This window comes from Saccopteryx leptura, chromosome 2, assembly GCF_036850995.1.
Source record: "Saccopteryx leptura isolate mSacLep1 chromosome 2, mSacLep1_pri_phased_curated, whole genome shotgun sequence".
NCBI classification, from domain to species: domain Eukaryota; kingdom Metazoa; phylum Chordata; class Mammalia; order Chiroptera; family Emballonuridae; genus Saccopteryx; species Saccopteryx leptura.
Genome location: NC_089504.1, coordinates 99,133,145 through 99,205,233, shown reverse-complemented (window position 1 = coordinate 99,205,233; position 72,089 = coordinate 99,133,145). Strand labels below are relative to the sequence as shown.

General features: G+C 40.4%; 1 protein-coding gene across 1 annotated transcript; it reads right to left on the bottom strand.

Annotated features, from left to right (window-relative positions):
- Positions 1–15,691: 15,691 nt before the first annotated feature.
- LOC136391463 (spermatogenesis-associated protein 31E1-like) lies at positions 15,692–62,825 on the bottom strand. Its single transcript, XM_066363149.1, has 3 exons — positions 62,804–62,825; positions 19,575–19,635; positions 15,692–19,301 (listed from the first exon to the last, which is right to left on the bottom strand). The coding sequence occupies exons 1-3, from the start codon at positions 62,823–62,825 to the stop codon at positions 15,692–15,694; spliced, it is 3,693 nt and encodes a 1,230-aa protein (XP_066219246.1).
- Between the last annotated feature and the right edge of the window lie 9,264 nt (positions 62,826–72,089).

Genomic DNA, 72,089 nt, shown 5'->3' with positions numbered 1-72,089 from the left:
AGCCCTCGCTCAAGCTGACAACCTCGGGGTCTCGAACCTGGGTCTTCCGCATCCCAGTTCAATGCTCTACCCACTGTGCCACTGCCCGATCAGGCCGCCATTTTTAACAATAAAAGTGACCTAATTTTGGACAGCAACTTAGACATGCCATTTTTCAAAGTAAGAAATTTATGATTGAACTGTATAATTTTTTTTTTTACAGATGCAGAGAGAGAGTCAGAGAGAAAGATAGATAGGGACAAATAGACAGGAACAGAGAGAGATGAGAAGCATCAATCATCAGTTTTTTTGGGGACACCTTAGTTGTTCATTGATTGCTTTCTCATATGTGCCTTTACCGTGGGCCTTCAGCAGACCGAGTAACCCCTTGCTCAAGCCAGTGACCTTGGGTCCAAGCTGTTGAGCTTTGTCCAAACCAGATGAGCCCGTGCTCAAGCTGACAACCTCGGGTTCTCGACCCTGGGTCCTCCACATCCCAGTCCAACATTCCTCCCACCCTGCCACTGCCTGGTCAGGCTAAACTGTATAATTTTTAATTTTATTGGTCAAATTTATTATTTTTATTTTTAGCAGTAGACTATAGTTTTTTTTAGCACTAGACTATAGATTTAAACTTTCTGAAAATGAGACACTTGAAAAGAACTGATTTTTTTTCCTTTATGCAGTCAGTTCATGGCAGTATATTTTAAGTAGGAATTAAAATTGCTTTTGTACCTATATTAAATTCTGGTGCATTCACTGTAGCTTCTTAAAGTATCATGTGGACTTAGAGGACAAGAATGTAATGATTGATTAATCACCTCTTTCAGAAAGACAGGTGGAAGAAATGATGGCACATTGAACATTGAGTCTTTACTAAATGTACTTAAAAACATGTCTGGATTCTGTATAAATTTTATTTTTTATATTTATCTATATATTTTTTTGGTTAGAAGAGGAGAGATAGAGACAGACTCCCATATTTACCCTAACCAGAATCTACCCCCCCTTGTCTGGGGCCGATGCTAGAATAAACCAAGCTATCCTTAGCACCTGAGGCTGACACTCGGACCAACTGATCTATCCTCGGCACCCAGAAGAGGGAGAAATGGAGGAGAGTGATGGACAGAAAAGCAGATGGTCGCTTCTCCTGACTGGGGATCAAACCTGGGGTTTCCATGCCTCAGGCTGACGCTCTATCCACTAAGCCACCAGCCAGGGCCACTCAACACATTTTATGAGGGCAACATAAACCTGACACCAAAACTTGGCAAAAAAGCACCCGAAAAAGAAAACTACAGACCAATATCTCTGATGATATAAATGTAAAATTCCTAAACAAAAGTACTAGCAAATTGAATAAAACAGTACATGAAAGGACAATACATCAAACATAGTGAGGTTCATTTCAGGGGTGCAAAGACATGTCAACGTAAGCATATCAATGAATGTGATGCACCACATTACAAAATAAAAGAAGTCATACAATCAGATCAATAAATATAGAATAAGCATTGGACAAGATACAACATCCACTTATGATTAAAATACTAAGAAAAATGGGTACAGAAAGAAAGTTCGTAAACATAATAAAGGCCATATGTGAGAACTCCTTAGTTAATATACTCAATGGTAAGAAACTTAAGTTTTTTTTCACTAAGATCAGGAGGAGGACAAGGATGTCCATTCTCACCACTCTTATTCAACATAGTACTGAAAGTCCTAGTCAGAGCAGTCAGGCAAGAGAAAAAATAAAAAGAATCCAAACCGGGAAAGAAGAAGAAAAATTATCACTTTTGGCAGATAACATAATTCTATATATAGGAAACCCTGAAGACTTCATCAAAACACTATTAGAAACAATAAAGAAATACAGTAAAGGTACAGGATACAAAACCAATATGCAAAGGTCTGTAGGTTTAGATATCATAACAATGAAATGTCAGAAAAAGAAATAAAAAAGATTTTATTTGAAATTGCAACAAATGAATAACATACTTAGAAATAAGCAAAATAAATGGAGTGAAGGACCAACGGTGAAAGAAATGGAAAGCTATTCCATGTCTATGAATTGGAGGAATTAACATAGTTAAAATGGTCATATTACCTAAACCAATGAACAAAGTTAATGCAATCCCCATCGAAACCCAATGGCATTTTTCAAAGAAATAGAATAAGATTCATCAGATTTGAGAAAGAAGAAAATATTCCGGTCACAGTGATGGCGCGGTAGGAAGCGATACCGAAAATCTCCCCAGAAACTCAACAAGTTCTTCAACCAGAAACAGAAAAACCTATCCTTGGAGTCTTCAGATGCTTCGCAACACACCCGAAGGTAGGATCGAGCGAAGGATTGGCTAAATATATGGTCAAACCCCGGGGGAAATAAGGAGTAAGAAATGCTCCGCCTTCCTCTCTAATCCAAACAGGATGGCTTTCACTGAGAACTGAGAATATAGAAGCTGAGGCGGGCATAGGGAGTAAATAGGTCCAGACTGCAGTACAGACAGCCAAACCAGGCTGTGGCACGGAGATCCAAGCCGTGGAAAAACCTGGGCAATTCAAGCTAACACGCGCGCCAAACCCAGACAAAGAAAGACAAGTGGGACAGCCATTTTCCACATCTCCTGGCTGGCGCGCGCGGGGTTGGTGGGCAAGAGATTCCCGCGAACACTTCGGGGGTGGGCGCAGCCCGTGCTAACCCACAGAGAAGCAGAGTCAGAGACCTCTGTGAGAAAAAAAAAAGCAGCATCTCCTAGGAGCCCCAGCGCCCTGAGGGGACCGGGCACGGGGAGGGAGCTGGAGCCAACTCCAAAGGCGAAACTTTTCTGTGTGGGAGGAGGGATTTCTCCGTCCCGCCTGAGACTCAGAATCGGGTCAGCACCCACGCACGGAGAGTGTGCAGGAGATTCCTCCAAACTCCTCAGGGGTGGGCGCCCGTGTTTTCCCTCAGAGGAGCAGAATCAGAGGTCTGCGAGCGGGCCAGGAGCGGAAGCCCCAGCGCCTTGGAAAAGCCGCACGGGGCCAGAGCGAAAGCCAATTCCAAACCAGTAACTTTTCTGTGTGGGAGGAGGGCTTTCTCGGAGCGAGAGGCGTCCCGCCTGAGACTCAGAATCGGGTCAGTGCCCACGCACGGAGAGTGTGCAGGAGATTCCTCCAAACTCCTCAGGGGTGGGCGCCCGTGTTTTCCCTCAGAGGAGCAGAATCAGAGGTCTGCGAGCGGGCCAGGAGCGGAACCCCCAGCGCCTTGGAAAAGCCGCACGGGGCCAGAGCGAAAGCCAATTCCAAACCAGTAACTTTTCTGTGTGGGAGGAGGGCTTTCTCAGAGTGAAAGACGTCCCGTCTGAGACTCAGAATCAGGGTCAGCGCCCACGCACGGAGAGTGTGCAGGAGATTCCTCCGATCTCCCCAGGGGTGGGCGCCCGTGTTTTCCCTCAGAGGAGCAGAGTCAGAGGTCTGTGAGCGGGCCAGGAACGGAATCTCAGGCAACCCTAGCCCCCTGGGAAAGCCGCACGGAGATAGAGCGAAAGCCAATTCCAAAGCTCGATCTTCTCCCTGTGGGTAGGGATTTCACTCGAAGTATGACCTGTCTGGTCTGACATCCTGGTGTGTGCGCACGGAGAGTGGGCAAGAGATTCCACCGAACGCCTCAGGAGTGGGCACTCGAGTTATCCCACAGAGGGGCAGAACCAAAGGTCTTTGAGTGGGAGGAAGCCACGCCTGATTATGCTAGCAGCTCTGACTGACTGAGCCTTACTCAGAGCCCTGTGCTGAGTGGGAATAGAGTGGGGAGTTGCCCGCTCTTTGAGACTCTTACTATCCAGGCAGAGGCAGCAGCAACCCCATAGCTGGAGTACCAGGCTTCTAATTGTGGAAGGAAAAGTCTAGAAGAGAGGCTCCAGGAACACTCTCACAGTGAGAGATCCTCTCACTGTTGGAGCCTATAAACACTAATAAGCCTCGACTGCCAACGAGACTGAAGCCCAATACATGACATCACCATAGAGAATTACCAACTGCAAACCTCTTCCAGAGCGTGCCACAGGGGCAGAACCCGGGGTACAAAGTCACCGACCAGAAAGACAGAAAAGAAAAAGCAAGACGACAACCTCTCAAAATCAAGAATAATCTGCAGACTTTATAACCTATCCCATTTTATTATATTTGTTCGTCTGTGTCTCTTTTCTTTATACTTGATTTCTTTTTTTTTATTCCAATTTGGTCATTTAATTCTCTTTCAGTCTTACTCTCGCCTCTCTTTGAACTACACTACACATAAGTGTTACATCTCCCATTATCTTTTCTTTCATTCTCCTTCCTCTCTATGAGGGTTGCAATCCAAAACCCCTAACTCTCTCTCTTTCTCTCTCCTCCTTTTTCTTTTTTCTTCTTTAAGTGGTTCCATATTTTCTCTCTCTCTCTCTCTCTCTTTTCTCCCTCTACATTAGCCTCTTCCTCTCTCCTTTACATCTTCTCTCATTCAAACCTCAATAACGAACAAATTATCTTATCTGGGACTCAAACTTAAGTTTGTGACATTTTGGATGGTTTTTACTTCACCTTTTTAACACATTAGAAGTGCTACCATCCCTGGCTCTCCATTTTATCTAGTTCTTGTTCCACTAAATACAATAGTAATTTTTTAATTTTCCACCCCTTTTTCCTGTTTCCCTCTTATTCCTCTCATCATAACTCTGAGTCAGCCAACACCTAAAAGCAAAGCATTTTATTCTTGACCCAAATTTTTTCCCAATTTGCTTTTTGTGGGTCTATACTGCTCCCCCCCTTTTTATATATAAATATTTTTTTCTTTTATTTTATTTTTTTTCTTTTTTGTCTTTTTCCTTTACCCCTATATTACTTCTCCCCAATTCAGGCCCTCCGCCACAGGTATTGTTTATTCTATCTAGTACAATATAATTCACAGTTCATCTCAAGATTTTCTCAAAAAAGAGGGGAGAGGAGAGGAGAGGAAAAAAAGGAGGGGAAGGAATTATTCCTTTTTTTTTCTTCCTCAAATTTTTATCTTATTTTATTTTTCTTTATTTAAAGATTAATTAAAAAAAAACACGCAATTTTTTATTTTTATTTTTATTTTTATTTTTTTATCCTTTTATTCCTTTTAAAATCTCATTAATACTATCAAGAAAACCACCCTCAGATGCCATTAAAGAAGAGAAAATCGATTATCATGGATACAAAAGAAAGAGAGGTAACACAGAGAGATGAAGAAAAATCTATGGAGAAAAAATTTAAGATATTGGAAACCTTGGAGTTAAACGACAGAGAATTTAAAATAGAAATCCTAAAAATACTCAGAGATATACAAGAAAACACAGAAAGGCAATTTAGGGAGCTCAGAAAACAACTCGATGAACACAAAGAGTATATCTCCAAGGAAATTGAAACTATAAAAACAAATCAATCAGAGATGAAAAACTCAATTCATGAACTGAAAAATGAGGTAACAAGCTTAGCTAATAGAACAGGCCAGATAGAAGAGAGGATTAGCGAAATAGAAGACAAGGAACTTGAGGCTCAACAAAGAGAAGAAGAAAGAGATTTAAAAATTAAAAAAAATGAGATAGCCCTACAGGAATTATCTGACTCCATCAAAAAGAATAACATAAGAATAATAGGTATATCAGAGGGAGAAGAGAGAGAAAATGGAATGGAGAACATACTCAAACAAATAATAGATGAGAACTTCCCAAGCCTGTGGAAAGAACTAAAACCTCAAATTCTAGAAGCAAACAGAACTCCAAGTTTTCTTAACCCCAACAAACCTACTTCAAGGCACATCATAATAAAATTGGCACAAACCAACTGCAAAGAAAAAATTCTCAAGGCAGCCAGGGAAAAGAAGAATACAACATATAAAGGAAGGCCCATTAGATTATCATCAGATTTCTCAACAGAAACTCTACAAGCTAGAAGAGAGTGGACCCCAATATTTAAAGTCTTGAAAGAGAGGAACTTTCAGCCACGAATACTATACCCATCAAAGTTATCCTTCAAATATGAAGGAGAAATAAAAACATTCACAGATATAGAAAAGATGAGAGAATTTATCACCAGAAAACCCCCACTCCAGGAAATACTAAAGGGGGTTCTCCAATCAGATACAAAGAATAAAAAAACAACAACAACAAAGCCACAAGTAAAAGCTCCAAGAAGAACATAACAAAACCAACTTTAAACTGTGACAACAATAAGAAAGGGGGGAGAGGATGAAGATTAACAGTAGTAAAGGGCGATGGAGCGCAAAAGTACTCACAAAATAGTGCACTACAATGAACAGGGTAGGAACCCTTTTCAGTACTTAAGGGTAACCATCATTGAAAAAACCACCACAGAAGCACATGATTTAAAAAAGATAGCAACAGAGGAAAGATGTATGGAACACAACCAAATAAAAACAAAAGATAAAAAAATGAAAGAGAAGAATCAAACAAGACACAAAACTAACAGAAAGCAATCTATAAAATGGCAATGAGGAACTCACAAGTGTCAATAATTACACTAAATGTAAACGGATTAAACTCACCAATAAAAAGGCACAGAGTAGCCGAATGGATCAAAAAAGAAAATCCAACTGTATGCTGCCTACAAGAAACTCATCTAAGTAACAAGGATAAAAACAAATTCAAAGTGAAAGGCTGGAAAACAATACTCCAAGCAAATAACATCCACAAAAAAGCAGGCGTAGCAATACTCATATCTGATAAAGCTGACTACAAGACAGCAAAAGTACTCAGAGACAAAAATGGCCATTTCATAATGGCTAAGGGGACACTGAATCAAGAAGACATAACAATTCTTAATATATATGCACCAAACCAAGGAGCACCAAAATATATAAGACAGCTACTTATTGACCTTAAAACAAAAACTGACAAAAATACAATCATACTTGGAGACCTCAATACACCGCTGACGAATCTAGATCGGTCATCCAAACAGAGAATCAACAAAGACATAGTGGCCTTAAACAAAACACTAGAGCACCTGGATATGATAGACATCTACAGGACATTTCATCCCAAAGTGACTGAGTATACATTTTTCTCCAGTGTACATGGATCATTCTCAAGAATTGACCATATGTTGGGCCACAAAAACAACATCAGCAAATTCAGAAATATTGAAGTTGTACCAAGCATATTTTCTGATCATAAAGCCTTGAAACTAGAATTCAACAGCAAAAAAGAGGGAAAAAATCCCACAAAAATGTGGAAGCTAAACAACATACTTTTAAAGAATGAATGGGTCAAAGAAGAAATAAGTGCAGAGATCAAAAGATATATACAGACAAATGAAAATGATAATACGACATATCAGAATCTATGGGACGCAGCAAAAGCTGTGATAAGAGGGAAGTTCATATCACTTCAGGCATATATGAACAAACAAGAGAGAGCCGAAGTAAACCACTTAACTTCACACCTTAAGGAACTAGAAAATGAAGAACAAAGACAACCCAAAACCAGCCGAAGAAAAGAGATAATAAAAATCAGAGCAGAAATAAATGAAATAGAGAACAGAAAAACTATTGAAAAAATTAATAGAACAAGGAGCTGGTTCTTTGAAAAAATCAACAAAATTGACAAACCCTTGGCAAGACTTACCAAGGAAAAAAGAGAAAGAACTCATATAAACAAAATCCAAAATGAAAGAGGAGAAATCACCACAGACATCGTAGATATACAAAGAATTATTGTAGAATACTATGAAAAACTTTATGCCACTAAATTCAACAACCTAGAAGAAATGGATAAATTCCTAGAACAATACAACCTTCCTAGACTGAGTCATGAAGAAGCAGAAAGCCTAAACAGACCTATTAGTAGAGAAGAAATAGAAAAAACCATTAAAAACCTCCCCAAAAATAAAAGTCCAGGCCCAGACGGCTATACCAGCGAATTTTATCAAACCTTCAAAGAAGACTTGGTTCCTATTCTACAGAAAGTCTTCCAAAAAATTGAAGAAGAAGCAATACTTCCAAACACATTTTATGAGGCAAACATAACCCTTATACCAAAACCAGGCAAGGATGGCACAAAAAAAGAAAACTACAGACCAATATCTCTAATGAATACAGATGCTAAAATACTAAACAAAATACTAGCAAATCGAATACAACAACATATTAAAAAAATAATACATCATGATCAAGTGGGATTCATCCCAGAATCTCAAGGATGGTTCAACATACGTAAAACGGTCAACATAATACACCATATCAACAAAACAAAGAACAAGAATCACATGATATTATCAATAGATGCAGAAAAGGCTTTTGATAAAGTACAACACAATTTTATGTTTAAGACTCTCAACAAAATGGGTATAGAAGGAAAATATCTCAACATGATAAAGGCCATATATGATAAACCATCAGCTAACATCATACTAAATGGCACAAAACTGAAGGCTTTCCCCCTTAAATCAGGAACAAGACAGGGTTGTCCACTCTCTCCACTCTTATTTAATGTGGTACTAGAGGTTCTTGCCACAGCAATCAGACAAGACAAAGAAATAAAAGGCATCCATATTGGAAAAGAAGAAGTAAAGTTATCACTTTTTGCAGATGATATGATCCTATACATCGAAAACCCCAAAGAATCCACAAAAATACTTCTAGAAAAAATAAGCCAATACAGTAAGGTCGCAGGATACAAAATCAACATACAGAAGTCAACAGCTTTTCTATATGCCAACAATGAAACATTTGAGAATGAACTCAAAAGAATAATCCCCTTCACGATTGCAACAAAAAAAATAAAATACCTAGGAATAAACATAACAAAGAATGTAAAAGACTTATACAATGAAAACTATAAACCATTGTTAAGGGAAATCGAAAAAGACATTATGAGATGGAAGAATATTCCTTGTTCTTGGTTAGGTAGAATAAATATAATTAAGATGGCCATATTACCCAAAGCGATATACAAATTTAATGCAATTCCCATCAAAATTCCAATGACATTTTTTAAAGAAATGGAGCAAAAAATCATCAGATTTATATGGAACTATAAAAAGCCCCGAATAGCCAAAGCAATCCTAAAGAAAAAGAACGAAGCTGGGGGCATTACAATACCTGACTTCAAACTCTATTATAGGGCCACGACAATCAAAACAGCATGGTATTGGCATAAAAATAGACACTCGGACCAATGGAACAGAATAGAAAGCCCAGAAATAAAATCACATATATATAGTCAAATAATTTTTGACAAAGGGGCCAACAACACACAATGGAGAAAAGAAAGCCTCTTCAACAAATGGTGCTGGGAAAACTGGAAAGCCACATGCAAAAGAATGAAGCTGGACTACAGTTTGTCCCCCTGTACTAAAATTAACTCAAAATGGATCAAAGATCTAAACATAAGACCTGAAACAATAAAGTACATAGAAGAAGACATAGGTACCAAACTCATGGACCTGGGCTTTAAAGAGCATTTTATGAATTTGACTCCACAGGCAAGAGAAGTGAAAGCAAAAATTAATGAATGGGACTACATCAGACTAAGAAGTTTTTGTTCAGCAAGAGAAATTGATAACAAGATAAACAGACAGCCAACTAATTGGGAAATGATATTTTTAAACACCTGCTCAGATAAGGGCCTAATATCCAAAATATACAAAGAACTCATAAAACTCAACGACAAACAAACAAATAATCCAATAAAAAAATGGGAAGAGGATATGAACAGACACTTCTCCCAGGAAGAAATACAGATGGCCAACAGATATATGAAAAGATGCTCATCTTCTTTAGTTATTAGAGAAATGCAAATCAAAACTGCAATGAGATACCACCTCACACCTGTTAGATTAGCTATTATTAACAAGACAGGTGATGGCAAATGTTGGAGAGGTTGTGGAGAAAAAGGAACCCTCATCCACTGTTGGTGGGAATGTAAAGTAGTACAACCATTATGGAAGAAAGTATGGTGGTTCCTCAAAAAACTGAAAATAGAACTACCTTATGACCCAGCAATCCCTCTACTGGGTATATACCCCAAAAACTCAGAAACATTGACTTGTAAAGACACATGCAGCCCCATGTTCATTGCAGCATTGTTCACGGTGGCCAGGACATGGAAACAACCAAAAAGCCCATCAATAGATGACTGGATAAAGAAGATGTGGCACATATACACCATGGAATACTACTCAGCCATAAGAAATGATGACATCGGATCATTTATAGCAAAATGGTGGGACCTTGACAACATTATACGGAGTGAAATAAGTAAATCAGAAAAAACCAAGAACTGCATTTTTCCATACATAGATGGGACATAAAAGTGAAACCAAGAGACATTGATAAGAGTGTGGTGGTTACGGGGGGGAGGGAGGAGAGGGAGAGGGAAGGGGGAGGGGGAGGGGCACAGAGAGAACTAGATAGAGGGTGACAGGTCAATCTGACTTTGGGTGATGGGTATGCAACATAATTGAACTTTAAGATAACCTGGACATGTTGTCTTTGAATATATGTATCTTGATTTACTGATGTCACCCCATTAAAAATAAATAAAATAAAATATAAAAAAAAAAAAAAAAAAAAAAAAAAAAGATTCATCAGATTTGTATTAACCCACTAAAGACCCCCAAATGGCCAAAGCAGTCATGAGAAAAAGGAACGAAGCTAGAGTTATCATAATTCCTGACTTTAAATTGTATTACAAAGTGACAATAATAAAAACCATATGGTACTGGTAGAAGAACAGACATAAAGACCAGTGGAACAGAACTGGAAGTCCAGAAATAAACCCACATGTACACGGGCCACTGATTTTTGACAAGCCAGAAACAGGCAATGGAGAAGGAAGAGTCTCTTCAATAAACGATGCTAGGAAAATGAAAGCTGCATGCAAAGAATGAAACTACACTGCTACTTGGCACGATAAACAAAAATCAACTCAAAATCAAATAAAGAATATAAGACCTGAAACAGTACAAAACATAAAAGAAAATGTAGGTACTACAACTAGGAACCTTGGTCTAAGAGAAGATTGTGTAAACTTGACCCAAAAGGTAAGGGAAGTGGAAGCAAAAATAAATGAATGGAACCACATTAACCTAAAAAGCTGCTGCACAGCAAAATAAACCATCAACTAAACCAAAAGGCAAACAAACAAGTGAAAGAGGATATTTGTAATCAATATTCCAAAAATTGGTGAATCTCAACAACAGAAAAAGTCTGTTTAAAAAATGTGCAGAAGAGACTGACCTGAGGTAGCGCAGAGGATAAAGCATCGACCTGGAATGCTGAGGTCACCGGTTCGAAACCCTGGGGTTGCCAAGTCAAGGCACTTATGGGACTTGATGTTCCCCACTCCTTCCCCCATTTTCTCTATCTTTTCTTTCTAAAATAAAATTTAAAAAATTAAAATCTTAGATATATTTGAAAAAATATTCAACCTCCCTATATATAAGGGAAGTGCAAACAAAAGCACAACTCCACCATCTCATAACTGTTAGAATGCCTGTTATCAATGAGACAAGAAATAAGTGCTAGAGAGGTTGTGGAGAGAAAGGAACCCATATACACAGCTGGTGGGAACGTAAATTTGCACAGCCACTATGGAAATCAGTATGGAGTTTCTTAAAAAAGTTAAGAATAGATTTACCTTATAACCCAGTAAACCTTCTTCTGGGTATCTCACCAAAATTGTTTGAAAATGTTTATTCATAAAGATATATGTACTCTCACATTCACTGCAGCATTATTTACGGTAGCTGAGACAAAGAAAGAATGGAAGTGTCCGATGATAGATGGTTGGATAAAGAAGAGGTGATACAAATATACTGTGGAATGCTACTCAGCCATAAGAAAAGATGACATACTGCCATTTGTGTCAACATAGCGGGACCTATCATGCTAAGCAAAATAAGTCAGAAAAGGACAAGAATCATGTGATTTCACTCATGTGAGATGTAAAGCAGAAAGCAACAATGAACAAACATAACAAACAGATTCATATACACAGACAAAAAGTATGGTGGTCACCAGAGGGGACAGGGGTTGGGGAGGATGAAGAAGGTAGAGGGGTCAGATGGTGATGGAGGGAGACTGACTAGACTTTGGGTAGGGAGCATACAATGCAATATACAGATGCAGTATTATAGAATTATAATACACTTGAAACTAATATCATCCCAATAAATTTAATTAAAACCAAAACAAAACAAGAATTACTCTGAAACTTCAGGCAGGTTCTTCAGTAAAAAAAGTCATCGCAGAATTAATCACTGCTTTCCACACCACATTGGCGCATGCGTATTTATCGAAATCAGTGGGAGACATTCTAAATAGAAATCAATTTTGAAACCAACTTGTAACATATCCTGAATCTCATGTAGAGAGTCTTTTACTTGCAGATTAAAAATCACTTTATTTTCAGCAAAATGTTTTCATGCGAAAAATCTTGAAAACAAAGCAGATTTGTTTTTGTCATTTTGCCCATTATCTTAATTTTAATAATCATCTCTGTTTGTATGTAGAAATTGTAAAGTGTTTATCAGATTCACAGTAGGTGAATCTTGCTAAAAATAAAATATAAGCTACCCAGACGCGGGAGTGGGGTGGGAGGTTGGCAGAGCGCTGAAAGCACTGCCTGAGCGGACCCGAGGGGCAAGCCTGGCATTCAGGTTGCAGTTGGCCGGTCCAGGCCTGTGTTCAGGATTGCGCTGGGTGTGCGTGCTTGGCGGCGATAAATGCATGTGCTCCCGCGGTGCTGGGCGCGCTTGCTTGGCCACTTCTACAAGAACACTTCCCAGGATAGTTAAGCCGTGATGTTGTTAGCCTTGGGGGAGATGACTTAGAGTTTCAGAGGAACAGGAGTGTTCCCAGTAACATGGGTCGGGTGCCCAGAGTCATAAAGCACTTGGAGCCAAAGCAGAATCTGAGGTATGTGAGCCTTCACAAGCAGCGCCACAAGGACATACAGAGAGCTGCTTTTGCGACACCCCTGCTCAAACACCCCACCTCACCCCCGGGCACCTGCACCCAGGCTGGCCCAGCTACCTGGTGCACAAGGCCAAGCAGGGGCAAGCACTCCAGCTCTGGGCACAGGAGCTCAATGCCCAGCACCACCCACCAGGGACACACACAGTGGAGAACGAGGCGGATCTGGGCTGCCCCGCAGGCATGACCCTCAAGCAGGGGACCTTGGGCTGCCAGTGCCAGGACTGTCTGCCTTGGACACCACTGGAGGCTGCTGGCCTGGCCTGGCTGCACGTTTGTCATAATGACAAGGGCCAGGCCCAGCTGTTAGCTGGGCTGCCACCTGCCAGTGCAACTTGCTGTGACTTCCAGAAATCCTCTCTCCCTGTCCCAGCTTCATTGGTGGGTTACACTTATACCCCCCTGCCCACCTTGAGAAGTAATTTGTCAACACTAACAGTTTCTGCAGTTGGGGTTCATGGCCTATCCAGGAGGTCAGAAAGGGAGAGCCCAGCACCAGCATAGAACGATGTTTATGCACCTGATTCTGCCTGGACCTTGAGGTGTCTATTAAGAACTCTCTCCCTACTGACCAAAGTATGGAGAGGACACGCCAGGGCACGTTGACATCAGAACTCAGACTTCCCAAACCACTTGGTGGAAGAAAGGGAGCTGCAGGGCTGGGGACTGGTTATGCTCACATGGAGGCTGTGCCTCCAAGAAGAAGATGTTCACATGCCACTGGAAGGAGAGCAGACGGCCTTGGCCCACTGGTCAATGAAAGGACAGCAGTCCAGACTCTCCAAGCCCTTTAGTTGGACTGGCATGGAGCTCTGCCTTTGAGGTGCATAGAAGGAGAAGGTGCTATGGGGCCCTGTTGGCGTGTGATGACTGCCGGGACTACACAGCGCAGGAACCGAGGCCTAGGTAGGCTGTAGACAGCACTTAGGACAGAAATGAGCATTGACGGGGTGGTGATGAAATGCCAGGCACCAAGCGGAGCACCTTGTCCATGTGGGTTGTCTGAGGGAAGCCTTGAAACCCGGGGAGGTGGATCCTAGACAGGGGCCCATGTGCCGTCTCAGAATTTTACTGCCCACAGATCTACAGGAGATGAAGGCTCTGGTGGAGCCTCACGCCTTGCTTCTTCTGTGAGGTCTTCTCCAAGAAGCCTGCTCTGACTACTTGTGCTCAGAGTGCCCCCTGTGAGACCGTGAGCCCTGCCAGCTGATCTGTGTGGCTGTCTGTGTGCCCGTGCCTCCTGCGCCAAGATCAGCTCATGGTGTGATTCAGTGACCATGAAGTCTGCAAATACTGACAGTGTTCTCTAAATAGAGAGAAATCTGTTGATGGCTCTCAGGTGTAAGTGCACGTTTATGATGTGGAATTGGACACAGATCATCTGAGGACACGTACGAGATGCATGTGTGCTGACTGATGGGAACGCTGCTTCCGTACACAACACTCATTGTAGTTTTGCTCAGCTTATTGAACCTTGAATTGCTAGTGAGGGAGAACTCATTCCCACGTCACAGCAAAGAGCTATTCTCGATGTACATTTGTTTTATCATTTCAACATTAATTCAAAAACCAAGTTGTAATCGCTCAGTTCAATCCTTTTAAAATCGTCACCATAAACAGGAGATTTTACTCTTGGTAAAGGATTGCCAGTATAAATTTTTCCTAACTTGGCCCCAGTTTGTTCTGATCATTGATTGGACTTCTCTGCATAAGCTACAGTACAAAACAAGTACAATTCAATAGAGTTCCAGTCAACAGTCATACATATTCCACCGTTTTGCAATTCAGTTACATTGAAAGGGAACAACTTAGACAAATAGTTATAACTCTGTAAATGATGAAAAATGGGAGTACATTTAAGTTGAAATAAATAGGACAAAGAGCCTGTCATCAGCTTGGCTCTCTAAGAGAAAATAAACTGACACATTTGTCCTGGCAGATAATCCATGAGATGTAACCAAGGACAAGCTTGGCAGTTATCGGAGATGGATGTTAGCAAGGCAAGGACAAGGAGTTGCTTTTCAGCAGCAAGCAATACGTATGTCCTGTCACCAGAGTGCAGCCTTTGGAAAGTGCTTATGGCCCCTGTGCTCCCACGGGCACAGGCTCAGTGCCAGGAGTGCTGTACTAGTCCCCGCTGCTTCTCCAGAGCATGAGAAAGGCAGAGGGAGGGGACACCAGAGGACAGGGCTTGGCCAGCCTGTCGCCATCCCAGCTCCATGAGGGTGCAGGAGGATCGTGGGGCAGGTGTCACCTGTTCCCAGCAAGAGAGCCAGGGCAAGAGCCTTCCACCTCTGGACTCAGGGCCAGCACCACCCGCAAAGCCCCTCCCCACTCTGTGTCCCTTCCTGGACACTGAGAGTATTTCATCCTCTGGAAATCCCTCCCCTTCAGCCCACAAGTTCAAGGCAGAGAGAAGGTAGAAAGGAGAGGCCGGGCTGAGCCAGATCCTGGTGGGATCTTGTAGTTTTGCTCATCTCGATGACTCCCAATTGCTCTCGTTTTCAATAATGATCAATTATGGAAACAAGGTGTGGGACGAAATGAGGGTGAGGGTGGGCACTCCTTACTGCGGTCACTCTCCCCATGGCCCCGTTCCTTCTGGAAGACAAAGCAGGCACTCGTGAAGAGTGGACCCTGATCACTTCTCTAGGGCACAGACAGAGGCCACCAGGTCTCCTGAGGAAGAACTTTTATTCGTGGAAACAATTACATTTCTGGTAGGGGAAGCTGTTAGAAAATATTAGGTTTGCTACCAGGGGAAGCACGTTCCTGCCTGTTAAGCTCCTGTGTTGTTTTGGAGAAAACACTCTTACTGGAGGAGACTTGAAAGGCACACCCTGGTTGACCAGAGGAGGGACAGCATGTAGGGTAACGACGTAGTTGGTCTGAGACCTCTGCTACCTTCAGCCCATGTTGGGAGGGTCTACCTGGGCACCCTGGCTTTGTGGGTGAGAAGGCCCACTTGCTGATCCTGTCTCTGGTCGACCCACTCTTGTTGGGACTATTTTTGTGGCCATTGGGGATGACTTGGTGAGTATAGGCCGTATCTTCCATCTCTCTTCCCTGCTGTGGAGAAGAGAGAGCCTTGTGGTAAGAGGAAAACCCACCTACTGGGGCCTGGGACTGTGTTTTGTGCTGATGTGACTCTTTGGCATGAAATTCTTGGTGAAGTCCTAATTTCTCCACCAGGATCTGTCTGATAGCTGTTACCATGGCCTGGCCTTCTTTGTGTTCTCCTAGGCTGTGTCTCTTAGCATCCTCCCTCTTATCAGGAGGAAGAGACATCTTGCTTTGGCTCTCACATGGGCATTTAACTTTTGATACCCTGGGCACCTGCTGCCCCTGACTGCTCTGTGCATTCCATATGAGGTCATGTGGCACTTGGGCAGCTGGCACGTCCACACTGGTACTCTCCCTCGAGGAACTGGTCAGTGAACTGTGAGCAGCCAAGATGTCTGCAGCGAGAAGCACATCAGTTTGAGGGTCTTGGAGGAGCATGCTGGTGCCAGAGTCATTGAAGAGCACGCCGGTGGCATAATCTTGCAGGAGGACTTCAGTGTGATTGTCTGGAAGGAGCACGCCCGCGGCCCGGCCTTGAAGCTGGATCTCTGACTCTGCATTCCCTTGTGGCTCCATCATAGTGGAAATCATTGTTTTCCGGAATAATTTTTCTGCATCTCTGGCCACTGATTTTTTAGTCAGTGAGGAGCTTTCATGATGGCCTGGACACCCTGACCACCTCACACCCATAATAATGGTTCTGGGAGAAGCCAGCACACCGGGACCCACAGTGACTTCCCAAGGAGGGGTCTCCTCAGCATGCACAGCATCTCTGGCCTCGTTAGTCCCTGACGATTGGGACCCTAAGATTCCTTCCAGTACTGCGGCCCTATGACAGGGGTCTCCTGAATTCTGAGCCCCTCTTCCCTTCCGTGGCTCATTTTTAGCTGTTGCTAAGCTTGGCTTTGATCCAAGACTCCTTTCCTCAACCTCCATGACAGCCCCAGTCTGCTGGGTTTTTCCCATGAGGCCGAGTGTAAGAGACTGAGAAGGTGGCCTGATCTGCTGTCCAGTCAGAGGGGCCTCTGAGGGCCCGTGGCCAAAACCAGAAGGTGTCCCTCCCGTGGCTTTCTGGATTTCCTCCACCTCAGGTGAGGTGGTGGGGAGGGGACCTGCCCAGGTGAGAACTGACTCAGTGGTTATCACCTTCTCTCCTGATAAGGGCTGAGGAGGTTTTCCCAAGAGCTTGGTGAAGTTGGATTTTGAGTGGACCCCAGACACACAGACATCTGGAGGGGACGAGGGGGACGGTGGAAGGGGCGGATGTTGAGCCTCACGTTGCTTGAGCTTTAGGGGACCAACGGCCTGGAAGGGCAGGCCCCATTTTTGTCCAACCCGAAACTTTATAATGTGTGATTCCAGAACATGTCTAACAGGTGGATCGAGGAAGGAAAGCTCACAAGAGGTGTTCACGTAGTGTCCCCGACTCTTCAAAGATGCTTGAGTTTCCCTGTGAGTGTCAAGATTGGGAAAAGTATGACTGGCAGTAAGCCAGGATCGGCGCACCCTCACAGGGATCAAACCCTGTGTCATCTGTTCTAACTTCCTGCCCAAATGGGCCTGTAAGAGTGCTTCTAGAGGTTTCTTATTTGGGTCTCTGTGTAAGCAAGTTCCTGGGTCACTCTTTGGAGGCTTCCCGTGATGCTCTGACTTGTTGGAGTTCATTTCCTGAAACTCCACTGCAAAGTTGCCTGGGCCTCTGGTGGGACCTTTCAGGGTCATCCCCACACATTGCCATAGACCCCTGCTGAGGTCCTGCCCTGGTTGGTTCTTCATGTGAGACCTTCTCTGGATCCTGGGCTCCATCTTCTGTGAGTCCTGTGCCTGACTCACCCCTGGGCATTGGCCCTGGGCCTGCATCAGTTTCAGAGACACCTGGACCCTGAAGTCCGGGCCATCCTGTTGTTTGTCCTTGAAGATCCTCTTCTGAAGATGTTGCTTCTGATGATGAGGGCTGTTCAACTCTCTGTGAGGTATGGACACTGACCTGTGGCCATGGGAAGCCTCGCTACCCTGGGGAAGGTTGGGAGTGGGGTGTCTAAAGCCTCCCTGAATTGTTCCGGTGACAGACGGTGATGCCTTCACACTTTGCAGTTGTTCCTTCAGCGAGGGTGGTTCCAGAGGCTGAATTTTTATCGGGACAAGTTTCTGTTCTTTATTCTGGGGTGTAGGGCAAGATACCCCAGAGGTCCTCATCTGGTGCGCAGAAGAAGGTGGTCGGATTGTGGGGGAGGATATGACATGGGTCTGGGTCTGGATCTGAGCTGGAGTTAAGGGTTGGGACCGTGTCAAGTGTCTATTGAATGGTTGTGGGTGGGCCCCAGGGGGCGGCAAGGCTGGGGCCTGGGAAAGACCTGAAGATGTTCCAGGCTGACCTGGAACTGGAACTGGGATGCTGTTACACAGTCCATTAAATGCCATTGAAATAGGCTCTAGGGAAAAAGAGCCTTTGGACGCCCAGAATGTAGCCACCAGGGACTCGCTGTGCAGAGAGGGGAGGCCCCAGAAAAGCTGGCTCCATCTCTGATGTAGATGATCGCCCAGGAACTTGAGATGTGAGGACTGCTGAGCACCAGGCACAGGCTCTTGTTTGCCCTTTGTGCTCCAGAAGGGCAGGGAGGTCATGGTGTCCTGCTCAGCACCCAGAGATTTCCACATGTTCCCCAAAGAGTTCAGGTGGCTGTCCACGCACTTAATATTTGAAAATGGCCCCTTCTTTTCTTTCTCCTCCCACACCTTCAGTTGTGCTTTTTTGGTGAGCATCATCTCCAGCAGCTTCTGGACTTCATGGTGGACAAAGGAGAGGCTACCAGTCTCTACCTGCTTGTCTGTGGGGTCTTCCCAGAATGAGGCCAGGGGTGGGTGGCTGGATGGGTGCTCTTGCTGTGACTCAGGCTGTGATGAGAAGGGGAAGAACAAGGCCTTGCTAGTCACCCTCTGCCAGGACAGGGACTTAGTGGGACAGGCTGAGCAGCTGGCTGAGGTGGCCGGGATGGGAGACAGCAGAAAGGTGTTCTCTGGACGTGGGCTGGTCACCTCAGTGCCCAGGGGCATTCCCTTCAAGTCATGTTGGTCTGTTGAGCAGGTGGAGGCCAGAGGTAGAGGACACAGGGTAGAAGGAGCTGGGAAAGCCACCGGGGATACGAGGGGCACGGCCTCTTTCACAGGCACTGGGCAGCTACCGTGGGCTACCTCGGGCCCTTTTGTGCTTGCCTCACCGGGAAGGTCTTGATCTGAGCGCTGACAAGAGTTGTCCGTGGCAGGAGGCCTCCCCAGGTGGCTGCAGGAGACAGAGGCACAGGCTGCAGCCAGGGGCAGAGGGTCTGGGAGGGCCTGGAGGCTCTGCAGGGGTGGGCATCTGGGGCCCAGGGTCACCCACGGACCCCTATCGAACCCCCCAGTGCTCACCCCAGGTCTCTAGCCACACCCCTCCCATTTGCCTCTCACCTCCACCACTTCCCCCCAGGTCAGTCTAAGGCTGCCTGCAGCCCTGGGGTCACATGGTAGGTTTGGAAGGGAGGAGGACAAAGCATAGAAGGGGAAGAACCTTTACCTTCCAAGAATGGACATTAGGTTCCGAACCTCTTCCAGTTCATGCAGGCAATCTCTGCAGGCTGGAAATCAGGAGACAGGTCACATGGTGAAGCAGGTCTGGGGTCTTACCGGGGCCTGAGTGCAATGGCCCTTCAGGGCAGATGCGTGGGAGAGTGGACCCTGGAGCCCAAGCCTCAGGGTCCAGGTCACATGATCCTTGACACTGATGGCAAAGCTCATGTCAGGGCACTTGTGTCATTTACAAAGTGGTCTCAATCCACTCCCGCGTGTGGCCTCACTTCTTCCCCACTGGGGAGTTAGGATGGGGGCAGGGTTTACCTCACAGTGGAATCTGAGAGAGGGTAAACAGTGTTGATGCAGGACAGCCCAGAGGTCCCTGCTGGGACACCCTTGTAGGGAAACACCCATTTCCAGGCCTCTAGGCCTCATTGCAAGCCGGGGTCTGGGGAAATCAGGGCTCTAACCTTTTGCCCAGAAGCCTCCCGACCTGAGGATTCTGTATCCTGAGGGATGGGCTTTGCTGCTGGTGTCTTTGGGGACCTGGCCCTGGGCCTCAGGGACAGGATAGGTTTAGGCAAACTCTCAGGTGTAGGGCTGAGGGACAGAAGCTCACCTTTCAAAGCTTCATTTTTTTTCCTGCTGCTTCTCCTCCACCTGGTCTCCCCTGGATGCTGAGAGACAAGAGAGAACGAGGAGTGGCACCCCATCCTCCCTCTCCTCTTTCTTCTCTCCAGACAAGCTGCGGACACTCCATGCTCATGAACAGTATGATTTTCTACCTTTAACTAATGGGACTCCCTGTTTCTCCTTTTACCTCTTTTTTTTTTTTTTTCCAAGTGAGCAGAGGGGATTAGAAAGACAGATTTCCACATGCATCCCAATTTAGTTCACCTGGCAACCCCTGTCAGGTGCCAATGGTCTGCCCATCTGGGGCTGTGTTTACAACTGAGCTAGGTTTAGCACCTGAGGGGGAGGCTCCATGGAACCATCCTGAGAGCACGGGGCTGATGCGCTCCAACCAATGGAGCCATGGCTGAGGGAGGCGAAAGGAGAGAAAGAGACAGAGACAGAGACAGAATGGGAAGGCGGTGTGGTGGAGAAGCAGATGGTTGCTTCTCCTGTGTTCCCTGACAGGGAATAAAACCCAGGACATCCACACACTGGGTTGACGTTATACCACTGAGCCAAGTGGCCAGGGCTTGGTGTTTGTTCTTTTAGTTTTGAAGTAGATTAATAGTATTTCTGTTTTTTCTTCTGTGAAAAGGTAAAGAAAGATTTTTCTATATGAGGATGACCATACATTTCTCCTGTCTCTGTTCCTCTACTCAAGTCTGACCTCTGCCGCGGACCAGCGCAGCTTCCAAATAACGGTGCGGAATTAAGGAAACACACTTTGTCAGAACAAAACCGATGGGACCGGGAGGACTCTTCAAACTGCCTGGCAGTATCTGAGTGCCTCACAGCCCCAGTTCGCTTTATTATATGGACCTATGCAAATCAAGGACCCTGATACAAAGTTGCACATCAAAGGCTAAGACAGGAACTCTCCCAAGGCAAAAACAGGATACATTAGTGAAATTTACAAACATCTGAAACAAACAGAGTCAGAGGAAGGGCATGTATATTGCTTCCTGCAACCCAAGGAAGGAAGTGGAGTGGGTGCAAACACTCAGCATCAAAGCCAAATATGGAGATGGAGGGGGGAGAACTTAGCCTTTTGCTAAGCCTTGAATCTATAATGGCTTCCTGCCATTAACGGTCCACAACAGACCTCCAGGCCCATCTGGGCTCCCTCAGGTAGGACTCTGCTTCCTGAGGCCACCACCCCACCCATCCTCCACTCAGAAGCTCCTGGGGTCTCTGCACTGCCCCGGGATCAGCCGTATCAGAGGAGAGGGTGGCCAGAGACACCTGCTGTGGGAAGGCAGCCTGTGAACTAGGGCTTAGGGTCTGTCCCACAGAGATCCAGTTCTTATCATTGACTTTTTGTGATAGGGAAGCTTAAAAGTTAAATATTTGACTTCAATAATCGTAACTTATCAGTTGTAATGGATAGGGATTGTAAGGGTTAGGAAATAGTTAATCTGGTTGCTATTTTCTCTTCATGACTCCCTGGCCTTTACTTTGAAATTTAGTGAAAAGTTTACCTTTGCAGGACTGTCAGGAAAGCTTACATTGGGGAGGGACCTACTAATTAGGGGAATTTAGATCACAATAGTTATTTGTAAAAGCCTAGCCACAGGATTTACTTGAAAAGTCAAGGCCTATAAATTAATTTGAAATTTAATTCACCAAACTTAAATCTTGACTTTGTATCCCAAGAAAACAGGGAGTTTTTTCACAGTTAATTCCCAGAGGCAAATGGTCTCAGAGGCCTCAGGTACCACTCACTGTTCCTGGGAGACACCTGCCCCGGCTGCCTTGAAGAGTTACCGAGGGCACTACATAGGACCATGCTGACTGGACCTGTGTTACATCAGGAGAACTTGAAGAGGAGACATTTTTGCCACTGAACACCCAGCTCCCACACCTTGTTACCTGACTAACTACACGGGCTTTCAACTTTGTTTCCTTTTCCCCCTGAACCCTATAAAACTGGCAACATCAAGGGAATGTAAGGCAACTTTGTGGACAGGACTCCCCTGCCATCTGAGGGTACTGGTATTTCTGAATCAAGATACTCTTATAAACTCAGTCTGGTGCATCTCTTTGATTGCGATGAACTGCACTGAACCAGGTTTGTTCCAGTAACATTTGGCCACTGGTTCCTACAGCCTTCCCCACACTTGGAATCCTGGATGGACATTTCTGAATTTTCTCTCATATTCAAAAGAAATACTCAGACCTACTCTAACCCCTGCCTAACCAGGCTTTTTCCTAGAGGATGATGTTCTAGTCTTTCCAGAGAACAGTCGTTCTATCTCCCATCTCAGGAGTCTCTCTAGGTCATGCAGAGAGGTGGAAATAAGAATAGAAAAAGATAACCTGTGTTGAGTCTGGGCAAAGGGTTTCTTACCTCCCTGATGTTTCTATGTCTCCTAGCTGGTAGTGAGGATGGATTACCATTGACCCAGGAGAGAAAATAGAGTAGCAGCAGTGCACACAGGATGGCAACACTGGCGTCAATTAACGAAAAATGGAAGCTCGTACAAGTAGCAATAATGCTCTTCAGAGAAAAGAGAGGGTTCTCCATCATCTGAATCGCAATGCTACCTTCAGGCAACTGAGCACTGGGCGGGGCTCGTGGCCTAAAGGCCCAGGCCAGCATCACTGAGCTGTGGTCTGGTCACAAAGGGTTGCTGAGGCAGAAAAGAGGCATTAAGAGGAGGGGGCTGAAACTTTGCCCCTCCCCTATCCAACCCCAAAGCTATCTCTACCGTTCTCTGAACCTTCCACAACCACATCCTCTCTCTTCTGTTAGAGATATACCTTACTCCACTTTTTTTTCAGTCCATCTGGATTGCAGATAATCTCTGGTTCCTTTCAGAGTCATATTTGAATTTTTTCAGCTCATAACTAAGAATTCTGGGGTTGTCCCTGGACGTTTGGGTAATTATCAGGTATCTTTACTCTGTGAATGCCTCCTGTATGCAACACCATCTTGGCTCCATATGTTTTTGCTTTGCATGAAGCAAGACGTAGAACTTAAATTTCTTTTATGCTAATTTAGCTGTGTGTATTTATATTTTGAAAACATTAAAACTTTTTTATTTTCATTAAGCTTCACTATCTTTATCAAAAAAGTTTCAAAATTTAATAATTACTCAAAAGTTTCAAAGCTAAATAAATATAAAGCAAATTGAAATAGTTAAACTTTTAATGTTTTTAATGATTTCTAACAGTTTTGCCTCTGAAATTAATAAAGGTTACATACACAGAAACATATGAAACATGCTATACACACACTTTCTTTAAAAAAAAAAAATCAATCCAGCACTTAAATCTAAGAATCAAGCTTTCCTTCAAGTCTGAAAGCTCTGTTAAGTAATTTTTTTAAGTGAGACAGTACGCAGCCAATTATCTCTGTTTCTCTGGAATATTTTGATTTTGCCCTAAGTTTTGAAGAATGGATTTGCTAGACATGGAATCCTTGGTTTAAATTTTCTTTTATTCTATTTCTGTGAAAATGTCACCCATAGCCATTACTTTATTGTATCTGACTGGAGGTCAGTGATTCACCTTATTCTGGATGCTTTCCTTCAATGAGCGAGTTTTCTCCTGCTACTGCCATGAGTTTCCATTTGTTTTTCCAGTTTCATTGTGATGTGTCTAAGAGTGGATCTGCTTTATTTTTTTAATTTATTAGAGGGAAACATAAAATTTTTAGATTAATTTTTATATACAGATTTGATATTTACAGTCATATTTCTGGATTTTTCTTTCTTTTTTCTTTTTCCTTTTTTGTTTTTAACTCTCCATGTATCAACAAGTGTGTGTTTAATGGTGGCACACAGGTCATTTCTCTTCATAGTTTTCACTTTGTTTCTCAGCTTTTATAATTTCTATTAGTCCATCTTTAAGTTCACTGATTCTTTCTTCTGCCATCTTAAGTGTATTGGTGAACATCTCTAATTAATTTTTTTAATAATTTTATTTTTAATGGGGTGACATCAATAAATCAGGATACATATATTCAAAGATAACAAGTCCAGGTTATCTTGTCGTTCACTTATGTTGAATACCCATCACCCAAAGTCAGATTGTCCTCTGTCATCTTCTATCTAGTTTTCTTTGTGCCCTGCCCCTCTCCCTTTCCCTCCCCCTCTCGGCCCTCCCCCCGTAATCACCACACTCTTATCAATGTCTCTTAGTCTCACTTTTATGTCCCACCTACGGATGGAATAATGCAGTTCCTGTTTTTTTCTGATTTACTTATTTCACTTCGTATAATGTTATCAAGATCCCACCAATTTGCTGTAAACGATCCAATGTCATCATTTCTTATGGCTGAGTAGTATTCCATAGTGTATATGTGCCACATCTTCTTTATCCAGTCTTCTATTGAAGGGCATTTTGGTTGTTTCCATGTCCTGGCTACTGTGAACAATGCTGCAATGAACATGGGGTTGCATGTGTCTTTACGTATCAATGTTTCTGAATTTTTGGGGTATATACACAGTAGAGGGATTGCTGGGTCATAAGGTAGTTCTATTTTCAGTTTTTAGAGGAACCACCATACTTTGTTCCATAATGGTTGTACTACTTTACATTCCCACCAACAGTGTATGAAGATTCCTTGTTCTTCACGCCTCTCCAACATTTGCTATTACCTGTCTTGTTAATAATAGCTAATCTAACAGGTGTGAGGTGGTATCTCATTGCAGTTTTGATTTGCATTTCTCTAATAACTAAAGAAGATGAGCATCTTTTCATATATCTGTTGGCCATTTGTAATTCTTCCTGGGAGAAGTGTTTGTTCATGTCCTCTTCCCATTTTTTTTATTGGATTGTTTGTTTGTTTGTTGTTGAGTTTTATGAGTTCTTTGTATATTTTGGATATGAGGCCCTTATCTGAGCTGTTGTTTGAAAATATCATTTCCCATTTAGTTGGCTTTCTGTTTATTTTGTTATCAGTTTCTCTTGCTGAGCAAAAACTTCTTAGTCTGATGTAGTCCCATTCATTAATTTTTGCCTTCACTTCTCTTGCCTTTGGAGTCAAATTCATAAAATGCTCTTTAAAACCCAGGTCCATGAGTTTAGTACCTATGTCTTCTTCTATGTACTTAATTGTTTCAGGTCTTATGTTTAGATCTTTGATCCATTTTGAGTTAATTTTAGTACAGGGGGAAAGACTGTAGTCCAGTTTCATTCTTTTGCATGTGGCTTTCCAGTTTTCCCAGCACCATTTATATTGATGAGGCTTTCTTTTCTCCATTGTGTGTTGTTGGCCCCTTTATAAAAAATTATTTGACTATATATATGTGGTTTTATTTCTGGGTTTTCTATTCTGTTCCATTGGTCTGAGTTTCTATTTTTCTGCCAATACCATGCTGTTTTGATTGTCGTGGCCCTATAATATAGTTTGAAGTCAGGTATTGTAATGCCCCCAGCTTCATTCTTTTTCTTTAGGATTGCTTCGGCTGTTCGGGGTTTTTTATAGTTCCATATAAATCTGATGATTTTTTGCTCCACTTTTTAAAAAAATGTCATTGGAATTTTGATGGGAATTGCATTAAATTTGTATATTGCTTTGGGTAATATGGCCATCTTGATTATATTTATTCTTCCTAACCAAGAAAAAGGTATATTCTTCCAACTCATTATATCTTTTTCGATTTCCCTTAACAATGGTTTATAGTTTTCTTTATATAAGTCCTTTACATTCTTTGTTATGTTTATTCCTAAGTATTTTTTTTTTTTTTTTTGCAATCGTGAAGGGGATTATTCTTTTGAGTTCGTTCTCAAATGTTTCATTGTTGGCATGTAGAAAGGCTATTGTCTTCTGTATGTTAATTTTGTATCCTGCGACCTTACTGTATCGGCTTATTGTTTCTAGTAGTCTTTTTGTGGATTCTTTGGGGTTTTAGATGTATAGGATCATATCATCTGCAAAAAGTGATACCTTTACTTCTTCTTTTCCGATATGGATGCCTTTTATTTCTTTATCTTGTCTGATTGCTCTGGCTAGAACCTCTAGTACCACATTAAATAAGAGTGGAGAGAGTGGAAAACCCCGTCTTGTTCCTGATTTAAGGGGAAAAGCCTTCAGTTTAGTGCCATTTAATATGATGTTAGCTGATGGTTTATCATATATGGCCTTTATCATGTTGAGATATTTTCCTTCTATACCCACTTTGTTGAGAGTCTTAAACATAAAATTGTGTTGTATTTTATCGAAAGCCTTTTCTGCATCTATTGATAAGATCATGTGGTTTTTGTTCTTTGTTTTGTTGATATGGTGTATTATGTTAATCGTTTTACATATGTTGAAACATTCTTGAGATTCTGGGATGAATCCCATTTGATCATGATGTATTATTTTTTTAATATGTTGTTGTATTCGATTTGCTAGTATTTTGTTTAGTATTTTAGCATCTGTATTCATTAGAGATATTGGTCTGTAGTTTTCTTTTTTTGTGCCATCCTTGCCTGGTGCTGGTATGAGGGTTATGTTGGCCTCATAAAATGTGTTTGGATGTATTGCTTCTTCTTCAATTTTTTGGAAGACTTTCAGTAGAATAGGAACCAAGTCTTTGAATGTTTGATAAAATTTGCTGGTATAGCCGTCAGGGCCTGGACTTTTATTTTTGGGGAGGTTTTTAATGTTTTTTTCTATTTCATCTCTACTAATAGGTCTGTTTAGGCTTTCTGCTTCTTCTTGACTCAGTCTAGGAAGGTTGTATTGTTCTGGAATTTATCCATTTCTTCTAGGTTGTTGAATTTAGTGGCATAAAGTTCTTCATAGTATTCTACAATAATTCTTTGTATATCTACAGTGTCTGTGGTGATTTCTCCTCTTTCATTTTGGATTTTGTTTATATGAGTTCTTTCTCTTTTTTCCTTGGTAAGTCTTGCCAAGGGTTTGTCAATTTGTTGATCTTTTCAAAGAACCAGCTCCTTGTTCTATTAATTTTTTCTATAGTTTTTCTGTTCTCTATTTCATTTATTTCTGCTCTGATTTTTATTATCTCCTTTCTTCGGCTGGTTTTGGGTTGTCTTTGTTCTTCTTTTTCTAGTTCCTTAAGGTGTGAAGTTAAGTGGTTCACTTGGGCTCTCTCTTGTTTGTTCATATATGCTTGAAGTGATATGAACTACCCTCTTATGACTGCTTTTGCTGCATCCCATAGATTCTGATATGTCATATTGTCATTTTCATTAGTCTGTATCTATCTTTTGATCTCTGCACTTATTTCTTCTTTGACCCATTCATTTTTTAAAAGTGTGTTGTTTAGTTTCCACTTTTTGTGGGATTTTTTCCTCTTTTTTGCAGTTGAATTCTAGCTTCAAGGCTTTATGATCAGAAAATATGCTTGGTACAACTTCGATTTTTCTGAATTTGCTGATATTGTTTTCGGGCCCAATGTATGGTCAATTCTTGAGAGTGATCCATGTACACTGGAGAAAAATGTATACTCAGTCACTTTGGGATGAAAAGACCTGTAAATGTCTATCATATCCAGGTGCTCTAGTGTTTTGTTTAAGGCCACTATATCTTTGTTGATTCTTTGTTTGGATGACCGATCTAAAGCCGTCAGCAGTGTATTGAAGTCTCCAAGTATGATTGTATTTTTGTCAGTTTTTGTTTTAAGGTCAATAAGTAGCTGTCTTATATATTTTGGTACTCCTTGGTTTAGTACATATATATTAAGAATTGTTATGTCTTCTTGATTCAGTGTCTTCTTAGCCATTATGAAATGGCCATTTTTGTCTCTGAGTACTTTTGCTGTCTTGTAGTCAGCATTATCAGATATGAGTATTGCTACCCCTGCTTTTTTTTGGATGTTATTTGCTTGGAGTATTGTTTTCCAGCCTTTCACTTTGAATTTGTTTTTATCCTTGTTACTTAGATGAGTTTCCTGTAGGCAGCATACAGTTGGATTTTCTTTTTTAATCCATTCTGCTACTCTGTGCCTTTTTATTGGTGTGTTTAATCCGTTTATCTTTAGTGTAATTATTGATACTTGTGAGTTCCCTATTGCCATTTTATATATTGCTTTCTGTTAGTTTTGTGTCTTGTTTGATCCTTCTCTTTCGTTTTTCTATCTTTTGTTTTATTTAGTTGTATTCCATACATCTTTTGTCTGTTGCTATCTTTTTTATCTCATGTGCTTCTGTGGTGGTTTTTTCAATGGTGGTTACCTTTAAGTAATGAAAAGTGTTCCTACCCTGTTCATTGTAGCGCACTATTTTGTGAGTGCTTTTGCACTCCATCGTCCTTTGCTACTGTTAATCTCCATCCTCTCCCCCCCTTTCTTTTTGTTGTTGTCACAGTTTAAATTTGGTTTTATTGTGTTCTTCTTGGAGCTTTTACTTGTGGCTTTTTTTTTTTTTTTGTTCTTTGTATCTGATTGGAGAACCCCCTTTATTAATTCCTGGAGTGGGCGTTTTCTGATGATAAATTCCCTCATCTTTTCTGTATCTGTGAATGTTTTTATTTCTCCTTTATATTTGAAGGATAGCTTTGATGGGTATAGTATTCTTGGCTGAAAGTTCCTCTCTTTCAGGACTTTAAATATTGGGGTCCACTCTCTTCTAGCTTGTAGAGTTTCTGCTGAGAAATCTGAACATAATCTAATGGGCCTTCCTTTATATGTTGTATTCTTCTTTTCCCTGGTTGCCTTGAGAATTTTTTCTTTGCCGTTGGTTTGTGCCAATTTCATTATGATGTACCTTGGAGTAGGTTTGTTGGGGTTAAGAAAACTTGGAGTTCTGTTTGCTTCTTGAATTTGAGGCTTTAGTTCTTTCCACAGGCTTGGGAAGTTCTCATTTATTATTTTTTTTGAGTATGTTCTCCATTTCATTTTCTCTCTCTTCTCCCTCTGATATACCTATTATTCTTATGTTATTCTTTTTGACAGAGTCAGATAATTCTTGTAGGGCTATCTCATTTTTTTAAATTTTTGAGTCTCTTTCTTCTCTCTGTTGTGCCTCAAGTTGCTTGTCTTCTATTTCACTAATCCTACCTTCTATCTGGCCTATTCTATTAGCTAAGCTTGTTACCTTGTTTTTCAGCTCGTGAATTGAGTTTTTCATCTCTGTTTGATTTGTTTTTATAGTTTCAATTTCCTTGGAAATATATTCTTGTGTTCATTGAGTTGTTTTCTGAGCTCCCTAAATTGCCTTTCTGTGTTTTCTTGTATATCTCAGAGGATTTTTAGGATTTCTATCTTGAATTCTCTGTCACTTAGCTCCAAGATTTCTAATATATTACATTTTTTCTCCATTGATTTTTCCTCATCTAGCTGTGTTACCTCTCTTTCTTTTGTATCCATGATATTCGATTTTCTCTTCCTTAATGGCATCTGAGGGTGGTTTTGTTGATAGTACTAATGAGATTTAATAAAGAATAAAAGGTTAAAAAAATCAAAAAGAGGTTTTTTTTTAAAAAAAATTAATAATGAAATAAAGAAAAATAAAATAAAATAAAAATTAAAAAAAAGGAAATTATTCCCCCTTCTCCTTTTTTCCTCTCCTCTCCTCTCCCCTCTTTCTTGAGACTAAATAGAACAAACAATGCCTGTAATGGAGGGCCTGAATTGGGGAGAAGTAATAAAGGGGCAAAAAAAAAAAAAAGGAATAAAAAAGGGGAGTATGGACCCACAAAAAGCAAATAAGAAAAAAATTTGGGTCAAGAATAAAATGATTTGCTTTTATGTGTTGGTTGATTAAGAGTTATGATGAGAGGAATAAGAGGGAAACAGAAAAATGGGAGGACATATTAAAAAATTACTATTGTATTTAGTGGAACAAGAACTTGATAAAATGGAGAACCAGGGATGGGAGCACTGCTAGTGTGTTAAAAAGATGAAGTAAAAACCCCTCAAAATGCCACAAACATAAGTTTGTGTCCCAGAGAAGATATTGTTCATTATTGAGGTTTGAATGAGAGGAGACGTAAAGGAGAAAGGAAGAAACTAATATAGAGGGAGAAAAAAGAGAGAGAGAGAGAAAAAAAGAGGGAACCACTAAAAGAAGAAAAAAGAAAAAAGAGGAGAGAGAGAGAGAGAGAGTTAAGGGTTTTGGAGTGCAACCCTCATAGAGAGAAAAGAAGAGGAAAGAAAAGATAATGGGAGATGTAACACTTATGGGTAATGTAGTTCAAGGAGAGGAGAGAGTAAGACCGGCAGAGAGTTAAACGACCAAATTGGAGGAGGAAAAAAAAATATCAAGAATGAAGATAAGAGAAACAAACGAAAAAATATAATAAAATGGGATAGGTTATAAAGTCTGTGTATTATTCTTGATTTTGAGAGGTTATCTTCTTGCTTTTTCTTTTCTCTCCCTCTTCCTGGTCGGTAACTCTGTATCCTGGGTTCTGCCCCTTTGGCACGCTCAGGTAGAGGTTTGCAGTTTACAAGTCTCTATGGCGATGTCATGTATTGTGCTTTAGTCTGGTTGGCAGTCGAGGCTCATTAGCATTTTTAGGCTGTGCCAGTGAGAGAGTCCGTGTTCCTGGAGCCTTTCTCCTAGTCTTTCCTTCCTCAATTAGCAGCCTGATAATCCAGCTATGGGGTTGCTGCTGTCTCTGCCTGGATAGTAAGAGGCTCAAAGAGCTGGCAACTCCCCACTCTATTCCCACTCAGCATAGGGCTCTGGGTAAGGCTCAGTCAGTCAGAGCTGCTAGCATAATCAGGTGGGGCTTCCACCCACTCAAAGACCTCTGGCTCTGCCACTCTGTGGGATAACACAGGCACGCACTGCTGAGGCAATTGGAGGAATCTCTCGCCCACTATCTGCGTGCGCAGACCAGGATATCAATCCAGCAGTCTCACACTCTGAGTGAGACCCCCCCCCACACACAGAATTGTTCCAGCATTGGAAATGGCTCTCACTCCGTCCCCGTGTGCAGCTTTGTCAAGGCGCTGGGCCGGCCCGAGATTCTGCTTTTAGCCCACACAAAGGCCCTTGACTCTGCTCCTCTGTGGGATAACACGGGCGCACACTGCCGAGGCACTCGAAGGAATCTCTCGCTCACTATCTGTGCGAGCAGACCAGGATATCAGGCCAGCAGTCTCACCCTCTGAGTGAAACTCCAGCCCGCATGGAAAACTTACAGCATTGGAATTAGTTCTCACACCCTCCCTGTGCGCGGCTTTCCCAGGGTGCTGGGGTGGTCCGGAGATTCTGCTTTTGGCCCACACAAAGACCTCTGACTCTGCCCCTCTGTGGGACAACATGGGTGCCCACTCCTGGGGCTTTGGAAGGAATCTCTCGCCCACTACCTGCGCACGCCGACCAGGAGATTGGGGAAAATGGCTGCCCCACTTGTCTTTCTTTGTCTGGGTTTGGTGCGAGTGTTAGCTTGTGTTGCCCGGGTTGCCACAGGAACAGTTTTTCCTCGGCATGGATCTCCGTGCCACAGCCTGGTTCGGCCGTTTGTGCCGGGGCTTGGATCTATTCACCCCCTTTGCCCGCCTCAGTTTCTATATTCTCAGTTCCCAGTGAAAGCCGCCCTGTTTAGGTTAGTGAGGAAGGCGGAGCATTTCTTACTCCCTATTTCCTTCGGGGTTTGATTATATATTTAGCCAATTTTTTGCTCAACCATACCTTCTGGTGTATTGTGAAACATCTGGAGGCTCCAAGGATAGGTTTTTCTGTTTTGGTTGAAGATCTTGTTGAGTTTTGGGGGAGATTTATCGGTATCGCTTCCTACTGCACCATTACTCTGACGTCCCAGTTGGAAAATTTTTCTCTAATTAATTTTTTACTTAACTCATGGTGGACTTCAATTCCATATTAAAAAGTGACCTTGGCTTTCAGTTTAGCCATGAATTCACATATGCACAAAACCCATTTCCCCCACCACTTTGCATGCAACCCACTCCACATCTCTCACTCTCTCATTTTTAATTCCATGTTGCAGCTCATTGTCATGAGCCTGACTTGGGAAAAGGGAGGGGCAGCCAGGATCCATTGGAGGCACCAGGGGGTGCTTTAAACATTGTAGAACATGGTTTACTAAACAGTGTAGTAAGCAACACAGCATGTTTTTATGGACCCCGTGTCCATATCTTCTCCCTTGTTTGAAGAAGGTTGGGAAAATCAGGTCAGATGATCGGAACTACTGCATAGGAGACAGAAAATGCATCTATCGTATTAATCTCCTTTCAAGGCAAGGACCATGAACTTCACATTGTATTTTTTTAAAAATCCATTGAAACTACGTACCTAGCGAATGTTCTATATAAAAAAAAATTCTATAAGTAGTGTTTACTCTAGACAAACAGAATATTAATACCACACTATGCTTTTCTATGTTGCTAAATAGTAATTAAAGGGATGGTGGTGAGGGGGCTTCACTTCATAATGGCGAAAGCAGAATTTCCTAATATCTAGTCCCAATGGAACTGTTAATTGTATGTTATTTTTCTTTTTCTATTTGGAAGTTAAACTTGGGGAATTAATATGTTTTAACCTTTGGAATATGCATATTTAATTAGCACTCTGGAAATCCAACTCTCTGGGGCAAAACCATTTTAACCAGTTTTGAGTATATAGTAAATACTCAACAAATAATTTACTGATTGTTAAAGTATATTCTCTAGCAAAGGTTTAAATATCTACATTATAGGCATTTAAATTTTTTTAGTAGATATTAACTACTTTATGTTTCACTTTGTGTTTCTTCATTTAAATACCATCATAAATGATATTAAAAGATCATAGTATTCCTTATCTATAGAGTAGAGATAAAGTAATAAACACCACTGTAGATAGCATACATTTGTATATTTAAAAAATATTGTAGGGGAAACAAATAAAATTTCATAATTTAAATTTCACTCAGCCTCTTAAAAATATTTTCCCAAATTGATTAAAAAGTTATTGTATCAATGAATAAACAGCCAAAGTAAACTGATGTATCACTGCAGTGTGGTAAAAGTATTTTATCTAGAAAAGAACAAAGGGCAGTGGACTTCACTGTCTTTATAGTTACAGAATTTCAGCTACCAACATGCTGCATTCTTTGAGAACAAAAGATAATCACGTGTTAAAGATGCAGTGATTACTTCCATTCATTCTTTCTTTTTTTATTCAGTGAGAGGAGAGGAAGCAGAGACAGACTCCCACATGCACTGTGACCGGGATCTACTCAGCAAGCCCTCCATGGGGTGATACTCTACCCCTCTGGGGTGTTGCTCTGTTGCTCAGCAATTGAGCTCTTTTTAGCATCTGAGGCAGAGGCCATGGAGCCATCCTTAGTGCCTGGGGCCAACTTGCTCCAATTGGGCAATGGCTGTAAAAAGGGGAAGGGGGAGAGAAGAGAGAGAGAGAGAGAGAGAAATGAGAGGGCGAGAGGTGAAGAAGCAGATGGGCACTTCTCCTGTGTGCCCTAACTGGGAATCAAACCCGGGATATCCACACAATGGTCTGACACTCTACCACTGAGTAAACCAGCCAGGGACTAATGATTTTCTCCCTTTAAAAAATTATTTTCATTTTAGGGAGGGGGAAAGAGAGAGAGGGAGAGAGAGAGAGAGAGAGATAGAGATAGAGAGAGAGAAGAGAGAGAGAAAGGGGGAGGAACACGAAGCATCAACTTCTATATGTGTCTTGACCAGGCAAGCCCATGGTGACCTCACCATTCCACGTCAATGTATCTATCCACTGCGCCACCAGGGGTCAGGCACTGCAGTGATTTCATGCACTCAGCCATGCATTAAAAGAGCCTATCAATTTTGTATTGAACCCTTCTCTAATCTGGACAAACCTTTAGGCAGAAGCATGTATATCATCCACCAAGGCAAGTCCTTCATATATTACTATGTTGAGATCCTGAATATCCTTCATTATTCATGTAAATTAACATCAATATAGATGCAGTGTTGTGGTAGATGGACTATAAGTTGGCCCCTGTGATCTCAGCCTCCTGGTTCAATTCCTTATGGAACTCCTTCCCTTGAGTGTGAGCAGGATCTATGACTTGCTTCCAACTGACTGGATATGGCCAAAGTGATGGGTTGTCACCCCCATGGTACATTACATTATATAAGATTCCCACTTGCTAGCTGATTTACTCTGGATCTCTCTGTCCTTTGCTGGCCTTGATGAAGCCAGCTTCCCTGAATCCTAACAGAAAGGAAGTGTGTGCTGCCATTGACCCTGGGATTGGGATCCAGTCCCTCCCCAGCTGAGTGTCCAGATGAAAACACAGCCAGCCGATACTGGACTGCAGCCTCGAGGAGCCTAGTCGCCATGTGCCCAGCTAGCTCCTAAACCACAGAAGTCATGAGATAAAAAAAATGTGTGTTGGTTAAGCCCCTAAATTTCTGGTAGTTTGTTATATGTGATAGAAAACTAATATAAAACACATTTGAATCATTTTCCTTTGTAAAGTAGGACCGGGCCGACTCCACCGTGAGAGTCTCCTGTTCATGGATTCTGCGTAGCTCCTCCCGCAGCCTGAGCCCTGAGCTTCTCACATACACTCTTCCTTTTCAGAGACTCCTCCCCCGCCCCTGTGCATCTGGCAGAGTCTTGCTCACCCTTGGGAGTCAGCACATGTGTCACCTCCTTAAGAAGCCCCCCAACACCGCTCCATCCAGGCTTCTGTAACACTGTCCTCACCCCTGCAATATTTTTCTTATAATCCTCATAAAGTGTGTGAAAACCAGTTTGGTAATTTTTTAAAGAATGTAAACATACGATTAGCATGTGCTCCCAAATTTCGTGTGTCCACATGAAGACTTACTTATTCATGGATGTCCACGGAAGTTTTATTTGTCATGGTGAAAGGCAGGAACAACCCAAAGGTCCACTAACAGGTGAATCAGAGAACAAAGCGTGGTCTATGCACACAGTGAAATACTTACCCCGACAGTGTCAGGATGGAGTCATGATGCATGCTAAGCATGGAGATTTCGCGAAAGCATATTGCTGAACAAAATAAGCCAGACTCAACGGAATCTGTACTGTATGATTCCAGGCAGGGGAGCAGAAGGACAGAGCCTTGTCTGCTGGAACCACATCCCTGGGAGAGACCACACAACCAAGGCCGGGAGGGGGCAGGTGACGTTTTATTATGTACCTGTCAGCAGAGTGAAAGTTCCAGTTCTTCTGTATTCTCACCCCAGTTTCTGGCTTGCTATTTAATTTTCTTAATGGTGTTTTTAAAAAAGCAGCTGTTTTCACTTTGTTTTTCTTCTGTGGTTAGCTTAATTTTTTTTCTGTCCTACTTAAGAAATCTTTGCTTAGTGCAACTAAAGTCATGAGGGCTCTTTCTTGTGCTCCATTTTAGAAATTTTATAGTTCTAGATCTTAAATTTAAGCCTGTAATACATTTTCAGTTAATTTACTTTTATTTTTTAAATTGATTTTAGCGAGAGAGGAAAGGCGGTAGGGAGAGAGAGAGAGAGATGGGAGTATCAATCTGCTCACTATGTGCCCTGACCAGGGATCAAATTGTGAATCTCTGTGTTTGAGAACGATGCTCTCACCAACTGAGCTATCTGGCCAGGGCACATTTTCAGTTAATTTTTATGCATTGTATTAGTTTTCTAGGACTGCCATAACCAATGGCCACAGGCATGGTAGCTTCAAGTGAAAGAAATGCATTCCGTCACCACTCTGAGGCCAGAAATCTGGCAGGGCCGTGTTCCTTCTGAAGGCTCCAGGGAGTCGTCCTGCTTCCTTCAGCTTCTGGGGGCTCCTGCTGCCGCTTGGTTAGTGGCAACGTGATTCCAGTCTTTGCTTTCATCTCTGCATAGTCTTCTCCCGTGTGTCAACTCTTCTGTCTGTGTCTTTGGGGCCCACCTGATCAGTCCAGGATGACCTCATCTCAAGATCCTTCCCTTACTCACATCTGCAAAGACCTTTTGCCAAATAAGGTCACACTCCCAGGTACTGGTAATTAGGACTTGGACAAAACTTCTGCCACAAAGAATACTGTACTATGTGAGTTAAAAGATTTCAGTTCATTATTTTCTATGTGGACATTCAGTTTTCTACTATAGATGAAAACTCTTCATTTCTCAACTCTACTTTGTTGAATATCAATTCACCCCTTATGGATGGCCTGTTTCTGACTCTCTGTTTAGATCTCTGATGTATATACATCTATCTTCATATTCATGTTTGACTCCCTTGATTATTGTAGCTTTAGTCATCATTTACCCTTGAGATTAGGTCATATGAAACCACTAATTTAGTTCTTTTTCAAAATTTTTCTGGCTTTCTAGATCATTTTGATTTCCACGCACATTTTAGAATTAACTTGTCAATTTCTACAAAAAAATCTGCTGGGAATTTGGTAGAGTTGTGTTAAATTTATAGATCAATTGAGGACAGTGGATATCTTAACAATATTGGATATAGTTCAATGTTTTGAATTGATTAAATGAATTGTCAATTTCATTAATAGGAAACTAACAAAACTCAACCTCAGTCCTTAGTTTTTGTAGTTATTGACAAAACTTAATGATCTAGTAGTATGGAAAAAAGTGATATAATGATTAAATAGCATCTGCAAACAGACTTTTGAAATGGGAATTGGGGTGATGGGTTAGTAGTGGAACATTTTGACCTCAGAAGTAGCTCCCAAGAAAACAATCTAACCTGATCAAGTGGTGGCACTGTGGATAGAGCGTCTACTTGGGATGCTGAGGACCCTGGTTTGAAACCTCAAGGTCACTGACTGGAAACGAGGTCGCTGGCTTATATGTGGGATCATAGACATGATCCCAGGTTGCTGGTTTGAGCAAGGGGTCACTGGCTCAGCTGGAGCTCCTGGGTCAAGTCACATATGAGAAAGCAATCAATGAACAACTAAGGTGATGTAACTACAAGTTTATGCTTCTCAACTCTCTCCCTTCATGTCTGCCTGTATCTATCTCTTGAAGAAAGAAAGAGAGAGATAGAGAGATAAGAGAGAGAGAGAGAGAGAGAGAGAGAGAAAGAAAGAAAGAAAGAAAGAAAGAAAGGAAGGAAGGAAGGAAGAAAGAAAGAAAGAAAAAGAGAACAGTTTAGTGTCTAAACCAATGTCCAAGGGAAGGGAAGGCAGGGCTGGATCCCAGCTGGTTGTGTAATCCAAGGTAGCTCCTGGTGAGGGGATAAGATTTCTAAGTATCAGAGACACTGTAGAGCAGGGGTCCCCAAACTTTTTTCACAGGGGGCCAGTTCACTGTGCCTCAGACCGTTGGAGGGCCGGACTATAAATAAAACTATGAACAAGTCTCTATGCACACTGCACATATCTTATTTTAAAGTAAAAAGACAAAACTGAAATAAATACCATATTTAAAATAAAGAACAAGTAAATTTAAATCAACAAACTGACCAGTATTTCAATGGGAACTATGCTCCTCTCACTGACCAACAATCAAAGAGGTGCCCCTTCCGGAAGTGCGGCGGGGCCGGATATATGGCCTCAGGGGGCCGCATGCGGCCCGCGGGCCATAGTTTGGGGACCCCTGCTGTAGATTGTGGGTGGCAGGGACAGTGTTCCCTTATATGGAGGCTGGATGTTCAGGGTACAGGCCAGGGAGCTGCCCTGTTGGTTGTTGGGACATGTGCCAAGTAAATCTGAGAAGACAAATGGCCTTAATTTCCCAAATGAAAGTTGTACAAAACCCAGGGTTCCAAGGCCTTGGGTCTATCCTTTACCTGAAATCAACACGTGGCAGTGCAGAGCAGGCTCTGGAAGCTTTGGTCAGGGAAAAGAAGGCCTCATTGGGGCAGCTCGAGGTAATCCCGTACCTCACAGGTGGGGTGCAATGGGGCGGGGGCATGGATATCTCCAGGCTCAACCGGCCCAGTGTTTGTGGGTGGGGCAGCTTTGTGGGTCTCCATGATTCATAAAGGAGGTTGCTAATATCAGGACCAGGCTCGCTCTGACATTTTAGCATCTCCTGCTCATTTCAATGTCTCCCAGCAGGTTTCCTAGTCCTTCAGCAACACCTAGATGCAGGAAAATGAGATTAGATTGTCTTTCATTTATTTTTTCTTTGTCCACCAGATAGGTGGAGATGTTAATCAGTTGAGAAATGACCCAGAAGCAGAAAAGCAAGGTCAAAGTGAAAACAGAGGCAGGGACTTGAGTGACCCCTGAGTGAGACAGTCATTTCCTAGATAATCAGGCCTGAAGTGACAGCAGTGACCTTGAAGCATGGAAAGCCACACCCATGGGAGAGCAGGTAGTGTCACTAAGAAGCTGTAGCTTTTCAAGAGGTTGATTTCCACACATCTGAGTTTGATTTGAGAAACGATACAAAGTGAGACCATAAGGAATGACTAAGTGGAAAACAGTGGTTGAAAATGCAACAAATGGATGCATCCAAAGGAAAGTCGGTATGTCTATTTCTCAAGATAATGATGCTATTTCAGAAACTGAACCTGGCAGCTATCAAAAGTTTCTTGGTCCTGGCAGCTTCACTCAGTGGTAGAGCATTGGCCTGGCATGTGGATGTCCTGGGTTTGATTCCCAATCAGGGCACACAGGAGAAGTGACCTTCTGCTTCCCCACCCGTCCCGCTTCCACTTCTTTTTCTTTCCCTCCCACAGCTGTGCCTCGATTAATTCAAGTGTATTGTCCCAGGTGCTGAGAATTACTCTATGGAGACTCCACCTCAGGTGTTAAAAATAGTTCCACTGTGAGCATGGTCTCCAAAGAGCACAGCATTGGTCTCAGACAGGGTTGCCAGGTGGATCCCATTTGGGGTGCATGCAGGAGTCTGTTTATCTCCCCTCCTCTCACTTGGAAAAAAAAAAAAGAGTCCTTCCTGTCACACAGAGATATTGGCATACTAAAAAGGTTTAAACTTGTGTAAATTAATATTTTTTTCTCAGTTCCCTTATATTTAAACTCAACAAAACAAATGAAAACAAAACACATCAGAGCTCAATGTAAATGTAGCTATTTATTGCAAAGACTCACATATTGGATCAAATTAAACTATTTGGTTGGTTTTGCCCCTAAAAACACGATTTAAATTTGAACAAGGAAGCTTTATGTCCTATTGTTTTCAGCCTTTTCATTCTTTGATGTGAGGGTAGAAGCCTTGCCACCTTTTGTTTATAAACAGACTTAAGGGGCAGTAAACCATGCCTTGGTCCGCCAGCAGGTGAATTAGGAGACAGGCACGCTTCTAGTTGCATAGATGCTGAACTCGAGGGCCATCTGTTTTTTGTTTGTTTGTTTGTTTTTAATAAATTTTTATTAATTTTAATGGGGTGACAATAAATCAGGGTATATATATTCAAAGAAGACATGTCCAGGTTATCCTGTCATTCAATTATGTTGCATAACCATCACCCAAACTCAGATTGTCCTCGGTCACCTTCTATCTAGTTTTCTTTGTGCCCCTCCCCCTCTTCCTTCTCCTCCCACTCTTTCCCTCCCCCCCCCCCTCGGTAACCAACACACTCTTGTCCATGTCTCTTAGTCTCATTTTTTTTATAAATTTTTATTAATGTTAATGGGGTGACATCAATAAATCAGGTTACATATATTCAAAGAAAACATGTCCAGATTATCTTGTCATTCAATTATGTTGCACACCCATCACCCAAAGTCAGATTGTCCTCTGTCACCTTTTATCAAGTTTTCTTTGTGCCCCTCCCCCTCTCCTTCCCCTTCTCCTCCTTCCCTCTTGCGCCCCGTTTTCCCCCCACCCCTGGTAACATTTTTATGTCCCACCAATGTATGGAATAATGCAGTTCTTGTTTTTTTCTGATTTACTTATTTCACTCTGTATAATGTTATCAAGATCCACCATTTTGCTGTAAATGATCTGATGTCATCATTTTTTATGGCTGAGTAGTATTCCATAGTGTATATGTGCCACATCTTCTTTATCCAGTCTTCTATTGAAGGGCTTTTTGGTTGTTTCCATGTCTTGGCCACTGTGAACAATGCTGCTATGAACATGTGGCTACACGTGTCTTTACGTATGAATGTTTCTGCGTTTTTGGGGTATATACCCAGTAGAGGGATTGCTGGGTCATAGGGTAGTTCTATTTTCAGTTTTTTGAGGAACCACCATACTTTCTTCCATAATGGTTGTACTACTTTACATTCCCACCAACAGTGAATGAGGGTTCCGTTTTCTCGACAGTTTCTCCAACATTTGCTATTACCTGTCTTGTTGATAATAGCTAATCTAACAGGTGTGAGGTGGTATCACATTGTAGTTTTGATTTGCATTTCTCTAATAACTAATGAAGATGAGCATCTTTTCATATATCTGTTGTCCATTTGTATTTCTTCCTGGGAGAAGTGTCTGTTCATGTCCTCTTCCCATTTTTTTATTGGATTGTTTGTTTGTTTGTTGTTGAGTTTTATGAGTTCTTTGCATATTTTGGATATTAGGCCCTTATCTGAGCTGTTGTTTGAAAATATCATTTCCCATTTAGTTGGCTGTCTGTTTATTATGTTGTCAGTTTCTCTTGCTGAGCAAAAACTTCTTAGTCTGATGTAGTCCCATTCATTAATTTTTGCCTTCACTTCTCTTGCCTTTGGAGTCAAATTCATAAAATGTTCTTTAAAACCCAGGTCCATGAGTTTAGTACCTATGTCTTCTTCTATGTACTTTATTGTTTCAGGTCTTATATTTAGGTCTTTGATCCATTTTGAATTAATTTTCGTACAAGGGGACAAGTTATAGTCGAGTTTCATTCTTTTGCATGTGGCTTTCCAGTTTTCCCAGCACCATTTGTTGAAGAGGCTTTCTTTTCTCCATTGTGTGTTGTTGGCCTATTTATCAAAAATTATTTGACCATATATATGTGGTTTTATTTCTGGAGTTTTGATTCTGTTCCATTGGTCTGAGTGTCTATTTTTCTGCCAATACCATGCTCTTTTGTTTGTCGTGGCCCTATAATATAGTTTGAAGTCAGGTATTGTAATGCCCCCAGCTTTATTCTTTTTCCTTTGGATTGCTTTGGCTATTCAGGGTTTTTTTATAGATCCAAATAAACTTGATGATTTTTTGTTCCATTTCTTTAAAAAATGTCATTGGAATTTTGATGGGAATTGCATTAAATTTATAAATTGCTTTGGGTAATATGGCCATTTTGATTATATTTATTCTTCCTATCCAAGAACAAGGAATATTTTCCCATCTCATTGTATCTTTTCTGATTTCCCTTAACAATGCTTTGTAGTTTTCGTTATATAGGTCCTTTACATTCTTTGTTATGTTTATTCCTAGGTATATTTTTGTTGTTTTTGCAATCGTGAAGGAGATTATTTTTTTGAGTTTATTTTCTAATATTTCATTGTTGGCATATAGAAAGGCTATGGACTTTTGTATATTAATTTTGTATCCTGCGACCTTACTGTATCGGTTTATTGTTTTAGTAGTCTTTTTGTGCAGTCTTTGGGGTTTTTGATGTACAGGATCATATCATCTGGAAAAAGTGATACCTTTACCTCTTCTTTTTCGATATGGATGGCTTTTATTTCTTTCTCTTGTCTGATTACTCTGGCCAGAGCTTCTAGCACCATGTTAAATAAGAGTGGACAACCCTGTCTTGTTTCTGATTTAAGAGGGAAAGTCCTCAGATTTATGCCATTTAATATGATGTTGGCTGATGTTTTATCATGTATGACCTTCATCATGTTGAGATATTTTCCTTTTATACCCATTTTGTTGAGTGTCTTAAACATAAAGTTGTGTTGTATTTTATTGAATGTCTTTTCTGCATCTATTGATAACATCATGTGGTTTTTGTTCTTTGTTTTGTTGATATGGTATATTACGTTAACCGTTTTACATTATGATTAACCATCCTTGAGATTCTGGGATGAATCCCATTTGATCATGATGTATGATTATTTTAATATGTTGTATTCGATTTTCTAGTATTTTGTTTAGTATTTTAGCATCTGTATTCATTAGAGATACTGGTCTGTAGTTTTCTTTTTTTGTGCCATCCTTGCCAGGTTTCGGTATGAGGGTTATGTTGGCCTCATAAAATGTGTTTGGAAGTATTGCTTCTTCAATTTTTTGGAAGACTGAGTAGAATAGGAACCAAGTCTTCTTTGAATGTTTGATAGAATTCACTAGTGTAACCCTCTGGGCCTGGACTTTTATTTTTGGGAAGGTTTTTAATAGTTTTTTCTATTTCCTCCCTGCTAATTGGTCTGTTTAGGCTTTTTGCTTCTCATGACTCAGTCTAGGAAGGTTGTATTGTTCTGGAATTTATCCATTATTTTCTAGATTGTTGAATTTGGTGGCATATAGTTTTTTGTAGTATTCTATCATAATTCTTTTTATATTTATGATGTCTGTGGTGATTTCTCCTCTTTCATTTTGGATTTTGTTTATATGAGTCCTTTCTCTTTTTTCCTTGGTGTGTCTTGCCAAGGGTTTGTCAATTTTTTTGATCGTTTCAAAGAACTAGCTCCTTGTTTTATTAATTTTTTCTATAGTTTTTCTGTTCTCTATTTCATTTATTTCTGCTCTGATTTTTATTTCTTTCTTCGGCTGGGTTTGGGTTGTCTTTGTTCTTCTTCTTCTAGTTCCTTAATGTGTGAAGTTAAGTGGTTCACTTGGGTTCTCTCTTGTTTGTTCATATAGGCCTGAAGTGATATGAACTTCCCTCTTATTACTGCTTTTGCTGCATCTCAGAGATTCTTATATGTCGTATTGTCATTTTCATTTGTCTGTATATATCTTTTGATCTCTGTGCTTATTTCTTCTTTGACCCTTTCATTTTTTAAAAGTGTGTTGTTTAGTTTCCACATTTTTGTGGGATTTTTTTCCTCTTTTTTGCAGTTGAATTCTAGTTTCAAGGCTTTATGATCAGAAAATATGCTTGGTACAATTTCAATTTTTCTGAATTTGCTGATGTTATTTTTGTGGCCCAACATACGGTCAATTCTTGAGAATGTTCCATGTACACTAGAGAAAAATGTATACTCTGTCGCTTTGGGATAAAGTGTCCTGTAGATGTTTGTCATATCCAGGTGCTCTAGTGTTTTGTTGAAGGCCAATATATCTTTATTAATTTTCTGTTTGGATGAACGATCTAGAGCCATCAGCGGTGTATTGAGGTCTCCAAGTATGATTGTATTTTTGTCAGTTTTTGTTTTTAGGTCAGTAAGTAGCTTTCTTATATATATATATTTTTTGGTGCTCCTTGGTTTTGTGCATATATATTAAGAATTGTTATGTCTTCTTGATTCAGTGTCCCCTTAATCATTATGAAATGACTTTTTTTGTCTCTGAGTACTTTTGCTGTCTCTTAGTCAGCTTTATTAGATATGAGTATTGCTACACCCACTTTTTTTTGGATGTTATTTGCTTGCAGTATTGTTATCCAGCCTTTCACTTTGAATTTGGGTTTTGATTTTTTTTTTGCAGTTATTTGTATAATTTTTTTAAATTAAATTTAATGCAGTGACATTGATAAATCAGGGTACATATGTTGAGAGAAAACATCTCCAGATTATTTTGACATTTGATTTTGCTGTATACCCCTCCCCCAAAGTCAAATTGTCTTCTGTCACCTTCTATCTGGTTTTCTTTGTGCCCCTCCCCTCTCCCACACCCTCTCTCCTTCCTCGCCCCCTCCCCCCTCCCCACACCCCATCAACCTGTTGCTATCACATTCTTGTTCATGTCTCTGAGTCTCATTTTTATGTCCCATCTATGTATGGGTTCATAAAGTTCTTAGTTTTTTCTGATTTCCTTATTTCACTACGTAAAATGTTACCAAGGTCCATCCATGTTATTGTAAATGATCCGATGTCATCATTTTTTATGGCTGAGTAGTGTTCCATAGTATATATGTACCAAAGCTTTTTAATCCACTCGTCCTCTGACAGACACTTGGGCTGTTTCCAGATCTTCGCTATTGTGAAAAATACTGCCACAAACAGGGGTATGCATTTCTCCTTTTCGAGCCATTTTATGGTGTTCTTGGGGTATATTCCTAAAGGTAGGAGAGCTGGGTCAAAAGGCAGTTCGATTTTCAGTTTCTTGAGGAATCTCCATACTGTTTTCTACAGTGGCTGCACCAGTCTGCATTCTCATCAGCAGTGCAGGAGGGTTCCCTTTTCTCCACATCCTCACCAGCACTTATTCTGTGTTGTTTTGTTGATGAGCGCCATTCTGGCTGGTGTGAGGTGATATCTCATTGTGGTTTTAATTGGCATTTCTCTAATGAATAGTGATGTTGAGCATTTTTTCATATGCCTATTGGCCATCTGTATATCCTCATTGGAGAAGTGTCTACTCATTTCTTTTTCCCATTTTTTTATTGGATTGTTTGTCTTCCTGGTGTTGAGATGTACAAGTTCTTTATAAATTTTGGTTATTAACCCCTTATCAAAATGACTGTCAAATATGTTCTCCCATTGTGTTGTTTGTCTTTTTATTCTGTTCTTATTGTCTTTAGCTGTGCAAAATCTTTTTAGTTTGATATAGTCCCATTCGTTTATCCTGTCTTTTATTTCCCTTGCCCTTGGAGATAAATTAGCAAATATATCATTGCGAGAGATGTTGGAGAGCCTACTGCCTATGTTTTCTTCTAAGATGCTTATGGTTTCACAGCCTACATTTAAGTCTTTTATCCATTTTGAGTTTATTTTTGTGAATGGTGTAAGCTGGTGATCTAGTTTCATTTTTCTGCAGGTAGCTCTTCAATTTTCCCAACACCATTTGTTAAAGAGGCTGTCTTTACTCCAATGTATGCTCTTACCTCCTTTGGAAAATATCAGTTGTCCATAGAGCTGTGGGTTTATTTCTGGGTTCTCTGTTCTGTTCCATTGATCTATATGCCTGTTATCATGCCAGTACCAGGCTGTTTTGAGTACAATGGCCTTGTAGTATACCTTGATATCAGGAAGTGTGATACCTCCCCCTTATTCTTCTTTTTTAAGATTGCTGAGGCTATTTGTGTTCTTTTTTGGTTCCATATAAATTTTCAAAATATGTGATCTATATCTTTGAATTATGTCATTGGTATTTTAATTGGTATTGCATTGAATTTATAGATTGCTTTGGGTAATATAGACATTTTAATGATGTTTATTCTTCCTAACCATGAGTACGGTATATGCTTCCACTTGTTTGTATCTTCCTTGATTTCTTTTATCGATGCTTTGTAATTTTCTGAGTATAAGTCTTTAATCTCCTTGGTTAAGTTTACTCCTAGGTCTTTTATTTTTTTGGTTGTAATAGTGAAGGGGATTGTTTCCTTAATTTCTTTTTCTGATTGTTTATTGTTGGCATATAAAAATGCCTCTGATTTCTGAATATTGATTTTATATCCTGCCACTTTGCTGATTTCATTTATCAGGTCCAGTAGTATTTTGACTGAGACTTTAGGGTTTTTTATATACAATATCATATCATCTGCAAATAATGATAGTTTTACTTCTTCTTTTCCAACTTTAATGCCTTTTATTTCTTCTTGTCTGATTGCTGTGGCTAGGACTTCCAGGACTATGTTAAATAAGAATGGTGAGAGGGGGAACCCCTGCCTTGTTCCTGATCTTAAGGGTATTGCTTTTCATTTTTGCCCGTTGAGTATAATGTTGGCTGTGGGTTTGTCATAAATGGCTTTTATCATGTTGAGGTTTGTACCCTGTATTCCCACTTTGCTGAGAGTTTTGATCAGGAATGGGTGCTGGATATTATCAAATGCTTTTTCTGCATCTATTGAAATTATCATATGATTTTTCTCCTTTTTTTTTATGTGATGAATCACATTAATTGATATGCAAATATTGTACTATCCTTGCCTCCCCAGAATAAATACCAGTTGATCTTGGTGTATGATTTTTTCCATATATTTTTGGATCTGGTTTGCTAATATTTTGTTGAGGATTTTGCATCTATATTCATTAGGGATATTGGCCTATAATTTTCTTTCTTTGTGTTGTCTTTGCCTGGTTTTGGAATCAGAATTATGCTCGCCCTATAAAAGGAACTTGGAAGTCTTCCTTCCTCTTGAATTTTTTGTAATAGTTTGAGAAGGATAGGAGTTAGTTCTTCTTTGAGTATTTGGTAGAATTCAGTTGTGAAGCCATCAGGCCCAGGACTTTTCTTTGTTGGGAGTTTTTTTATGTGTTTCTATCTCATTTGGTGTAATCAGTCTGTTTAGGTTTTCTGATTCTTCCACATTGATTTTTGGAAGATTGCATGTTTCAAGGAATTTGTCCATTTCATCTAGGTTGTCTAGTTTTTTGGCATACAGTTCTTTATAGTATTTTCTTTCTTTTTTATTTTTTGTATTATATTTTTCTGAAGCTGGAAATGGGGAAAGACAGTCAGACAGATTCCCGCATGCGCCCTACCAGGATCCACCCGGCACGTCTACCAGGAGGCAACGCTCTGCCCACCAGGGGGCGATGGTCTGCCCCTCCTGCCATCGCTCTGTTGTGACCAGAGCCACTCTAGCTCCTAGGGCAGTGGCCAAGGAGCCATCCCCAGCACCCGGACCATCCCTTCTCCAATGGATCTTCAGCTGCGGGAGGGGATGAGAGAGACAGAGAGGAAGGAGAGGGGGAGGGGTGGAGAAGCACATGGGCACTTCTCCTGTGTGCCCTGGCCAGGAATCGAACCCAGGACTTCAGCATGCCAGGCCAACTCTCTATCACTGGGCCAACCGGCCAGGGCTTCATAGTATTTTCTTACAATATATTGTATTTCTGTTGTGTCAGTTGTTATTTCTCCTCTCTCATTTCTAATTTTATTTATTTGAGTCTTCTCTCCTTTTTCTTGGTGAGTCCAGTTAAAGGTTCACCAATCTTGTTTACCTTTTCAAAGAACCAGCTCCTAGTTTCATTGATCCTCTGTATTGTTTCTTTAGCCTCTATGTCATTTATTTCTGCTCTCATCTTTATTATTTCTTTCCATCTACAACATTTGGGCTTTTCTTGCTGTTCTTTTCCTAGTTCTCTTAGATGCAGGGTTAAGTTGTTTATTTGAAGTTTTTCTAGTTTCTTAAAGTGTGCCTGTAGTGCTATGAACTTCCCTCTAAGTACTGCTTTTGCTGTGTCCCATAAATTTTGAGTTTTTCTATGCTCATTGTCATTTGTTTTTAGAATTTTTTTATTTCTTCTTTGATCTCATTCTTAATCCATTCGTTATTTAACAACCTGCTATTTAGTTTCCATGTGTTTGAGAATTTTTGAGCTTTTTTGTTGTGGTTGATTTCTAGTTTCATGCTGTTGTGATTGGAGAAAGTGTTTGATATGATTTCTATCTTCTTAAATTTGTTGAGACCACTTTTGTGCCCTAACATGTGGTCTGCCCTAGAGAATGTACCATGAGCACTTGAAAAGAATGTATATTCTGCTGCTTTAGGGTGAAAACTTTTAAAAATATCTATTAAATAGAGTTGATCTAGTGTGTCCAATAAGTCTGCCATTTCTTTGTTAATTTTTATTCTTGAGGATCTATCTAGTGATGTTAGTGGGGTATTGAAATCCCCTACTATTATAATATTGCTGTTGATCTCACCCTTTAAACCCATCAAAGTCTGCTTTATATATTTGGGTGCTCCTATATTAGGTGCATAGATATTTAAAATAGTTATATCTTCCTGTTGGATCACTCCCTTTATCATTATGTAGTGGCCTTCTTTATCTCTTACTATATCCTTTGTTTTAATGTCCAATTTGTCTGATATAAGTATTGCTACCCCAGCTTTTTTTTCATTTCCATTTGCACAAAATGTTTTTTTCCATGCTTTTACCTTCAATCTATGTGTATCTTTTGTTCTAAGGTGTGTCTCTTGTAGACAGCATATGTATGGGTTCTGTTTTCTTATCCACGCAGCTAGCCTATGTCTTTTGATTGGATCATTTAATCCATTTACATTTATGGTTATTATTGATATGTAGTTGTTTATTGCCATTTTATTTTTTAAAGCTGTATTCTTTTTTTGCTACATTCTTTTCCCTCTTTGATCTGTTTAAAACAGGCCAATTAACATTTCCTGCAGCATTGGTATGTTTGTAATGAATTCCTTGAGTTGTTTTTTGTCTGGGAAGCTTTTTATTTCTCTTTCAATTTTAAATGATAGCCTTGCTGCATAAAGTAGTCTTGGTTGTAGGGTCTCGTTCTGCTTTACTTTGAATATTTCTTGCCATTCCCTTCTGGCCTCAAGTGTTTCTGTTGAGAAGTCAGATGTCATCCTTATGGGCTCTCCTTTCTAGGTGATAGCTTTTTTTTTTCTCATGCAGCTTTTAATATTTCCTCTTTATCGCTTAGCTTTGGTATTTTAATTATGATGTGTCTTGGTGTAGGTTTCTTTGGGTTTCTCTTTAATGCAGTCCTCTGTGCTTACTGAGATTGTGAGCAGTTCTCCTACCTTCATTGAGGGAAGTTTTCACCTACGATGTGCTTGAACAAAGTCTCTATCCCTTGTTCTTGTTCTTTTTCTTCAGGAACCCCTATGATGCAGATGTTATTTCTCTTCATGTTTTCACAGAGCTCTCTAAGAGTTTCCTCAGACTTTTTGAGTCTTTTCTTTTTTCTCCTCTGCTTTCATGCTTTCATTGCAGATGTCCTCCAATTCGCTGATTCGATCCTCAGCTCTATCTATTCTGTTTTTAATTCCTTCCATTGTGGTCTTTATTTCTGATATTGTATTTGTCATCTCTGACTGATTCTTTATTATTCTTGCTATTTCTTTATTTAGGTATTCATAATGACCATCCATTGTTGTTCTATGATCCCAAAGCATCCTTACAATCATTATTTTGAACTCCATATCTGGAAGTTTGATTATTTCCATATCACTCAGTTCATCTCCTGAAGGTTTCTCATGTGGTTTCATTTGGATTGCACTTTTTTGTCTTCTCATTGTCTGTGTTTGGGTGTTTTGTTTGTAGAGTTGGTAGAGTTTAGGCTTGTGTTGTCTGCCTTCAGTTTTCAGTTGTGTTATTTCTAGGTCTTCTTGGGTTGGTATCAGCTATTATTTGTAACCCACTTTTGGATTTGGGAAGCTTTGAATTCTTGAATTGTTTGTTTTCTTAACAGGTGATAGTCTTGTTTACTGATCTCAGCAGGGGGCTTCCTTGAAACTGTATCCAGGAATGCAATGGGTGTAACCTGAGACTCTGAAGGCCTCTTCCACCAACTAATCTCTTTGGGTACAGGGTGTTTTCTTAGCTTCAGTAGGAGGAGGTGTATCTCAGATCTCCATGGAGACCTGAGTTACTGCCCCTCCTCCCCACATCTTGTTTTCAGCTGTGTCTTGTTGCACTGGTTGGAGCTGGAGAGATGTCTGTAGATCTCTGATCCGGAAGCAATTCAGTACCGTTTTGTGGAAGGGTCAGTCCCTCCCCCAGCTATGGCTGCATCCAGCAAGGATGAGTCAGCTTTTTTAGGTCATCTCCTGCATTCCTTAGCCCCTCACAGTCTGTCCCTCTCACTCTCCTTTCCACTTTGGAGATAAGCTGTTCTTTTCAACACACCTCGCTCCCTGGTCACCAGGCAAGTGGCTGTGAGCAGTATTTTCTGCTCTTTTCCCTGGAGTGAGATCCCCTTTGAGCTCTCAGCCTCACCTGTCCCTTTGTTCCTGTAAACAGGGGAGATTCAGGTGCTGCCTACCAGGGTTGTTGTGGCTTCTTCTTTGCTCCTTGGTTTTTGAGAGCTGTTCTTGTAGTCCAGAGTTGGTTTTTCACTCTGACGTTTCCATTATTGATTTGTATTCCAGTGTGGTGGTGAGAGCTGGGCATCTGTGCATCTGCCTATTTCACTGCCATCTTCAGGTCCTCTGAATTTGTTTTTATCCTTGTTGCTTAAGTGTGTTTCTTGTAGGCAGCATAGAGTTGGATTTTTTTAATCCATTCTGCTACTCTGTGTCTTTTTATTGGTGAGTTTAATCCATTTTCATTCAGTGTAATTATTGACACTTGTGGTTTCCCTATTGCCATTCTATAAATTGCTTTCTGTTAGTTTTGTATCTTGTTTGACTCTTCACTTTTGTTTTTCTATCATTTGTTTTTGTTTTTTTGTATTCCATACTTCTTTCTTCTGTTGCTACCTTTTTAAATCATGTGCTTCTGTTGTGGTTTTTTCAAGGGTGGTTACCATTAAGTAATGGAAAGGGTACCTACCATATTCATTGTACTACCCTATCTTGTGGGTGTTTCTGCACTCCATCATCCTTTGCTACTGTTAATCTCTGTCCTCTCCCCTTTTTATTGCTTTTGTTGTCACAGTTTAAATTTGGTTATATTGTGTTCTTGGTGGAGCTTTTACTTGTGGTTTTGTTTAGTTTTGTTCTTTGTATCTGTTTGGAAATCCCCCTTTAGTATTTCCTGGAGTGGGGGTTTTCTGATGATAAATTTCCTCATCTTTTCTGTATCTGTGAATGTTTTTATTTCTCCTTCATATTTGAAGGATAGCTTTGATGCGTATAGTATTCTTGGCTGAAAGTTCCTCTCTTTCAGGGCTTTAAATATTGGGGTCCACTCTCTTCTAGCTTGTAGAGTTTCTGCTGAGAAATCTGATGATAATCTAATAGGCCTTCCTTTATATGTTGTATTCTTCTTTTCCCTGGCCGCCTTGAGAATTTTTTCTTTGTCATTGGTTTGTGTCAATTTCATTATGATGTGCCTTGGAGTAGATTTGTTGTGGTTAAGAAAACTCGGTGTTCTCTTTTTTTTCTTGAATTTGAGGCTTTAGTTCTTTCACAGGCTTGGGAAGTTCTTTTCTATTATTTGTTTAAATATATTCTCCATTCCACTTTCTCTCTCTTCTCCCTCTGATATACCTATTATTCTTATGTTATTTTTTTTTGATGGAGTTAGACAATTGCTGTAGAGCTTTCCCATTTTTTAAAAAAATTTTTGAGTCTCTCTTTCTTTTTCTCTCTGTTGTGCCTAAAGTTGTTTGTCTTCTATGTCACTAATCATACCTTCTATCTGGCCTGTTCTATTAGTGAAGCTTGTTGCCTCATTTTTCAGCTCATGAATTGAGTTTTTCATCTCTGTTTGATTTGTTTTTATAGTTTCAATTTCCTTGGTAATATATTCTTTGTGTTCATTGAGTTTTCTGAGCTCCCTAAATTGCCTTTCTGTGTTTTCTTGTATATCTCTGAGTTTTAGGATTTCTATTTTAAATTCTCTGTCATTTAGCTCCAAGGTTTCCAATTATTAAATTTTTTCTCCATAGATTTTTCCGCATCTATTTGTGCTACTTCTCTATCTTTTGTATCCATGATATTCGATTTCCTTTTTCTTAATGGCATCTGAGTATGGTCTTGTTGATAGAACTAATGAGAATTAATAAAGAATAAAAAGTAAAAAAAGGGGGGAAATTTTGGAAAAAAAAATGATTATTTCCCCTTTTTTTTCTTCTTTTTCCCTCCTGCCCCCTCCTCCTTGGGAAAATATCATTATGAACTGTGAATTATATTATTCTAAATGGAACAAAATCTTCATATAATGGAGGGCCTGAGTTGGGGGGAAGTGTTTAAGGGGCAAAAAAGAAGGTAGGGACTCACAAATTGCAAAAAAAGGAAAAAATTTGGGTCAAGTATAAAATAATTTGCTTTTAAGTGATGGTCGACTAAGAGATATAATGAGAGGGATAAGAGGAAAACAGGAAAAAGGAAAAAAAATGAAAAATTACTATTGTATTATGTGGAGCAAAAACTAGATAGAATGAAGAGCCTGGTTTGTGAGGAATGCTAATGAGTTAAAAGGCAAAGCAAAATCACCCAAAGTGCCACAAAAAAAATTTCAGTCCCAAATAAAATAATTTGTTTGTGATTGAGGATTGAATGAGAGGAAAAGTAAAAGCAAAAGAAAGAAACTAATAGTTTGGTTGGATAAATAAAAAGGGGAAAAGGAAAAGAAGAAAAAAGAAAAAAATAAAAAGACAGAGAGTGAGAGAGTGAGTTAAGGGTTTTGGAGTGTAACCTACATGGAGAGAAAGGAAGAAGAAAAGAAAGAAATGGGAAATGTAACACTTATGTGCAGTGTAGTTCAAGAAGAGGAAAGAATAAGATGGGCAGAGAATAAAAGGACCAAGGTGGAGGAAAAAGAAATGATAATAAAGGCAAGAAGATGAAAGAAACAAAAAAAAATAGTGTAACAATTTATAAAGTCTGTGGATTTTTCTTGATTTTGAGAGGTTAACTTCTTCCTTTTTCTTTCCTCTCCCTCTTCCTGGTCAGTGACTCTGTACCCCAGGCTCTGCCCTTGTGGCAGGCTTAGGTAGAGATTTGCAGTTGATGAGACTCTATGGCGATGTCATATATTAGGCTTCAGTCTCGTTGGTTGTCAAGGCTTGTTAGCGTTTGCAGGCTCTGACAATGAGAGAGTCCGTTTTCCCCGAGCCTCTCTCCTAGTCTCTCCTTCCTGAATTAGCAGCCTGATGATCCAGCTATAAGGCTGCCACTGCCTCTGCCTGGGGAGTAAGAGGCTGAAAGAGCTGGCAAATCCCCACTCTATCCCCACTCAATGCAGGGCTCTGGTTAAGGTTCTGTCAGTTAGAGCTGCCAGCATAATCAGGCAGGGCTAAGAGCCAATGACTCAAGATGACTTTCTATGAGCCTCCAGGCCTGTTCAGCACGCATAGCACTCTGTGGGACCACTCTCCCCAGGTTTTTTGCAATTTGTAACCTTTTCTGGCTGAGAAGAATATGCCCTAGTCGTTGCCTACAGTACAGGAGGTCCTAACAGGTGTCAAGTCCCTCTTGTTAGTGTATATCCCTGAGCATGAAATCTCTGCCAATCAGAAGTTGCCCCCACCCCTTTAGTGCCTTTAGCAAGAGGCACTAAAAAATATCACACCTCTTGTCTTAGATTGCTGAACTGAGAGAGATCTTGTCAGTTAGAACTGCATAGGTCAGTTAGGAGGTGAGCAGACTGTGGGTTAAGCTAATTTCAGTGTTTGGATCTGCTCCAGGAAGGAGACTGCAAGCTGCCCATGCGCCCCTCCCCCAATGCTTGATTGTTAGCTTGAATGGCTGGGTGAGGCACCCCGCCCAACCAGAGAAGCTTGGGCATAGGGAAGTTTGCTTTGGCGCACTCCCCACACGCTGCTGGCAGCTGCTGCTCGCCCGTCCTTGCCGGGGACGGTGCGGGCGTTAGCTCATGTGGGGTGAGTCGCCGCGGGCACACTCTTTCCTTGGCTTGAACGTCTGTGCCACAGCCTTGCTTCCTCCATACCCTTAGCCCGCCCAATTCTATCTGAATTCCAAGTGAAAGCAGCCTTTGCTCAGGTTAGTGAAGAAGGTGGAGTGTTCCTTTCTCCGTCTTATTTCCTTCAGGGTTGATTATATATTTAGTCAATTTTTTGCTTGATCATACCTTCATTTTCAGTGAGTGGGACTCTCAGATGCTACAAGGATTGATTTTTTTTCTTGTCTCTGGTTGATGAACTTATTGAAATTTTGGGGAAATTTGTCGGTCATGCTCCTAACGGCACCATTTCCTTGACTCACTCCGGGAGCCATGTGTAATCTGAATAAACACTGTGCTTCTGATCCACGTTGGCACTGCCTGACTTTCCCCACATTGGGTCACGGTAGTGCATGACCCAAAGCACACTTCAATATGATGTGCTGCCTTGACAGCATTCCCTTTCCCACTCTGTCCCCACAGACAAGGTCACCCTGCCCAATGACACTGCTTATTGTGGGGACCAGGGGCAGTTCCTATGTCCCCAGAGTAGCAATCTTCAGTTTCCTTCCAGAACTCAGAATTATTCAAACCAGTCAACTATTTCATTCTGCTGGGGGAGTGACTGACCCTTTTACAAAACAGTACTGAATTGCTTCCGGATCAGAGATCTCCAGACATCTCTCCAGCTCCAATCAGCGCAACAAGACACAGCTGAAAACAAGAAGTGGGGAGGAGGAGCAGTAACTCAGGTCTCCATGAAGATCTGAGATAAACTTTTCCCTACTGAAGCTGAGAAAACACCCTGCCCCCAGAGAGATTAGTTGGTGGAAGAGGCCTTCAGAGTCTCAAGTTACACCCATCGCATTCCTGGATACAGTTTCAAGGTAGCCCCCTGCTGAGATCAGTAAATAAGACTATCATCTGTTAAGAAAACAAACAATTCAAGACTTCAAAGCTGCCCAAATCCGAAAGTGGGTTACAAATAATAGCTGATACCAACCCAAGAAGACCTAGAAACACAACTGAAAACTGGAGGCAGACAACACCAAGCCTAGAGTCAACCAACTCTACAAACAAAACACCCAAACACAGACAATGAGAAGACAAAAAAGTGCAATCCAAATGAAACCACAAGAGAACCCTTCAGGAGATGAACTGAGTGAATGGCGAGAAATATTCAAGGTAATGCAGAATAAGACCCTACAACCAAGACTACTTTATCCATCAAGGCTATTGTTTAAAATTAAAAGCTTCCCAGACAAAAAACAACTCAAGGAATTCATTACCACCAAACCAGTGCTGCAGGAAATGTTAAGGGGCTTGTTTTAAACAGATCAAAGTGGGAAAGGAATGTAGCAAAAAAAGAATACAGCTTTAAAAAATAAAATGGCAATAAACAACTACATATCAATAATAACCATAAATGTAAATGGATTAAATGATCCAATCAAAAGACATAGGCTAGCTGCGTGGATAAGAAAACAGAACCCGTACATATGCTGTCTACAAGAGACATGCCTTAAAACAAAAGATACACATAGATTGAATGTAAAAGGATGGAAAAAAAAAAACATTTCATGTAAATGGAAATGAAAAAAAAGCTGGGGTAGCAATACTTATATCAGACAAATTGGACTTTAAAACAAAGGATATAGTAAGAGATAAAGAAAGCCCCTACATTATGATAAAGGGAGTAATTCAACAGGAAGATATAACTATTATAAATATCTATGCACCTAATATAGGATCACCTAAATATATAAAGCGGACTTGGATGGATTTAAAGGGTGATATCAACAGCAATATTATAATAGTAGGGGATTTCAATACCTTACTAACATCACTAGATAGATCCTCAAGACAGAAAATTAACAAAGAAACAGCAGACATACTGGACACACTAGATCAACTGAATTTAATATATCTTTAGAACCTTTCACCATTAAGCAGCAGAATATACATTCTTTTCAAGTGCTTATGGTACATTCTCTAGGATAGACCACATGTTAGGGCACAAAAGTGGTCTCAACAAATTTAAGAAGATTGAAATCATATCAAGCACTTTCTCCAATCACAACGGCATGAAACTAGAAATCAACCACAACAAAAAAGCTCAAAAATTCTCAAACACATGGAAACTAAATAGCAGGTTGTTAAATAACGAATGGATTAAGAATGAGATCAAAGAAGAAATAAAAAAATTTCTAGAAACAAATGACAATGAGCATAGAACAACTCAAAATTTATGGGACACAGCAAAAGCAGTACTGAGAGGGAAGTTCATAGCACTACAGGCACACTTTAAGAAGCTAGAAAAAGTTCAAATAAACAACTTAACCCTGCATCTAAAAGAACTAGAAAAAGAACAGCAAGTAAAGTCCAAATGTAGTAGAAGGAAGGAAATAATAAAGATGAGAGCAGAAATAAATGACATAGAGGCTAAAGAAACAATACAGAGGATCAATGAAACTAGGTGCTGGTTCTTTGAAAAGGTAAACAAGATTGGTGAACCTTTAACTGGACTCACCAAGAAAAAGGAGAGAGGACTCAAATAAATAAAATTAGAAATGAGAGTGGAGAAATAACAAATGACACAACAGAAATACAAAATATTGTAAGAAAATACTATGAAGAATTGTATGCCAAAAAATTAGACAATCTAGATGAAATGGACAAATTCCTTGAAACATGCAATCTTCCAAAAATCAATCTGGAAGAATCAGAAAACTTAAACAGACCGATTACACCAAATGAGATCGAAACAGTTATCAAAAACCTCCCAACAAACAACAGTCCTGGGCCTGATGTCTTCACAAGTGAATTCTACCAAATATTCAAAGAAGAAATAAATCCTATCCTTCTCAAGCTATTTCAAAAAATTCAAGAGGAAGAAAGATGTTCAAGCTCCTTTTATGAGGCGAGCATAATTCTGATTCCAAAACCAGGCAGAGACAACACAAATAAAGAAAATTATAGGCCTATATTACTGATGAATATAGATGCTAAATCTTCAACAATATATTAGCAAACCTGATCTATCAATATATGGAAAAAATTATACACCATGATCAAGTGGTATTTATTCTGGGGAGGCAAGGCTGGTACAATATTCACAAATCAATCAATGTGATTCATCACATAAACAAAAAGAAGGAGAAAAACCACATGATCATTTTAATAGGTGCAGAAAAAGCATTTGATAATATCAGCACCCATTCATGATCAAAACTCTCAACAAAGTGGGAATACAGGGTACAAACCTCAACATGATAAAAGCCATTTATGACAAACCCACAGCCAACATCATATTCAACGGGCAAAAATTAAAAGAAATCCCCTTAAGATCAGGAACAAGGCAGGGGTTCCCCCTCTCACTACTCTTATTTAACATAGTCCTGGAAGTCCTAGCCACAGCAATCAGACAAGAAGAAATAAAAGGCATTAAAGTTGGAAAAGAAGAAGTAAAACTATCATTATTTGCAGATGATATGATATTGTATATAAAAAACCCTAAAGTCTCAGTCAAAAAACTACTGGACCTGATAAATGAAATCAGCAAAGTGGCAGGATATAAAATCAATATTCAGAAATCAGAGGCATTTTTATATGCCAACAATAAACAATCAGAAAAAGAAATTAAGGAAACAATCCCCTTCACTATTACAACCAAAAAAATAAAAGACCTAGGAGTAAACCTAAAGAAAGAGACTAAAGACTTGTACTCGGAAAATTACAAAGCATCGATAAAAGAAATCAAGGAAGATACAAACAAGTGGAAGCATATACCGTGCTCATGGTTAGGAGATATAAACATCATTAAAATGTCTATATTACCCAAAGCAATCTATAAATTCAATGCAATACCAATTAAAATACCAATGACATAATTCAAAGATATAGATCACATATTTTGAAAATTTATATGGAACCAAAAAAGAACACAAATAGCCTCAGCAATCTTAAAAAAGAAGAATAAAGGGGGAGGTATCACACTTCCTGATATCAAGTTATACTACAAGGCCGTTGTACTCAAAATAGCCTGGTACTGGCATGATAACAGGCATATAGATCAATGGAACAGAACAGAGAACCCAGAAATAAACCCACAGCTCTATGGACAACTGATATTTGACAAAGGAGGTAAGGAAATACAATGGAGTAAAGACTGCATCTTTAACAAATGGTTTTGGGAAAATTGGACAGGTACCTGCAAAAAAATGAAACTAGACCACCAGCTTACACCACTCACAAAAATAAACTCAAAATGGATAAAAGATTTAAATGTAGGCCGTGAAACCATAAGCATCTTAGAAGAAAACATAGGCAGTAAGCTCTCCAACATCTCTCGGAGCAATATATTTGCTGATTTATCTCCAAGGGCAAGGGAAATAAAAGACAGGATAAACAAATGGGACTATATCAAACTAAAAAGATTTTGCACAGCTAAAGACAATAAGAACAGAATAAAAAGACAAACTACACAATGGGAGAACATATTTGACAGTTGATCTGATAAGGGGTTAATAACCAAAATTTATAAAGAACTTGTACATCTCAACACCAGGAAGACAAACAATCCAATAAAAAAAATGGGAAAAAGAAATGAATAGACACTTCTCCAAAGAGGTCATACACATGGTCAATAGGCATATGAAAAAATGCTCAACATCACTATTCATTAGAGAAATGCAAATTAAAACCACAATGAGATATCACCTCACACCAGCCAGAATGGCGCTCATCAACAAAACAACACAGAATAAGTGCTGGCGAGGATATGGAGAAAAGGGAACCCTCCTGCACTGCTGGTGGGAATGCAGACTGGTGCAGCCACTGTGGAAAACAGTATGGAGATTCCTCAAAAAAACTGAAAATCGAACTGCCTTTTGACCCAGCTATCCCACTTTTAGGAATATACCCCAAGAACACCATAGAACGGCTCCAAAAAGAGAAATGCACCCCTATGTTTGCAGCAGCATTGTTCACAATAGCCAAAATCTGGAAACAGCCCAAGTGTCCGTCAGAGGACGAGTGGATTAAAAAGGTTTGGTACATATATACTATGGAATACCACTCAGCCATAAGAAATGATGACATCGGATCATTTACAATAACATGGATGGACCCTGATAACATTATACAGAGTGAAATAAGTAAATCGAAAAAACTAAGAACTATATGAACCCATACATAGATGAGACATAAAAATGGGACTCAGAGACATGAACAAGAATGAGATGGCAACGGGGGTGAGGAATGTGGGGGGAGGGGGCGAGAAAGGAGAGAGGGGGTGGGGGAGGGTTGGGGCACAAAGAAAACCAGAAAGAAGGTGAAAAAAGACAATTTGACTTTGAGGGAGGGGTATACAGCAAAATCAAATGTCAAAGTAATCTGGAGATGTTTTCTCTCAACATATGTACCCTGATTTATCAATGTCACTGCATTAAATTTAATAATAAAAAAGGACTATTGTATACATAAAACATTCTTTTTCATAAACCTAATGGTAATCACACACACACACACACACACATACACAAACATACACAACTGAGACAGCTACTTAAAAAGAGAGAAAAAAAGAAGTATGGAGTACACCAACAAAAGAGACAGGTACACAAAGGAAAAGAAGAAATGGAAACAGCACTATCAGATAACAAGATAAAATTGCTACAGGAATCTGCATGCATCAATAAACACCCTAGGCCCTGGCCGGTTGGCTCAGCGGTAGAGCGTCGGCCTAGCGTGCGGAGGACCCGGGTTCGATTCCCGGCCAGGGCACATAGGAGAAGCGCCCATTTGCTTCTCCACCCCTCCGCCGCGCTTTCCTCTCTGTCTCTCTCTTCCCCTCCCGCAGCCAAGGCTCCATTGGAGCAAAGATGGCCCGGGCGCTGGGGATGGCTCTGTGGCCTCTGCCCCAGGCGCTAGAGTGGCTCTGGTCGCAACATGGCGACGCCCAGGATGGGCAGAGCATCGCCCCCTGGTGGGCAGAGCGTCGCCCCATGGTGGGCGTGCCGGGTGGATCCCGGTCGGGCGCATGCGGGAGTCTGTCTGACTGTCTCTCCCTGTTTCCAGCTTCAGAAAAACGTAAAAAAAAAAAAAAAAAAAAAAAAAATAAACACCCTAAATATAAGGGGACTGAATTCAACATAAAGAGGCATAGACTAACAGGTTGGATCAAAAAGCAAACCCAACCATTTGCTGCCTTCAGAAGACACATCTAAGCTGCATGAACAAAAGTAGATTCAAAGTGAAAAGGTGGAAAATGATTCTACAAGCAAATAACATCCAAGGAAAAGCAGGTGTAGCCATACTTACATATGACAAAATAGATTTCATGATAACAAAGTTAACAAAAGATAAAGATGGACATATTCTAATGACAAAGGGAGCACTATATCAAGAAGACATAACACTTCTTAATATATGTGCACCCAATCAGGGAGCATCAAAATATATAAAGTAACTACGAACAGAAATGAAAGGAGATATAGAGAAAGACGCAGTCATCATTGGTGACCTTAAAATTCCACTGACAGCTCTAGACTCACTAAAAACGAAAGAAAAGACTCATATAAACAAAATCAGGAATGAAAGAGAAGTTAGCACAGACATCAGAGATACATAAAGGATTATACTAAAATACTATGAAAGACTATGTACTATCAATTTCAATAACCAAAAGAAATCTATAAGTTCTTAGAACTATAAACCTTTTTTAGACTGAATCCTGAAGAATTAAAAAATCTAAATAGACCAATAAACACTGAAGAGTGGAAACAACCATAAAAATACTCTTAAAAACTAAAAGTCCTAGACTAGATAGCTTCACTAGTGAATTCTACCAAGCATTCAAAGAAGATTTGGTACCTAGCCTTCTCAAAGTCTTCCAAAAAATAGAAGAAGCTATACCCCCTAACACATTTTATGAGGCCAACATAACCCTGATACCAAAACCTGGCAAGGATAACACAAAAATAGAAAACTACAGACCAAATATCTCTAATGAATACAGATACAAAAATCTTAAACAAAATACTAGCAAATTGAATACAATATTACATTAAAAATAATACAACATGATCAAATGGGTTTCATTCCAGAGGCACAAGGATAGTTCAACATAAGCAAATCGATCAGTATGATATACCACATTAACAAAACAAAGGATAAAAATTATATGATATTATCAATAGATGCAGAAAAAGCATTTGATAAGATACAACATCCATTTATGATTTTAAAAAATGGGTACAGAAGGAATGTACCTCAACATAATAAAGGTCATATATGAGAAATCCTCAGCCAATATGAGAGTCAGCAATAAAAAACTGAAAGCTTTTCCTCTAAAATCAGGACCAAGACAAGGGTGCTCACTTCCACCACTCTTATTCAACATAGTCTGGAAGGCCTAGTCACAGATGATGCGATTCTGTATATAAAAAACCCTAAAAATGCTACTAAAATCTATTAGAAACAATAAACAAATACAATGAAGTTGCAGGATACAAATTCAATGTATAAAAATGCACTGTTTTCTTATATAGTATAAGGGAAACCTCTGAAAAAAATTTCTTTTGCAATTGCAATCAAAAGAATAAAATACCTAGGAATAAAGTTAGCAAATGATGTGAAGGACCTATGTACTAAGAATTACAAAGCATTATTAAAAGAGATTGAAAAAGACACAATGTAATGAAAAGATACTCATTTTTCATGGATTTGAAAAATCAACATAATAAAATTTAAGATTACCTAAAACAATATACAGATGTAATAACATTTCCATCAAAATTTCAATTTTTTAAAGAAATAGAACAAAATAATCAGATTTGTATCGAACCGCAAACGCCTCTAATTAGCCAAAGCAATCCTGAGAGAAAAGAACAAAGCTGGAGGTATCACACCACCTGACTTCAAATTACACTTCAGAGCTAGGATAATCAAAACAGCATGGTATTGGAAGAGAAACAAACACAGAGACCAATGGAACAGAATCAAGAACCCAGAAATAAAACCACATGCATATAGGCAAATAATTTTTGACAGAAGAGCCAAAAACAAACAACGAAGAAAAGAAAGCCTCTTCAATAGTGATGCTGGGAAAAGTGTAATGCCACATGCAAAAGAGTGAAACTTGACTACAGTTTGTCCCCCTGCACAAAAAATTAATTCAAAATAAATCAAAGACCAAATTATAAAATCTGAAACAAATTACATAGAAAGACAACATCATTTCCTGAACACACATGGGATGAATTAGACGTATGTCCTCAATGCAAGACTATGGAGTCTCTTGGATAAGATAGAAGCAAGGCAGTATCTTAGTAACACTTCCTCTAGGTGTGCAGTTACTGGCAGTGGAGCAGTAAGGAAGTACTCAGAAAGTGGTCCAATCAGTGAAGTTGGGACAATGTGATGGTTTGGCTTTCTTTCCAATTTCTTGCTGTTTAATAACTCCTGACATCAGAACGTGGCTTTCATGTTAATGAGCCTTTCAGACCCATACAGCTGTGCTACACAAGTGGAGGTGGGAAGGACACACAGTGGCAGCTGGCAGCACCCAGACCTCCTGGCTGGAGTGGCAGTTGTTGAGAAGCTTCAGAACTTCCATAGGAACTCTCCTTTGGAGATCAATTTCTAACTGCCTTTTTCTCTGGTAAGACCTTCCTTTATCTGGTTCCAAGCTGACCTTACCAGCCTCACCTGATGGGGTCCTTAACACCAGTCCCAATGCAGACTGGGGTTCTCTGAATATAAAGCAACTACTAACACAGGACCACAAGTTCCATGTTTTTCACTGGAATGTTCTGTGCATGTCATTCACTAGAATTATCTTCTCCACCATCCAGACCCAAGTTATAACTGACTCCTTACACCACTCTTCTTTGAGTCCTGGGCTTATAAGCTTATATACTTTTAAAATATATATTATTATTAAGCAAGAGGATGAGAAGCAGAGAGAAAGAGAGACAGACTCCCACACGTTTCCCAACCGGGATCCACCTGCCAAGTCTCTTACTGGAAAATGCTCTGCTGATCTGGAGTCACTGTTCCATTGCTCGGTACCTGAGCTATTTTAGCACCTGAGGTGAGGCCATGGAGCTATACTCAGTGCTCAAACCATTCAAGACATGGCTGCAGGAGGGGAAGAAAGAAAGAGTGAGAAGAAAGGGAGAGAAGAGGGAGGGGTCGAGAAGCAAATGGTCATTTTTTTGTGTTCCTTGACCGGGAATAGTACTGGGACATGCATATGCCGGCTAATGCCTTACCTCTGAGCTAACCGACCAGGACAGCTTATTTTCTTTCTTTCTTCTGAACTCTTTACTACATGACTCTGGCTTCGTCGTGGTTAAAGAATTTAGTACTGCCAGGGCAGGGTGACAGAACTCATCTTCTAAAGCCTCATGGGGCTTTCTGCACAGGTCTTACAGGCAGTATGCCTCCTTGCAGGTGTTGGGTTTACTCGAATCTTTTCACTGTGTGCCTTATGTGGTTTGGTTTGGTAATTCTCCTTCACCCGGGCAGCTCACCATCGACAGTGACTTCAGTCATCGACGGCCCAACTTTCCTTTCTCTTACTGCTGTTGGATTTTGTCTCATGAATGGTTTTATTTTTCATGGAAGTGTTTTCTCTGATGGAGATTCCTTTCTGAAGTGATACTTACAGTCTGGTACAAAGAGGTTCCCTGTCAGCTCAACAAAGCAGCTCCTGTTCCTTTCCCAAACCCTACCCCCGGGGCCAAGGACCCCCAAATCATCAAAAGTGGTACAAAGGGTTGTAGCTGAACACCTGTCATGTAATCTCTCTCAAAAAACTGTCTCAGAGAAACTGAGCCAGGGGGTAAGGTGAGTCAAGTTTAGTTCTGAATGAATTGGCTGTTACTTGAAAAAACAATCTGGATTTGAGCTAGGTGCATGAGAGAAATCCATTAGGATTTTTGTTTTCTGACTCCACGAGTAAAATCCTGATTTTTGAGGGAACATTGTACATTGTTGTTTTGACACCAAATAATTATTTTGGTGACTATATTTCCTTAAAAACTATGGAATATTTTTATCTCCAATGGTTTCTGAACTAGCAGCCCCTGTTATTATTGTGTGCATATACAGGTGGGGAAACGGTGTTCCCCGCCATGCCGTCTCCACTGACACACACTGTCCTCTTACCTGGCCTGCTGAGTCCAAGGGGTTTCTCATCTCTGTCTTTTGTTCCATCAGTTACCAGCCTAAGAAAACATAGGCCTCAGGAGTTTGTAAACACAGTTGAAATCCCTAAAAAGTAGGCTCAGAACTCATTGTAAAACAAGGAGAAAACCACTGTCCACTTTCTCTTGGGTTTCTAGGCTGTAGCGTCCATTTAATTCCTCACAAACAGGTTATTCACATTTTCAGATAATATTACCAACTAGATCCTGTCCACCAGGTGCTATGGACTGAACTCTTGTGTCTACAAAATTCACACATTTGGTGAAGCCCTCGACCCCTGTGTGGTGCTATTTTTTAGGGAGGTGATTAGGGCTAGAGTAGGTCATGCGGTAGGGCTCTCGTGATGGAATTATCGGCCTAAAAAGGGGGAGAGACACAAGATATCGCTCTCCCCTATGTGAAGATGCAGAGAGAGGGTGGCTGTCTGTGAACCAGGTAGGAGGCTCTCTCAGCAGACACGAGATCCATCAGCACCTCGATACAGGAATTCTCAGCCTCCAGAACTCTGCAAAATAAAGTGTGTAATTTAAGTCACCACATGAGTGGTGGTTCTTTACTGAGTCTTTACAAACCAACAGCTAGTCTCCCGGTAACAGGGGTAGCTGAGGAGACATCCTCATGTGCCCCTGTACCAATTAAACATGTCTTTTTAAAAATGAGTGCATTGGCTGTGGCTGGCTGGCTCAGTGGGTAGAGAGTGAACCCAGATGTTTGGATGTTCTGGGTTCGATTCCCAGTCAGGGCATACAAGAAAAATAACCATCTGCTTCTCTCCTCCACCGTTCCTCCTTCTTTCCTTTCCCTCTCCCATAGCCAGTGGATCAATTGGTTCCAGTGTCAGCCCCAGGTGCTGAGGATAGCTCAGCTGATTCCAGCATTGGCCCCAGTTGGGGGTTTCCAGGTGTGTCCCTGTTGGGCGCATGAGAGAGTCTGTCCATCTGCCCTACTCTCACTTTAAAAAATGAGTGAATTATGCCTCTTTACTAAAATGCAAAGTGTAGTCATGTTAATTAATAGTGGACCTTTTCTTTTCCTCTCTGAGGTCCACATGGCAGTGTTGGCAGAGCACAGGAGCAGTGCTCAGACCTCTGGTGCCCTGTCCAAAGGCTGCAGCCTGTCTCTCCTCCTTACAAGGTGAGATGTTTTTATTTTAAAAATGTTGTCTAACTACCCAAATCCAGAAGTGAAGGGTCCCAGGCAAAAGGAGCCTGAGACACAAGTGAAACCCATTGGAAATGTATCACGTGATAAGAAGGGCTTGGGGTTACTTCTCTACTAGTTAATGGACCTAGTAGTCTAATGTGACTAACACCACTTACCTCTAGACTGAGACAGGTTTGAGCGTTGATTCTCCTCATAGTTTTCAAGTGGATACCTTTAAGTGCAATGAAGTCTGACTTACTTACCCTGCAGGACACTCAAGGAATTTTTTTATGGTGGCAACGCTCCATTGATTTTAACTCTTTCCAAGTTCTATGCTGAAAGTTACAGTGTGATCTAAAACAAACTTTTCTTATATCATCTATCAGCTGACATTAGGTTGCACTGAAATAGTTGGGAACAACTTGACTTGTGGGAGAGTGTATCATCCAATCACCTAAGTTCTGAGAAGTTTGCCTACATGACAGCAAATTATATCTTCTTGTCTTCTGCACCCAGAGTGAGACCTAATGTAGATCATAATAATATACAGTGTGTCCGTAAAGTCATGGTGTACTTTTGACGGTTCACGGGAACGCAACGAAAGACAATAAAAATTTGAAATCTGCACCAAATGAAAGGAAAACCCTTTCAGTTTCTGTAGGATAATGTGGCAGCATGTGCGCATGCACAGATGATGACGTAACACCATATATACAGAGGAGTAGCCCTCGGCCATGCCCGTCGAGATGTGGACGGTACAGAGGAAAGTTCAGTGTGTTCTGTGGCTTGCTAAATTCGAAACTGTGACCAAAGTGCAACGTGAATATCGGTGCGTTTATAAAAAAGCAACGCCAGTTAGAAATAACATTACTCAGTGGGATAAACAGTTGAAGGAAACCGGCAGTTTGGTGGAGAATCCCCGTTCTGGTAGGTTCTCAGTCAGTGAAGAGTCTGTAGAGGCTGTACGGAATAGCTACCTAAGGAGCCCTAAAAAAAACCGTGCGTGAGCCCACATCAAACTGCACTGAATAGGTATGAAACTAGGAGAGTTTTCCTTTTATTTGGTGCAGATTTCACATTTCTATCGTCTTTTTTGCTTTCCTGTGACCGATCAAAAGTGCACCATGACTTTACGGACACACTGTATTCTGGGGATTTCACATGTAACCTAAATAGTGCATTCTTGGGGGAAGTGGGATTCCACTCCTGTTCCACCACAGAAAGCTCCATGTAGATGGAGCATCACATGAAATAAAGAAAACAGGCCCTGGCCAGTTGTCTCAGTGGATAAAGCGTCAGCCGGGTGTGTGTACATACCCGGTTCGATCCCAGATCAGGGCAAACAGAAGAAGCGTCCATCTGTCTGTCTCCCACTCCATTTCCCCCCTTTAGTCTCACTTCCCCTCTCGCAGCCAGTGGCTCAATTTGTTTGAGTGTCAGTCCTGGGCATTGAGGATAGTTCAGTTGGTCTGAGAATATCAGCCTCAGTTGCTAAAAAGAATTCAGTTGATTTGAGCTTCGTCCTCAGACAGGGTTTGCCAGGTGGATCCCCGTTGGGACACATGTGGGAATCTGTCTCTTTATCTCCCTCCTCTCACTTAATAATAATAATAAAAGAATAAAGAATAAACTTTTATTTCAGATACAGGTTTGGACATTTTGGGTGCAAACAATTTAAGTGCTACATAGATTTCATCAAAGGGATTGTGCCATGCCAGTCAAGTTTCAGAAGGCATCGACACTATTTGCTTGGCGTTGATATTTCAGATGACAACAGTATATTGGCACATTACACAAAGAGTAAACTTTGATGAGAAAGACTCTAATCCAGTATTTGACTGAGTATCCAAAATGCAAACAGGAACCCAGACCAGCAGGCTGCCAGGCTGGAGAACAGAACAGTGCTTTTCCCCGGGGTCTTCAAACTCATAATTGAACTAACAAATATTTTCAACAAACTTTAAGGTTTCTCTTGACCAAAATAAATGAAGAAACAAAAGTAAAATGTGTTCAAAGCTTGAAGCTTCCTGAATGGCTAATTCTATAGCAGTAGTCATTTCTTTTCTTTTTATGATTTTATCCTGCTTGGGAAATAAACAAGCCCATAGGGATGCACTTTGCTCACCACAGGCCCCTCCTTTCAGGATGAAGGTGTCGGGGTGGAGGCTCACACTGGGCCTCCGTGATGATGGGATAATCAGGTGTTTAGATCACAAATGCACCTGTATATCCACAGAATGTTTCTAACAATATTTTTCTTTTCTCTTGTTTATTTAGATATGTTTTCTTTTAAGGGTTTCAAAGCAACCCAAAGTACTAGGGGCTCTTATGGTACTTTGAATGCTTTCTAGGGTATTTGATGATTCTTCAAATAATGGTATAGGGAATGAGGTGAGATTCAATCACAGGGAGCCATTATTTAAAAGTTATGCTCTTTTCTTTTGGCTCTTAGTGAGGTTTCCAAACTTCTAGAAGCCTATTTTGAACACTAAGATTCTCATGAGAACACATGAGTCTGAAGTTGAAATAAGTACAATTTCAAAAGGAAAGCTATCTTAGTAACAGGAAAATATCAGGATAAATGTCTATAAAAGGTATTGAATGAGGCTGCAGCTAAAGGGCTTTGTTTCTTTCTTTCTTTTTTTTTTTTCTGAAGCTAGAAATGGGGAGAGACAGTCAGACAGACTCCCGCATGTGCCCGACCGGTATCCACCTGGCACGCCCACCAGGGGGCGACGCTCTGCCCCTCCAGGGCGTCGCTCTGTTGCGACCAGAGCCACTCTAACACCTGGGGCATAGGCCACAGAGCCATCCCCAGTGCCCGGGCCATCTTTGCTCCAATGGAGCCTCAGCTGCAGGAGGGGAAGAGAGAGGCAGAGAGGAAGGAGAGGGGGAGGGGTGGAGAATCAGATGAGCGCTTCTCCTGTGTGCCCTGGCCGGGAATCGAACCCAGGACTTCTGCACGCCAGGCCGACGCTCTACCACTGAGCCAACCGGCCAGGGCAGGGCTTTGTTTCTTGTCAGCCCATATTTCATAAGAGATATTGGGATAAAGTAACACTGTGAAACTGAATAAAAGAAACCTTATTTAAATAAAGTTGGAAGACCTGAGAGGGCACTACCACTCCACGTCAACTACACAGCTCACAGGAAGAGATGCCCTTGTATTCCTAACAGAAGCATCTCTATTTTCTACTGCCGCAGGAGGAAGGAAGATTTTCTCCTTGCCTGGCAATAAGCCCAAACAACGAGAGTGGTCACAACTCAGCCAATGAAAAGTTATTACTCTGAAGGCTTCTTTTCCTCCAATGGACATTTGTTCAAAGCACCTCCTCTCAAATTCCACCTTTTTTTTTTTTTATAATGTAACCTGTTTTTTCATTTGTTTGCTGGACTTACCCATAGGTTTTGCTGTTTGATACTTGTCCTCAATTGTAATTATTTGCTATTCCCAAATACATAATTTCTTTTTCTGATAAAGATAACTGGCTGTTTAATTTTTAAGGTCAACAAAACAAAGTCACAGAAACATTAAAACATAGAAAAAAGTATAAGACTACCAGATATCAGGATAGAAAACTAGATTCAATTTTATAATTTTATTTTTTTAATGGGGCGACATCAATAAATCAGGTTACATATATTCAAAGATCAACAAGTCCAGGTTATCTTGTCTTTCAATTATGTTGCATACCCATCACCCAAAGTCAGATTGTCCTCTGTCACCTTCTATCTAGTTTTCTTTGTGCCCCTCCCCCTCCCCCTTTCCCACTCCCTTTCCCCCCTCCCCCGGTAACCACCACACTCTTATCAATGTCTCTTAGTTTCACTTTTATGTCCCACCTGCGTATGGAATAATGCAGTTCCTGGTTTTTTCTGATTTACTTACTTCACTTCGTATAATGTTATCAAGATCCCACCATTTTGCTGTAAATGATCCGATGTCATCATTTCTTATGGCTGAGTAGTATTCCATAGTGTATATGTGCCACATCTTCTTTATCCAGTCATCTATTGACGGGCTTTTTGGTTGTTTCCATGTCCTGGCCACTGTGAACAATGCTGCAATGAACATGGGGCTGCATGTGTCTTTGCGTATCAATGTTTCTGAGTTTTGGGGGTATATACCCAGTAGAGGGATTGCTGGGTCATAAGGTAGTTCTATTTTCAGTTTTTTGAGGAACCACCATACTTTCTTCCATAATGGTTGTACTACTTTACATTCCCACCAACAGTGTATGAGGGTTCCTTTTTCTCCACAGCCTCTCCAACATTTGCTATTACCTGTCTTGTTAATAATAGCTAATCTAACAGGTGTGAGGTGGTATCTCATTGCAGTTTTGATTTGCATTTCTCTAATAACTAAAGAAGATGAGCATCTTTTCATATATCTGTTGGCCATTTGTATTTCTTCCTGGGAGAAGTGTCTGTTCAGGTCCTCTTCCCATTTTTTTATTGGATTGTTTGTTTGTTTGTTGTTGAGTTTTATGAGTTCTTTGTATATTTTGGATATTAGGCCCTTATCTGAGCTGTTGTTTGAAAATATCATTTACCATTTAGTTGGCTTTCTGTTTATTTTGTTATCAGTTTCTCTTGCTGAGCAAAAACTTCTTAGTCTGATGTAGTCCCATTCATTAATTTTTGCCTTCACTTCTCTTGCCTTTGGAGTCAAATTCATAAAATGCTCTTTAAAACCCAGGTCCATGAGTTTAGTATCTATGTCTTCTTCTATGTACTTTATTGTTTCAGGTCTTATGTTTAGATCTTTGATCCATTTTGAGTTAATTTTAGTACGGGGGGACAAACTGTAGTCCAGTTTCAATCTTTTGCACGTGGCTTTCCAGTTTTCCCAGCACCATTTATTGAAGAGGCTTTCTTTTCTCCATTGTATGTTCTTGGCCCCTTTATCAAAAATTATTTGACTATATATATGTGGTTTTATTTCTGGGCTTTCTATTCTGTTCCAATGGTCTGAGTGTCTATTTTTCTGCCAATACCATGCTGTTTTGATTGTCGTGGCCCTATAATATAGTTTAAAGTCAGGTATTGTAATGCCCCCAGCTTCATTCTTTTTCTTTAGGATTGCTTTGGCTATTCGGGGTTTTTTATAGTTCCATATAAATCTGATGATTTTTTGCTCTATTTCTTTAAAAAATGTCATTGGAATTTTGATGGGAATTGCATTAAATTTGTATATTGCTTTGGGTAATATGGCCATCTTGATTATATTTATTCTTCCTAACCAAGAACAAGGAATATTCTTCCATGTCATTATATCTTTCTCAATTTCTCTTAACAATGGTTTATAGTTTTCATTATATAAGTCCTTTACATTCTTTGTTATGTTTATTCCTAAGTATTTTATTTTTTTTGTTGCAATTGTGAAGGGGATTATTCTTTTGAGTTCATTCTCAATTGTTTCATTGTTGGCATATAGAAAGGCTATTGACTTCTGAATGTTAATTTTGTATCCTGCGACCTTACTGTATTGGTTTATTGTTTCTAGTAGTCTTTTTGTGGATACTTTGGGGTTTTCGATGTATAGGATCATATCATCTGCAAAAAGTGATACCTTTACTTCTTCTTTTCCAATCTGGATGCCTTTTATTTCTTTGTCTTGTCTAATTGCTCTGGCTAGAACCTGTAGTACCACATTAAATAACAGTGGAGAGAGTGGACAACCCTGTCTTGTTCCTGATTTAAGGGGGAAAGCCTTCAGTTTTGTGCCATTTAATATGATGTTAGCTGATGGTTTATCATATATGGCCTTTATCATGTTGAGATATTTTCCTTCTATACCCATTTTGTTGAGAGTCTTAAACATAAAATTGTGTTGTATTTTATTGAAAACCTTTTCTGCGTCTATTGATAAGATCATGTGGTTTTTGTTCTTTGTTTTGTTGATATGGTGTATTATGTTAACAGTTTTACGTATGTTGAACCATCCTTGAGATTCTGGGATGAATCCCACTTGATCGTGATGTATTATTTTTTTAATATGTTGTTGTATTCGATTTGCTAGTATTTTGTTTAGTATTTTAGCATCTGTATTCATTAGAGATATTGGTCTGTAGTTTTCTTTTTTTGTGCCATCCTTGCCTGGTTTTGGTATGAGGATTATGTTTGCCTTATAAAATGTGTTTGGAAGTATTGCTTCTTCTTCAATTGCTTGGAAGACTTTCAGTAGAATAGGAACCAAGTCTTCTTTGAATGTTTGATAAAATTCGCTGATATAGCCGTCAGAGCCTGGACTTTTATTTTTGGGGAGGTTTTTAATGGTTTCTTCTATTTCTTCTCTACTAATAGGTCTGTTTAGGCTTTCTGCTTCTTCTTGACTCAGTCTAGGAAGGTTGTATTGTTCTAGGAATTTATCCATTTTTTCTAGATTGTTGAATTTAGTGGCATAAAGTTTTTCATAGTATTCTACAATAATTCTTTGTATATCTACGGTGTCCATGGTGATTTCTCCTCTTTCATTTTGGATTTTGTTTATATGAATTCTTTCTCTTTTTTCCTTGGTAAGTCTTGCCAAGGGTTTGTCAATTTTATTGATCTTTTCAAAGAACCAGCTCTTTGTTCTATTAATTTTTTCTATAGTTTTACTGTTCTCTATTTCATTTATTTCTGCTCTAATTTTTATTATCTCCTTTCTTCGGCTAGTTTTGGGTTGTTTTTGTTCTTCTTTTTCTGGTTCCTTAAGGTGTGAAGTTAAGTGGTTCACTTGGGCTGTCTCTTGTTTGTTCATATATGCCTGAAGTGATATGAACTTCCCTCTTATCACTGCTTTTGCTGCATCCCATAGATTCTGATATGTCGTATTGTCATTTTCATTAGTCTGTATATATCTTTTGATCTCTGCACTTATTTCTTCTTTGACCCATTCATTTTTTAAAAGTGTGTTGTTTAGTTTTCACATTTTTGTGGGATTTTTTTTCTCCTTTTTGCAGTTGAATTCTAGTTTCAAGGCTTTATGATCAGAAAATATGCTTGGTACAACTTCGATTTTTCTGAATTTGCTGATGTTGTTTTTGTGGCCCAACTTATGGTCAATTCTTGAGAATGATCCATGTACACTGGAGAAAAATGTATACTCAGTCACTTTGGGATGAAATGTCCTGTAGATGTCTATCATATCCAGGTGCTCTAGTGTTTTGTTTAAGGCCACTATATCTTTGTTGATTCTCTGTTTGGATGACCGATCTAGAGCCGTCAGCGGTGTATTGAGGTCTCCAAGTATAATTGTATTTTTGTCAGTTTTTGTTTTAAGGTCAATAAGTAGCTGTCTTATATATTTTGGTGCTCCTTGGTTTGGTGCATATATATTAAGAATTGTTATGTCTTCTTGATTCAGTGTCCCCTTAGCCATTATGAAATGGCCATTTTTGACTCTGAGTACTTTTGTTGTCTTGTAGTCAGCATTATCAGATATGAGTATTGCTACGCCTGCTTTTTTTTGGATGTTATTTA

What these genes read in the sequence shown, in the direction of transcription:
- LOC136391463 (XM_066363149.1), bottom strand. Translation starts at nt 62,825, where the DNA reads ATGACTGAAGTCACTGTCGATG. An exon ending in GACTGAAGTCACTGTCGATG is followed by an intron (nt 19,636 to 62,803) that starts GTGAGCTGCCCG and finishes CCTGATTTCCAG; the next exon opens with CCTGCAGAGATTGCCTGCAT. An exon ending in CTAATGTCCATTCTTGGAAG is followed by an intron (nt 19,302 to 19,574) that starts GTAAAGGTTCTT and finishes TGTCTCCTGCAG; the next exon opens with CCACCTGGGGAGGCCTCCTG.